Here is a 60,948-nt window from a genome sequence, read left to right as displayed (position 1 = left end):
CTGAGCCACCTCACAAACACCCCCTAAAATAACGCACGCACAAGCTGATAGGTAAACTGTACATTTGATAGTATATGTGCTGGAACCTCATTAGTTACTGTGCTTTTTTTGAAAGAAAATGATTAGATTTGGAAATTCTGAAAAACCAGCAGGAGACAAGTCATCACTCGCTTACAGTTACAGGAGAGAGAGAGACTTTTTTTTTTTCCGAATGGGAGAGAGAGACTGGTCATCCCCTTCCTCCCCGTGTTACCTCGACCTCACCGTGCTTCCCATTCCAGTCTCCTCTCCACTTTTATTACACATCCCGCGAATTCCCGGTCCCGACGCGGCCAACCACCTTGTTCAGCCACCCCATCCCCCGCGCGATCCAGCCAGTACCGCGCCACCGCCGGCGCGCGCGTACCCTAACCACGGCGCGGATCTGGGAGCAGCCGGCGGCGCTCCCTCACATGGTCCCCGGCGGCGAGGGGGCCCCCGGAAGGCGGCGCAGCTGAGATGCGACGCGACGCGGTGCCGCCACCCACCGCCCCCTCAGCCTCCTCCTCCTCGTCATCCCTCTTCAGCGGCGTCGGCGGCGGCGAGCACCTGTTCGAGTCCGGCCCCAGCCCGCTCGTCTTCCTGCCCCTGCTCCTGATCCAGGGCGGCGGCATGGACCTCTCCCGCGTCGGCGAGAAACTCCTCAGCTCTGTCCGCTCGGCCCGCTCCCTTGGCCTCCTCCCACCGACGCCCACCGCGCCCTCTCCCCGCCCTGAGGTCCTTTACGCTCTCTCCCTCCTTGCATGTCTTGCTCTCGCGCATTGTCGGATCAATGAGGTAGATAGAGGTCGCTCACGTTTGTTTTGCACATTCTGTAGGTTCCGGAACGAGCTGCAGCGGCAGCAGCGGCAGCACGCGCCATCGCTGGGTTGCCACCGCATGAGAGGATCAACCTGCCGTCCAATTCGGAGGACTTGGTCTCCATCTATGGGAGCAACCCCCAGGGCGAGCCAGTGGAGGAGCTCGAGGAGGTGTTTTATGAGGAGGTGGGTGCTGCATTGGCATAGATTTGGTTGTCTGCTGCTTTCAGTATTGATGTGTTTTGAGTTTGAAATTTGAACTATTCACCAGGGGTTTGATCCAATAAAGTACATTCTGCAAAGTATTCCGGACGAAGGCGGCGATGCCACCTATTTCGATAAGCAGGTTAGTGGTGGCAGCTTATGTTTTTCATTTCTAGGACATTATGAACGAAGTGCATGCTAGGAAAACTTACGTGTGCCATACTTTTGAGTAATGTGTGCATGCATAAGTGCACATTGCTAAATTTGTAATGGTTTGGTGTCGGTTTCAACAATGGGAGCTATGACCTCTGTAGAAGAAACTGATCCCGTTTTGTCGTTTAGAAGCATTCTAGTTATCCATTAACTGTAATTGGTACCAAATGTCCTGCTCCACCTGCATGAACGTGTGCTTCTTAACCAAATTAACGCCATCTATTTTTCCAATGTAAATCTTTCTTCTTTTCAGTCTACGTTGAGATTAGTGCAGCTTGACAAGATTGCAGAAAGATTATCACACCATGTTATGGGTCACCATGAAGAAATGGGTATGTCTCCCACCAGAGTAGAGAAGAGGTTCAGTGTTTAGTTATCTTTCTCTGCATAGGATTGGATAGTTTTCAATTGCATACCTTTCCTCTCCCCCCCCCCCTTTTTCTTTTTGTTTTTGGTTGGTTTCCAACTGATACTTTCATGAATGTTCACCTCCTTCAACATGTTCAGGTTTTAATGCCCTTTAGCTATGAAATAATGAAGATATTCAATGCTGCTTTAGCCTCAGTTATGCTACCAAAATGTGATCTTTATTGACTTCCTTTTTAAGGATATTTCAGATTACTGATATTTAGTTTTGGCCAGTGAAGGGGATGCAGTTAGTGATGGAATTAGAACAAGACTTAAAGGTTGCAAATGTAATCTGCATGGTAATATCGTGTGAAACTTGTCCTTTCTGACATTGTTTGGTACCTTCTTTTATATCTAGGGCTCTAGGCCTTACAATTAGATCAATATTTCAGAATGGACGAAGGCATATAACCTCTTCGAAGAATGAGGTGTCGAGGGATCTGGTTGTCAATGTAAAATCAAAAAAGAAACAAGCTTTGCTGGTAGGTGCTTGCTCTTATCTGTTATATCATGCTAATTTGTAGCATTTACTTTGGAAGCCTGGTGCTGTTCCCAAATCCCAACCAATCGTTGTAGACCACTAAATTACCATCCTATTATCAATTGATGTCTTGAGGAGAAAATTATTAGTGACATAGTAAATTCAAATGCTTTTCTCTTCCACTATCACTAGCTCTAGGTAAACTGAATCGAGGATCTATAAATAAAAAGATTTAGTTTTTGTGTAATGCAGGATGTTCTTCCTGTCCTTACAGAGCTTCGTCATGCTCTAGACATGCAGATGGAACTTGAAACTTTTGTTGAGAAAGAAAATTACTTTCAGGTGAGCTTGATTTGGCTATTGTTATTCTATCTTCCTTCATCATTAGTAGACTTCTTTAACCTAGGGTGATATGAGCAGCTGTTCATTCTAATCTTGCTATGATAAAGTTCTGACCCATAAATCGCCTATAGGAATATGGGTTTGTTGCTTTTCGACCTGAACAAGCTTAGTATATGTGTTTATGTGTTGTCAAATACCAGTGTTCCCTCAGTAATTTTTGCTAGGTTTCTAATGATATCTTACTGATGTTTCTAGGCATTCCAATTGTTGCCTGAATATTTGCAAATTTTGGAGAATTATTCAGGCCTTTCTGCTGTACAAGAAATGGGACGAGGTATAGAGGTAATTATCTTTTTCTTTGTTCACCTCTTATAGCCTGCCTTGTGCCTTCTACTGTTGAGATATTTGTATCCTTAAATTTGAGAAGTGTAAGCTGACTTAAATCTATCCGCTGTTGGTATGCTCAAACAGAGAAACATCTTCTGCACCTTCAAATTAAGTCGAGCTATCTGCATTGTTCACTCCAGTTGATAGATTCATATTTTATCCTTGTGGATGATATTTCTGCTCTGACTATGCAGGCATGGTTGGCTCGGACAATCCAAAAATTGGACACTCATTTACTTGGTGTTTGTCAGATCTTTAATGAAGAAAACTATCTAACTGTGAGTGTTCTCAAGAATCTTTTTATGGGTTCTTGGACGAGCATGGTAATTATTATTTATCTATTTTGCTAGAATAACATTCTTTAACAATTAATCATGGATGTAGGTTGTTGATGCATATGCACTAATGGGTGATGTTAGTGGCATGGCTGAAAAGATGCAGAGTTTCTTCTTGCAGGAAGTACTCTCTCGAACACACTATGTCCTGAAAGAAATGTTGGAAGAGGTATTAGATTTGCTTTATTAGCATGCTCCGTGTAGTTTTGCTATTCATATGATTGTCTGCGTCAATATTTTGATATTTTATGTTATCAGTTTTCTAATTGTAAAGTAATTGCAGGAGGTTGGAAATAATACACAGAAAAATAGGTCTGTATTCAGCCCCTTATCTTGGTTCAATGGTTCTTTTGGCTGCATTCTATGCTTAAATAAACTATTGTAACTTGTATAGTAGGGATATGGCTTGGAATATAGACATAGCTAGTAATTTGCGAGTCATAGCTTCATAGTTGAATTTATCAGGGTGGACCTAGATTCTTTTTTGTCTGTGTGGAAAACTTTTGTGTGGTCCCTGTTTTTTTTAACTTTTTCAAAAGATTCGAAGTATGTAATCGACATAAGAAGGCAGGTCAAGAAGAGATCTTGTCATACATCTGCAGTTTTTAATCGTTTAAAGCATAGACAATATCGGTTCATAGAACCAAAGTATCAAACTGTATTCAAGTTTCTCTGAGCATTCACTTCACCAATGTTTTTTGTTTTCTGCAGGTTTACATATAGTGATCTTTGTGTTCAAGTTCCTGAACCCAAACTTCGCCCCTGCTTGTTGAGAACCCTAGAGTGCTTATTTTCATTGATGTGCTCATACTATGCTATTATGAGCTTTTCTTCACGAGATAAGGTACATTTTTTTTTTCTGTTCACTTTATTGTTGAAATTTCATCTCTCTCTGATTAACAATCATGAATTTCTTAAAAAAAAAAAAGCTGCCTAGGCTCAGGGTGTTAGTGCAAACAAATATGAGAAACTACAAAGTTCATTTTTCTGCCTCACTGAACATATAAACTACATAGTCGCATTGGAAAACCAAAAGGAGACAAGAATAATTAAACCTGCCAGAAGCCTACAGCTGAATAGGCTTCTTATACTCCTGGTTCAAAATCTAAGATGTTTAGGACATCCACATGGTTTACAAGGCGGCATTTTGACTAGAAGTTTATATGAAAATATGGCATTTCGTAGAAAGTAGAAATTATGAAGGTGTGTTTCATGATTGTTGGAGTATAAGTGAATTCCCACCTCTCCCCATCAGCTTAAGCTTTTGGGTTGAACTAGTCGGTGCATGCAACTCAATATGATATCAAAGCCAGAGGTCTTGAGTTCGAATCCTGGCTAGCGCAATTAAATAAATAATTGTTGCTCTCTCCTATTCCACGTCTGAGGCCTGAGGGAACCTCCACATGAGGGGGAGTGTTAGTATAAGTGAATTTCCCACCATGCAACTCAATAATGCTGAATAGCAACACCTATCTTAGCCAAACTACGTAATTCTGCATATGTTGATGGTGAAAGTTTTAAAAGCTTGACCAGCAGGAATTCTAAAGCGACATATATTTTAAATTGGGGTAGAAAAGATGTCAAATGCTATCAGTTTAAAACTCTCTTGTTTGGTGGAACGGAGCAACTGTCCTATTTATTTTCTGTTGAACTTATATTCAATATATGGTGAATAATCTTCTGTTTTCAGTATGAAATAAATCTGAGTTAATACTTACCTTACCTATCATCCTATCCAATAACCTATATATACATATACATGTGGATCTGATTCTGATGCTATCTATACTAAGTCTAATTTTCAATATAAGGTTTTGTTCTTATTCATGAAATTGGTTTCCTCTTCAGAATATTGACTCCAAGGGCCCAGATCTAGCAGATAAGAATGACATATGTCAGAATAGCAATGAAACTTTAGTTAATTCAGGAAGAGGTCAATCAAGTGCAGCAGTCACTCAGGATGGTTCTGCAGCTGAAAAAAGTGATAGAGCATCATCATCTGAGGTCCACAACCCTGATGCTAGTACATCAGAAACGGGTTCTCCATTCTATCAGCTTAGAACAGATGCTACAAAACTTGTTGCGCAAACATTTCAAAGAGGGCGAAGAAATCTTTGGCAGCTGGCAACAAGTCGCTTGTCTGTTTTATTATCTAGTTCAGCTGTTTGTTCAACTAGCACATACCAATTCCTGAAGAATTATGAAGATCTCGTCATTTTCATTTTGGCTGGCGAAGCATTTTGTGGGTTTGAAGCTAGTGAGTTCCGTCAGAAGCTGAAGACTGTCTGTTTGAACTACATGGTGTCCTTTCACCGGCAAAATATATATGTATGTTAAAACTCTGAGTCGGTTCTTAATTAGTGGTGCTCAAAGTTGAAACATGTGAATTTAGAAGTGCTATCATCTTTTTAACTGTAGTCATAGATATAACTTAAAATGTGTAATGCAGTTCATGAAGTGTTTGTAGTCTTTAGGAACATTCTTCGGATTCCTTTTCCTTTTCCCCATTGGTAATGCTGGTTTCATAGTAGCCCATTTTTATGACTGATTTTGATATGAGCTACCAGTGCTCTTATGTTTTCACAAAAGGAGTTTGCAGCTGATATGAACATTAAGTCAGTGCAGCCACATTAGACGGTTTTGCAATTGATATGTACCATAAGTCACGTCATTCACAGTATAATCTGTAAGAAAATACATTAATATTGATGTTTGATTGTAGTTCTATGTCAGAGAGAAAACAAATGTGTATTTTCTAGGAATGTGTGTTGCTCTAGTCAGTACTGTGTTTTACTCTGACCTTTTGGACTTGACTGCAAAGATTGGAGTTGCAAACTGTTAGCTCTCTATGTAGTGAGTTGTTCTCTGTGTCTTCTGCATGTAGCATTTTTAACTTACTGTGTTTTGCCATTTGTCTGGCAGGCACTTAAGATGGTACTGGAAAAGGAATCTTGGACAATAATGTCTGCCGAAGCTTCACAAATAATTAGTTTAGCAGGTCTAACTGGTGATGGTGCTGCACTGTGCTCTCCTACCAGTAGAAGTCTCAAGTTGCCAATAAATTGTTACCATGGGAATTCAACTACAGCCAACTCAGGAAACGAAAAGCTCGGATTTGCTGCTTGGCTTGAGATTGAAAATCCATTTTCTTTTAAGCTAGAAAATGGATCTGCCGAATCCCCAAAGTCCAATATGCTTTTTGACTCATCAGTTAGCAATAATCATGGCAATGGAAAAAATTCATCTTTTGATGAAGAGAATGAAGACCTTCTAGCGGATTTCATTGATGAAGATAGTCAGTTGCCTAGTAGGATACCAAAAACGAAATTTGTAAAAGGCAATTCTTCACATTGGAAAGATGGAGACATTTCATCACAGACAGGCTCATCACTTTCTTTATTAAGGTATTAAAAGTTCTCGTGTTAACTTAGTAGTGTTTCTATGCATTGCTTCCTAGGCTAAGTTGCCACTGGAATTAGGATGATGGACAAATACGCCAGGCTGATGCAAAAGCTGGAAATTGTCAATGTTGAGCTTTTTAAGGTTAGTTATGTCATATCCATCGTCATGTAGCCAATTGCATTTTGTGGAATATTGTCTGATCATGCTGGACAAAATTTTCAGGGTATCTCCCAACTGTTTGGCATCTTTTATCACTACATATATGAGACATTTGGGAACCTAGACAAGAGTCAAAGCAGCAAGCCTTTACCTGATCACCAATCATGTAAGGATTTAGTTCTCCACAATATGTTCTCATATACACATTTCTTAGCTATCACTGCTTGCATAGATGTCCTTTCTTAATTGTTCTTACCACTACTTGCGCTATACTCAGCTCGGCTTAAAGCCGCTTTATCAAAAATAACACAAGACTCTGATCAGTGGACAAAGCCAAATAATGTTTCATATTCACCTTCATCCCCTTTGTCAATGAATTCAACTTTCGGCCAAATGGATGTGATGCCTACTGCGCCTCCTAGTTCAATGTTCACCTCCTATGGGTTAAAGGTAACTGCTGGTTTCACATAGGCACGCTTACATAGTCCTATGTAATCCCAACTCATTTTCAGACTTAACATGTTTTCTTGTATATGGAACTGAGTTGTGATATTTACCATGCAATGTTCGCCCTGTAATAGACAAAAGTGAATTGCCTTTGCTTGTTTGACTTGACCTTGTCTCATTTGAGCTCAACTTTGCTAATTCCCACAGTCATAAACTCTAGAATTTGAAGATATACCTTGAGGTCTACTGCAGATATGATTAATCTGCTCTCACAATTAATTAGTATTCATCGACTTATCAACTATTGATGTTAACCACTCTGAAGTTTGTTTGAAATAAAAAAAAAATTGGTAGATGTTCAGCTTTTAGGCAATACATTTTACTCATTTATGTGGGACAATTCTTCGTTTTTAGTTTGCTGTTCTTTTTAGGAATTTCTGTATCGTTGCTGCCTTGCTGCCATAATTGAAGTTATGGTATGACAGTACTACCTTTGTTCCATTTTATCTGCCGCACACACATATCAAGATTCAAACTTTAAAAACTTTGACTAATAATTAGGCTAATAACTTTTAACTATTATAATACAAACTTTATATGATTAGATTTGTAAGGAATTATACTATCCAATGATTATAAGTTTATAAGCATAAATAATATAATATAAAGCAAATGAATTGTCAAAGTGTATGTGTAATCTAGGAGACTGTGTCATTCTAACTTGCGCCAGATAAAATGGAACAGAGGGAGTACTAGCTTATTCTAATTGTTTCCATACAAGCATCATATGCCAATAAGCTATAGGCCTATATAGCCTTGGAGGTTGTCAGAATGACAATTTTTTGGCATTCAATGTAGAAGGCGTTAGTAGGTGTCTAGGCGTTGAAAGTTCCTTGTGGACTGGCAACTCGATTATATACCTTATCCTAAAATAACAGTGATAGAAAGTGTCGGTCAAAAGTAGCACATAATGTCTTCAGCAAATGGTGTGTGTACCAGGGAGGTAAAATAGTGACAACGGAAAGAATCTTGATGGGCATCTGGGTTGTGTCCTTTTGATTACTATAAGCCATTGGATGTGTCCCCCATTATTAATTTAACCCTTTGCTGAACTGTAACGCATGGAGTCTGAAGTAACCTTTCTGCTTGGTTAGGTTGCTATGAGAGCATAGAATTATGTATGGCAGAATGCATTTTTCTTTATGCTTTGAAAAAAGATAATTTTTGCATGCCCTGGACTCCTTAGTTTTAGTGTCCTCATTCTAAAAAGTGCATTTCAACTTGTTTTTCCCTCAGGAGAGATGTGCAGCTGCTGAAACATTATCATTGGTTGCTCGAGTTTTGAACCGATCTAGAGCCCATCTACACTCAGTATTGTCTAAAAATAACAGTTCTGTTGTTGAAGAGTTCTTTAGGACACTGGTACGTTTCTCTACTTTGGGAGGTTTTCATTGCTTATTTGGTAGTCCATAAATAGAAAAGTTGCAATGTAATTCCAGATTTTACCTTCTGTGTCATAGGTGGACTCTGTTCCAGATTTGACAGAGCACATTCACAGAATGAGTGCACGAATGCTTTTGCATATTGATGGGTATGTTACATCATCCAATCCCTTCTCTTTGGCCATATAAATTTGTGCGGTATTTGCGTCACCATTGATGCTGACATGCTGTTAGTAGTTAGATGGATAGTACTCCCTCCTTTCCAATTTGTTAGTCACTTTTAGCTTTGTCCTAAGTCAAACTTCTCCAACTTTGACCAAGTTTATAGAAAAATGCATGAACATTCATTGGATACACCATGAAATATATTTTGATAGTGCTTTTATTTGATATAGCAAATGTTAATATATTTTTCTATAAATTGAGTTGGACAAGTTTGACAGGAAAAAACTTGAACTTACAATTTGAAACGGAGGGACTAGTACCATAGCTTGATGTTTTGAATCACTACATATGACACATGTATGCTCAGTTGAGTCGCGGACTGAATGTGTTTTCAGGTATCCAGATAAGATTGCGAATGCTAAATGGGAGGTGAAGGAGCTTGGAATAGAGCACAATGGGTATGTTTATGCTTGAACAATTTTGCCCCCTTTTTTTAGTTTCTGTTTTGGCAGCTTTCCTACTGTTTGTTACGCTTCTTTGAAACTCTCCTTTACTTCTTCATAATCATTTATACATTAGTTTTATAGCAATTCACCTTGTCTAAATCTAACCTTGACAGCCTTGATGTCCTTTGTTGTATGATTACTGTAGAAAGCACTTTGTGGTAATTTACCTTCAGTGGTTGTGGAGTAGACCATCTGGCTATATATTCAGTTGTACTCTTGTACTTAATCCATCAATATGCATGGATCTTTTGTTTGTTGGGCTCTGTGGCAAATTGGCAATATATTAGAAAAAGTCCAAATTACTCCCCCGCCCCCCCAGTGTGCTCACAGGAAAGATATCAGCCCCATAAAGTAATTTGTGACCATTTTACCCCTCTGGGTCTTTTTTTATTTCTCCACATACAAGTTGAGTTTTAAGTTCAAATTTTGTAAGGTGATAGCAGGGATAGTGAATATCATAACTTATGTTAGAAAAAACACTATACGATTTTTTTCATCATTATTTTTTTTGTGTCTGTAGGGTTCATTTATTTTCAATGCCTGAGTTAAAATAATGATGAAAATTTATAATATATTTTTCTAACACAAATGATGTTCTCTATCACCCTACAAAATTGAAACTGAAACTCAACTTATATACGGAGAAACAAAAATCTTATTAAGGGTTAGATTGGACTAACTGAAAGATCTGGAGGGGTAAATTGAACACAAAATCCATTTACAGGGTTATCGGGAAAAAGTTCATGTGCAACGTGAACACCCCCCCCCCCCCCCCCCCTTCCTATATATTAGTGTTTCCTCTATATTTCTTTCAGACAAAATTGCACCTTCTGCCCATATGCTAACAAATTTGAAATTGCAGTATTAAATCCATTTATGACGTAACTGAATGCATTGCAGGTTCTGTAATATATATTGCAAAATCTGCAGTCTAATACTTATGTGTATAATACAGGCCACAGGACTAAATGTGCCTCATTCTTTTAGTATAAGAGGCTTGGGAAATGATTTCTATTTCCATAATCAGAGCAAAGACTGCAGTTACTGCTGTGACTTTTAATTGCACCACTGACTAAGTGCTTGTTATTTGCAGATATGTTGATTTGTTATTGGGTGAGTTCAAACACTACAAAACAAGATTGGACCATGGAGGAATTTCTAAGGAGGTCAGTGTGAGAGAATAATAAATAGTTGCTCTCTCTCTCTCTCTCTCTCCCCCTTCTTTGACATCACTTTGTTTTTTTTTATCCTGGTGCTGAGTAATGAACTTAACTAGAGTTTGTTCTGCTTCATCTAGAAAAGGATGCTGTTCTTTCTTTCTTATGAATCATTTGATGATGAATTTATTGACAACCAGTAAATTCACATATGTACTTCCCAGCTCCAACACCTTTTGCTAGAGTATGGCGTAGAGAGCTTATCAGAAGTTTTAGTTGAAGGTCTCTCTAGAGTGAAAAGGTGCACTGACGAAGGACGTGCTTTGATGTCACTTGACCTCCAGGTTTTGATTTTTTCAATTTAATTATATTACATATTCGGAAGTGAATGCCATGGAGAAATCCATAGTGACGGCTTTGATGTTCTTTCAGGTACTAATTAATGGGTTGCAGCACATCGTATCATCAAATGTAAGGCCGAAGCTGCAAACTGTGGACACTTTCATAAAGGTAAGCAGAGAAAATTAGTGGTAGCTCAGTTCCTACGGTACCTGGTTACTTAGCAGTGGCACGTTCTGGTTGCCTAGAGCATTTGCCATTCTACAGTCCTCCTAGGGGTTCTCCATGAACCGCAGTTTCATTTGTATTCATTCTGTTCTTATACTAGTGAAATCTTGGCAAAGGGAATTGCTGTTAACAATTCTTGTGCCAATTAAACAGGCTTACTATTTACCGGAGACTGAGTACGTTCACTGGGCACGGTCTCATCCAGTAAGAACTCTGCAAAAACCTCCATCTCCCATTGATCCTATGTGGAGGTACAAATGAACTTAAACACTGCTGTTTCTAAACTCAACAGGAATACAGCAAAAGTCAGGTAGTCGGGTTAGTTAACCTGGTGGCCACCATGAAAGGGTGGAAACGGAAGACGAGACTAGAAACAGTGGAGAAGATTGAGGCAGGGCCATAGACTCATTCGATGGGAGGAGGTTTTTGCGGTGATTGTTTTTCTTCTGTTTCTTCAGCTGCACATAGGAGTTGTATTTTTTTTTTCTCCTTTTCTTTCACCTTAGAATCAATTTTGTCGATTCTTTCTTTCACCCTCAGGCCATTCTCTTGCTAACACCATCAAGGCCATCATCACCCGCCCATCCATGGTGTGTGTATGTATATTTAAGCGTTGACCCTGTATTATATGAAGCGAGTGGGGCGGGTTGACGACACTCGCCAAAAGGAAAAGATCTGTACACCTACATGGAACATTGATTGGCTCAGTAATAAATACGAATCGTTCATAAATAGTAGCACCCCTTTTTCTCAGATTATAGTACTGTTGCATTGTAGTATGCCGCAGATTTTATGAACTGCACGGATGCGTCTCAGAAACATTGTAGCAATTTCTGTTTTTTTTTTGACAACATAGCAAGTTCTGGTATTCGTGTATGTAACTAATCAATGGCGCTCGCTGGAATAAATCCATGTACTCCATGTCTTAATACCGGCGCTGATGTACCCGTACCTAGTAGTATGGAATCCAAGACCGGTTCTGGACTGTTTCATCTCCGTATACATACTACTAGTTAAGCAACTGCAGCCTGAGTTATTTACAAGCTTTTAAGGCAGGCTCAGGTCTGTGTTCATCCGTATTGCTTGCCAGTAGCCTTCATCGTTTTGCTTGGAAGCTGAAGGGTGATAAATCAACGGGGTCCGGGGACCGACCTTCTCATGGTTTGCACGGCCATTACACGTTGACTCTCTATTGGCCAGTTGGAGTAGTCTGAACAGAGGTAGTATAGAACTATATAGATGTTTAACATTGCGGCAGAAGTTTCAATGCCGACTCTGGCCTCGTACCTGCGCGATCCAAGATCTCATACTACTTTTATTATTATTATTACTGCAAATATTTAAGACGAGTTCAGGGCCCGTAACCTGTGTCGTCCGTGTTGCCAATTGCCTCCTCGTCCTCGACCTGCCGTCGCCACTGTACGAGCAGCAGCAAGCCGCTGGAGGCGCCAGGCGCCACGGCAACGTGGACTCTGCTGCGCTCTGCGCTCTGCGGTCCCCTCCCCCGCCCGCGCGCCTCTTGTTGCGTGCGCCGTGCCCGCCGTCTGCGACTGCGATTGCCCCGCCCCCGCCCCCACGACCATTCCTGGGCGCCGGGACAGCCGCAACTGCTTGCGCCGCTGCTGTCCACACGCAGCAACAGTTCGCGGAATCATTCCGCCACGCAGCGGCAGCCGGCAGGGCAGCGCTTGCAGGACGGCCAAAGCTGCAGCGGTTCCGGTGGAATTCGCGGCCCCGCATGATTACTTACCCCCCCGGCTTTGGCTCGCTCCGCTTGGCTCGGATTCCTCTCCTTTGCAGGCCGCAGCAAGGCTGCTTTTTTTAACTTCCTGCTTGCTTGTTGGTTGCTGCAGCAGCAGCAGGCAGTGGCATGGCACTGGTACAGCGGATTGGTTGGAACTTGGAAGGAGTCCATGTTTGCAGAAACAGAGCTCTCATCATGTGCGTCAGCTTCAGCGTATGAAGCTCTCATTCCAGTGGTTGAAAAAAGAAACTAGCGATTGAGAGCACAAGGGCACAAGTCTTGTCTTCTGTTTGCCAGGACTTCGGATTCTCCTAGAATGGCTCCGCCTCTGGCAACGCGAAGCAGATTCTCGAGCGAAGATAAAGGCACTTCGTATGAACGTTTGGTAGAACGATTTCGGAGAGCATTTTCGAGAGGATCATCAGATAGGACCAAAAGTTCTGGCTCTAGTTTCTAGCTAGTTCGAAAAGAGCTTCAGCTTCTTGGCATGGCTAGCTTCAGTCAGTTCAGGGGCGAAACCATTTTTTTGTTATCTCATTTGGTAGGGCTTCTTTGATAATGTTTTGTTATCCCATTTAGTAGGGCCTCTTGCCCCTCTTGATAAGCTCGAGCCGGAGCTCTTTTAGAAGGCCTACCAAGAGGGGCCAAGACCAACTGACCAAGTTTGTCGATGAACAGAAGATGCAAAGAACAGCCATAAGTGAATGAGAAATGAGAGCTTCGACCGGAGTATAGCATATTTGACGCTAGTGGTACAAGTGAGCTTCTCGTTACACAGGCTACATGGAAGAATACAATGAAGATTCAGGGCATGCATGCAGCTCCGATCCTGCCTAGCTAGTATTAAGCTACACCTTTTGACACCATAACTGAACACTATCATGATATCATCACATACACTGAACAGCATCTAGCAACTATAAGAACTGCTGATTACTGATTATGAGCTATAGAGGAAATTAACTAGCTATAGAGAGATATAATACGAGCTGTAGTAGTACAAGTACAGCAGTAAAAACGCAGCAGTACTCCTAACACCTCCTAAGCTGATAACTGATCCAGCCAAAACCACTTGGCCGGCCCTGCACCTAGCTCTACCGCTGCTACTCGATCTCTACTACTACTAGCACCTGGCTCCGGCTGCCACACGAAGCTACTAGCTGCTCTTCTTGGGCTTGGGCTCCGGGCAGGCCACCCTCCGGCGCTTCTTCTGGGCGGTCGGCGGCTTGTGCGCGGCCGGGTGCGGGCGCCAGAAGAGGCGCTCCAGCTCCTCCAGCCTTAGGCTGAACACCTCCACCTCGAACAGGCGCTTCCGGCACGGCGCGGGGGCCGCTGGCGCCCGCGGCTTCCGCGGCGCCGGCGGGCACGTCCCCAGCGGCTTCACCTGGCTCTCCCCGCTCGTCGGCGTCCGGCACCGGTAGTCCTCCTCCTCCTGCTGCTGCGGCCACATGGTCCCGGCGCCGGCGGTAGTGCTCTCCTCCGCTACCGCCCCGTGCAGGAGCAGCGGCGAGCTGCACGGCGAGAACGCCGGCGGCGCTGGCTTGTAGAACTCCGGCGACGCAGACATGGCGGCGGGTGGCTATGGGAATGGATCGCTCGGGCTGTGTGCGCTAGCTGGTTCTTTGTCGAGAGAGAGGAGAGAAGACAAGAGGGAGGAGGTGTGGCGGCCGGCGGGGCGGTGGGTGTGAAATGGAGGGAGGGAGGAAACGAGGGGCGGGGGCGGGAGGTTGCTTGAGACGCTTGGTTACTTCTCCTCCGTCTCAGGCCCTGGGGTTGCTTGGGGATATGTGGTCTGCTTTTGGGAGAAAGGGCCCTTTGTTTCGGCCCTTTTGTATTGGGCGGGGGTGTCCTTTTGTACCCAGCACGTTGGAATGATACGGTTATTGCATTTAGGTCCTTGAGCGATGATATTGATAGCCCCCCCAAGGCCCCAACCAATCCCCCACACAAAATCCTGCACAGTGTGCACACAAGCACACATGCATGGGTATTATTGGTATGGATACTCGGCCACTGGGCCACCACCACTGGCTTCAATTATTAGGTTCGATACAGTGCTCAGCAAAAATCTTAGTCCCGAATCTCTCACGGTACTAAAAATATTATTTGTACTGCTAAAATGCTTACGTTCCTAGCACATCGTGTTAGCACGACCGCAGCACCTGCACGCCCAAAGTCATCATCACAACAGCCCACCTCTCCTTGGATATCTTGAAAAGGTATGTTGCCTTCCACTCCGCATCTCCTAATAAAAAACCTAATCCCGATTATCGGTCGTCACAATAACAGTGTCTTTCGCTATAGACCGTGAGCTCACTAGCTCGGAGTTGAATTGATTACAGTTCATACGGGCACTATGTTGAATAGACTTGTGCACGTTCCCATTCAAATCCCCTCCAAGTCCAAGAATTCATATAATCAGTTTTTTTTTATCCATCGTATAATCAGTTTTGATTGCACATGCATGGTAGTGCCGCATTAATTACTTCCTATTCCTGTCAAGAAAGCGAGCACGTACGCATCGTTGTTCGAAAAATTTTGAACAGTGATGATGACATACTACGTTGTCTCCATCTCAAAAAAAAAAAGAGTCACTTCTAGAAATAAAATATATATTTAATCATATATCTAGTAAACTAATTTGATGATGTCATAAATATTAATGTTATTTTCTATAAATTGGTAATGTAAGCAAATTTAAAATAATTTCACTTAAGACAACTCTGGAAGTAATTTGCAACAACAGAAATAACTTGAATCAGGCCTCTTACAATAGCATATCTCAGACTTAAGATAGGGGGTTGTGCACAAACAAATAATTATCCATTGGTTAGTACAGTGAGATAAAAACATCTTCCTCATATATGTTAATGTTAAAATAGGTTAGCAAAAAAATAGTTAGTTATTGTGGAGGTTAAAAACAAGAGGAAAACTTGGATCAGCTAGTTTGACCACCGAGTATGTATATTCATTGTAGAGAGGAGCCCCACCGATGGGTGTGATAAACTGATATAACTCGTTGAGCTGGAGTGGAGGTACCGGTACACCCACCACATATCCGTTGATTTGACCCCCCACGTACCATTAGTTCCTCCGGTCCTATACGGTGCTAGTTTTGTACAAATACAGCAATGGCAGGGGCCTATACGCAAGAAGGGGATACGTACTGGGCGGAGGCAGCCGACAAGCACATCATAGGATACCGCATCGTCGAAGGCCTAAAATAATCGCCGCCCCGGCCGCCTGGGATTCCATGAGCCGCCGCGCCGCGCATTTCCGGATAACTGCGGCTGTGAGTGACTCGCCCCTGACCCTGTCTGTCTGTCACCCGGGGCCGGGGGCCCTGACGAGCGCGCGTGCCTCACGTACTTGGCTGCCCGCCGCAGGCCCGCCGCGCGACGCGAGCATCGGATGCTCCCGCCCGCCCGCCCGCCCGTGCGCCTAAAGATTTTTTATTCGTCCGGCCACGTTCCGCCTGTCGCGGCAACCGGCCGCGCCGGACGTCGACGTGTCCCCTGCCGTCGACCCGCGAGAGCACCGGCCTCGCAGACAAACGCGAGCTCAGAGTCAGAGAATCCAGAGCGCTCTCATCTTTTTTTTTTTATTTGAGAAGAAAATCGTGACAGGTACTCGTCGTTGCCGAGCGTTACTGCTAGCGCCAGGCCGCCAATACCAGTAGAGTAGTAGTAGTAGTACATTTTTTTTTTGAAAAGGGTAGTAGTACATTTTTTTTGAATGCGGAGCCGAGAGAGAGAGAGAGGGGTGCCTTTGGCTTGATCAATTGAAAGCTTTGTCGTATATGACATGCGCTCGAGCTAGAAAGCCTAAGCCGAGAGTTCTTTTTCCAAAACTATAAGGTCACTCTTAGCAAAGGGTTTAAAAGACGGTTTCTAAGACTGTCATGTTATTAGAAAGAAATAAACCTTGGTAAAACATACATCCTCTATGAAAATTTTTGTTCCTTTTATATACATTTAATAAACTCTATGTAGTTTTTGTTAAAATCAATTGATTTAAGGTTGGACTAGGTCCAACTAAATCCAATAAAAATAACTAGCGCAAAAAATTACACGTCATGTTATAATGCAAAGGTTTGTTTGCTAGTAATATTGATTAAAGAATAAAAAAATTATTTCTTCCTCCCCTCAGTCAATCGTCTTTTACTTAACCTTTTTTTGTTTTGAGTTTAGAGCTGCAAAACCTTTACTGACACTGCCTAGCTGCCCAAGCCCGTTCGCGTTGCATGGCGGGATTAATACCTTATTGCACTAGCATTTGTTATTGCTGTTAGAATCTGTTTGATTTAAGGTTGAGTCAAGTCCAACTAAATCTAACAAAAATAGGTACCCTATTTTCATTGGAACGAGCATCGTTCGACAAATTGTACATCCACATCATACGAACATATCTGCTAGTCCAATACTAAATAAAAATGGTATTATTCCAACTGTCATATTTTACTTTTCATAATGCACATATCTCCATCCCATCATGATCTAGACTTACGACCTTCATGCGGACTACCAATCTAGAGTAAAAGCATGCTCGAGCTAGAAACACGCGTGTCTAACCACAACATGGAGTCCGATTCCAGTATTCCTAGCATATCGGGACAGGTGACATGATCCTTGTGATATCTCTGAGCTGCAAGTCATCTAAATGACCACATAATAAGGTGTATGTTCTATTGTGACACACGAACATCTTTCTACTATATAAAATTTCATTCCGCTCCAAATTAATCAATCCACATACTCACCCTAAGCTGAAACTATCTTAAGTTTAACTAATTTTATTGGAACTGTTAACAACATCTATATATCACACTGAGTAACTAAACTATAAATTTGATGTTACAAATATTGTTGTTTTTTCTATAAATTTGATTAAACTTAAAATAGTTTGATTTAGGATAATTGCAAAAGTTGATTTAATTTGAGATTCTTTTTAGTCTACGTGCGACTACATATGGAGTATCTAGGAGTACATTGTTGGTGTGAGTACTCCTAGGGTTTAGGCTTTATATACCTGAAACCCTATACTCCCACTCATTTGAGGTCGGCTAGCTTGATCCGGTACGTGAAGCTCGAGGCTACTAGTTGACGACCCTACACTAAGTGCGCGTGCGGCTCGATGTCGCTCGTGCTCCTCCAGCCACCTTGATCGTCTCGTGTCCGGCCTGTTGTCGTCCGTGTGAAGCGTGAACTGAGATGCTGGCGGCTCATGTGGAGTACTCTACCTTCACCTCGATCGTTAAAAGCCCTTGCCACATGCCTCTCTAGGCAGCAGCTAGCTAGCTAGCTAGTATTCCTGCTATATTCTCAGGTTAACCCCCACTAGCTATATAGCATTATCATGTTGGGATCTGTAAACAGTAACTTCGTCGGTTCCACCATACAGTACTATAGGAGTACTGTAGGAGTATGTGGTAACTTCCAGGTCCGCAGTCGTTAACTTTCGTCAGGATCGGACCAAGGGTGCACGTGGAGATGAGAAGAGATCAGAGCTAGCTGGGTGTCACCGCATCGGATGCGCGCGCGCATGGGTTTCGGCGCCCGAATCCGCAGCTGCCGTGGCATATGCTACTAGTGCCTCTGCCTGGAAGAATGGGCATGGGCTGCTGGTCAGGTCAGCTTCCATTACGCCACAACCAGAACATCCACCACCAGTGCCTTGATCAGTTCAGACTTCGATCAGAATCCATCATGCTACTAACTACACGCTCCGGGGCCCGGCATGTGCAAGTGCAAGATGGAGCGCGGACCACGGCGCCATACCACGACACGACGCGACCGGCAACCGTTGCCTCGTCACGTCTCGGCAGTCTTTGAAAACGACGAGTCTGTGACTCTGTTTTGTGTGTGTCGCGAGCTCTACGTACACTACCGGCGGCGAGCGAGTACGCGTGCCCATACTCAGCTCGATCGACTGCATCCTGCATGCGCCCCCCGCCCCGGCCGCGGCTTAGCAGCATCGGATGCCGCCGCGGCCGGCCGCCCGCTTCCTCACGTCGTCCCTCGATCTCCATCGATCGATCGGTCCCTGTCGTGGACTCGCGGGAGTCGCGGCCGCTACCCAGCTAGCTAGCGCGTGCCCGCGGGAGCCGGGTGTCGGCGTGACTAGGTACGTGTCCCAGCAAGCTCGTCGAGCCGTCGACCACAGACACAGCACAAGGGAATCACCCGTACTTCACTCCAGTTTTACCAACCAAATTTGAAAGAACAAAAAAAATGTGACGGTTGTCGCCATTACGGAGGGCTATGAAAGAACGAGAGTAAAGGTAATACCGGCTGGGAGTACATTTTTCATATTACACAGTGCGCAGCTCTATGCTAGCTGCTCGGCTTAGAGCATCTCTAAAAGTATTTTTTTTAACTCACTCTCTAAATCCTTGTTTATAGTCATTTGAATAATAAAAATTAGTCTCTATATCTTCTTATCCTCCAACAGTTTATTTGGTGCATTCTAAAGAGTTGTTCTCGCTTTCTATCTTTAGATCTGATTGAAGAAGCTATTGTAAGGAATTTATTACTAAAATCTCTATTACTATCAATGTAAAAGGACATAATGACATTGCTCTTGTTGGCCAATCTCACCAGAATTGAAGTACTCTCACATACTCCCTCCGTCCCAAAATAATTGTCATTTTAGCTTTCCGTGTCGCAAGTTTGACTAGATTTATAAAAAATACGTGCAACATTTGTATCTATAAATAAATTTATTAAAAACTAGATTCAAAGATCTTTCCAACGATACTAATTATATACCATAAATATTAATATTTTTTAATATATATTTAGTCAAAGTCATTTCTCAGAGAGCGAGAATGAGAGTTATTTTTGGACGGAGGAAGTAGTCATTTTTTGTGACATACAATGTTTTTAAGAAAAGAGAGAAGATGTGAGTTTTATCTAGATGATTTTTTGGCATGAACTTTATATGAACCATGAAATTAGATGTCTATAAAACAACATAATAAAAGTATGCATTGATCATGTGTATGCTATCCATGTTTTATTTTATTTACATGATGCGATAGTCTTGAAAATAACGTTGTGAAACTTTCACTGAGAATGCCCATACATGACACACGCACACTCCAAGAGTGTAAGTGTGGCGGCTGAAAGGTCCTTGTTTGGTTTTGGTAATTGAGTGACAACTTAGGTGGACTAATAGTGTTTATATGAGATACACAGGAGATTAGTCCACAGGTGATTATGTGATGATGGAGGAGCTCATTGCATATGAGACATGACATGGAGTCATGTGACCAAGGTGGAGAAGATCAAGATGAGGCTTGGCTTGATGGACCGGTTGCAAGAGTGAAGGGCAAGTCGGAGGCTTTGAAGCGAGGGCCGCGTGTGACGGTGAAGCTTGAGCGAGACTTGGCGCCGATGGACCGAGGCAACGGTGAAGAGCAAGTGAGGTCAAGATCGATGAACCAATACGGTCATGTGATGATATGAAGTGGATCATATCATTTGGTGATTGGTTGGTGCATGTGTTGCATCAACATTGGAGGAGATGGAATGGAAAGCGCAAGGCAAAGGTATAACCAAGGGCTTTTCCATTTCACCGGTCATAGGTGTGTAGAGAAGTTTATGACCGGATTTAGGATAGATGGCCGTACTATCAAGAGGGGCAAACTTGTTTGCATATCGGTCATCTAGTGCCACTTGAGCGATCTAACTTTGCATACGTGTTAGGATCGAGTGGCGTGGCAAGTTGAGAGGCTAACTCCTTTGGGAAAATATTTGTGAAAATGCTAACACACATGCACATGGTAGTGTACACTTGTTGGTGTTGGCACACTTTACAAAGGAGGTGGTGTTCCTAGGGTTGAGAGGGGTGTGGGTTCCTCTCTCCCTCCCGCCGAGCTTGCGAGGCGGGATTCGGCGCTTTTGAGAAAATTAAGTGCATATTTTCTATTGCGCCGGTGGGAAATTTGGAGAAGTCGCGGGAGTGTTTCTCAGTAGGAAACACTCACCGGACGCTCTGCGCGGAGGCACCGGACGCTGGCCTTTAGCGTCCGGTGTGCTGTCGGGTGCAGCAGAGTGCACCGGACGCACCGGAGAGAGTCCGGTGCTCAGCGTCCGGTGTGCGGGCGGTTTGGCGACCCTCTCTGCGCATGAGTCCGGTGAGCACCGGACGCTTAGGGTGCGTCCGGTGGCTTGCGTCCGGTGACCGTGCGAGTTTGCGGAGCTCTCTGCGCACGAGTCCGGTGTGCACCGGACGCGTCCGGTGTAGACTAGTTGAGCGTCCGGTGGTGCCGTGTCAGGCGCGCGTGCGCAGTAGCCGTTGGCGGCAACGGTCGTTTTCAAACGGCTAGTGACACGTGGCCGACGCCTGAGCACCGGACGCTGGGATTTGAGCGTCCGGTGGCTCCCTGTGAGCGTCCGGTGCCCACGTGTTTTCCCAGTTGAAAGCCCTAGTTTGGTTTTGGATAATTGATGAAATCCTAGTACTAACCTCTATGCTAAGTGTGTGTAGACTTAATGAGGTTGGTACATGCCAAGTGATGGAGCAAGTGATGATCATGGTGTTGATGGTGATAACCACAAGATGATCAAGTGCTCAACTTGGAAAAGAAGAAAGAGAAAAACAAAACCCTATGGAGTTCAAGGCAAAGGTATTGCTTAGGGTTTTGGTTTTGGTGATCAAGACACCATAGAGGGTGTGATCACATTTAGGATAGATAGCCGTACTATAAAGAGGGGAATTCTTTGGCTAAGCGGTTATCAAGTGCCACTAGGTGTCATTGTTCTTGTGCATGCATTTAGAACCTAGTGAGCTAACTTAACTCCTTCGAAGAAAATGTTTGTGAAAATGCTAACACACGTGCACATGTTGGTTTACACGTTGTGGTGTTGGCACACTTTGAGAAGGAGGTGGAGTTTGATGGGTAGAGAGAGGATGGGTTCCTCTCTCCCATTTTCGAGAAAATGAAGTGCATATTTTCTATTGCGCCGGTGGTAATTTTGGAGAAGTCGCGGGAGTGTTTCTTGCTGAGAAAACACTCACCGGACGCTGGCTTCTGGAGCACCGGACGCTGCGTCTGAGCGTCCGGTGCAGACAGTGCCTGGCCCAGCTAGGGTAAGGCACCGGACGATAGGCACTGGACGCTGGCTTGAGCGTCCGGTGGTTAGCGTCCGGTGTGCGGGCGTTTTGCGACCCTCTCTGCGCATGGGTCCGGTGAGCACCGGACGCTGAGGGTGCATCCGGTGGCTTGCGTCCGGTGACCCTGTGAGTTTGCGGAACTCTCTGCGCATGAGTCCGGTGTGCACCGGACGCGTCCGGTGCCAACTTGCTCAGCGTCCGGTGCGCTGCAGGTTACCGTTAGACTCTGACACGCGGTTGACGTTGGAGCACCGGACGCAGGTGTTGAGCGTCCGGTGCCCCTTTAAGAGCGTCCGGTGACCCCGAGTTTTGCCCAGTGAAAGAGCCAACGACTCTATTTGTTTGAGGGGCTATAAATACATGTTTGGCCGGCTTGGGGCTCACCCTCTTGGCATTCTAACATACTTGACATCCTTGTGAGCCTAAGCAAACACCTCCCACTCATCTCCTTCATAGATTATACATCTTTGTGAGATTGGGAGTGTTTCCAAGTGCATTTGCTTGAGTGATTGCATCTAGTGGCACTTGGGGATCGTTCTAGCTGCGGTTTTCTTGTTACTCTTGGTGGTTGCCGCCACCTAGACGGCTTGGAGCAGCGGAGGAGCATTGGCACGAGTTGGTGATTGTTCGTGGCCATCTCCCGGTGATTGTGAGGGGTCTTGTACCTTCCCCGGTGGAGAGCCGAAAGGTAACTCTAGTGGATTGCTCGTGTCATTGAGCTACCTCACTTGTGGGTAGGTTCTTGTGGTGTCCTAGTGAGGACGAGGTTCGTGCTACACCTCTTAGCCACCGAACCACCAAGTGTTGGTCGACACAACGGGGGCATAGCGTGCCGGCAAGCACGTGAACCTCGGGAGAAAAATTGTGTGTCTCCATTGTGATTGTTCATTGGATTTCTCTCAGTGATTGGACTTCATATTATTGATTGGTTCATCCCCTCTACGCGGCGGTATAAAGTTCAAACCATCTCTTTTACATTCCCGCAAACTAGAGTAGCTTACTTGCTTGTATAGAAACTTTAGGTAGCTTTCTAGTGTAAGTAGTGACATAGCTCTTGTGTGCCTAGTGATTATATCAACTAGAATTGTTGGATAGGTGGCTTGCAAACACCCCATTAGAGCTAGAGCAAAAAGCTTCGCTTTGTTATTTACTAACCTCTTGCTCTAGTGAGTTTGTAGAATTTTTAAATAGGCTATTCACCCCCCCTCTAGCCATACTAGGACCTTTCACCAGTGAAGGGGCAACGGCTAGTTTAGCCCTTGGGGCTATAAATAGAAGTTGTGACCGGCCTTGGCTGGTGCTGAGCACCCTTGGGACTTAGTGTCCATGCTTGGGGAGTGCTAGTGAAGCCTCTAACTCACATATGCTTGATAGTGATCATCTGATTGTGTGAGTGAGCGATTCTAGTGCGTTGCATTGAGAGATTGCATCGAGTGGCACTAGGTGTTCGTGTTGCAAGCCGGTGGTGCTTGTTACTCTTGGAGGTTGCCACCTCCTAGACGGCTTGGTGGCTTGTGACTCCGTCGAAGCACGCAAGGAGATTGTGCGGTGCTCCGGAGAAGAGATTGTGAGGGGTACGGTGCTCACCCCGCGGGGATCGCGAAGAGCAACTCTAGTTGAGAGAGACGTGAAGAGCGACAAGTGGTCCGGCCGGGTCAAGTGCTAGAGCTTGTGGTAAGCACTCCACGTGGGAGAGTGTGACTTGCGGGTCACCACTAGCAAGAGGACCGGCGGCAACCTTGGAGCTTGTCTCAACGGGGACGTAGCTTGGTGGCAACCAAGTGAACCTCGGGAGAAAATCATCGTGTCAACATTGTTCTTCCCGTTGGTTTGCAAGTCCCTAACACAAGCTTGTTCTTACATTCATATACTTGTGCTTGTGTAGTTGCTCTTGTAATTAGTTAGCTTGTGTAGCTTGCTAGTTACCTTCTTGCTTGTGTAGCTAGAAGTAGTTCCCTTGCGTGACTAATTTGGTTTATGTAACCTTGTTAGTCACATTGCTTAGTTTGTGTAGCTAAGTAAGTTGCGCTCTCTAATTTGGCATTAGTTGCCTTGTTATTGAGCTTGCTAGTGAGCTTAGGCTTTGTGCGCTTGGCCTCACTAGTTTGTGTAGGAGCTCCCCCAGTTTGCAAAGTACTAGTGGCATAGGTCTGTGTGATCTTGTTTCTAGATTTGGTTAGGTGAGCTCTTGCTAAGGTAGCACCTTGTTTGCTTGCTTGTTTAGGATCTTTTCAAGGTGCTAGAGAACTTAGATAGAGGGGTGTAGTCTTGGCTAGACCGATAGTTTTAATTCCGCATTTGTTTCGGTTAGCTGGCATAATAATTTTTAGAAAGGACTATTCACCCCCCTCTAGTCCGCCATCTCGACCCTTCAGCGGCGGATTGCGAGAGATCGCTGATGAGGTTAAGAGCGGGAGAGTTCTGTTAGTGAGGGGATCCATGATATACAGTGCGGGCCCTAAGGGGTGGGTAGGAGATGCGACGACCGAGAGCCCAAGCGGGATGGGGGCCCAAGCCCATGTATATAAGATTTCATACCCTCTAGGTATAGTTTATTAGGATTTAGGATTAACGAGAAGGTGCAGCGGCTCATCAGCAAAAGGAGTTCTTGGTCTCTTTCTTTCTAGGAGGCGAGGAGCCAAGCCGCCAATGTCTGCAGCCCCACACACGTACATAGTGATCGTGATATCTCAGTTCCGCACTTCGGCACTTGGTGAGACGGCAAGACGTAGGCACGCAGCACCGATCACCAACGTTCTGACGCCTGAGTTCTAGAATTCAGACGACGACGTTCTAGACCACAATGGTGACTAACTTGAGGCAAATCCTTCTGCCCTTGTGCCCTTTTGTGATTTGTGAATGTTGGTTCTGAATTAATTTATGTCTAAATTATATAGATTCGAAGTTTTTTCCTTGTTCAATTTTTTTGTCTAGTACTTTTTACTCATAGTTATTTTTTTAATCTAAAAAAAGTTAATTTTTTTTAGAAAATTAATCTATGAGTCTCTTAGCTTGAGTTTATCTGTCAAATCTATGAACTATTTAGCAATGTTTTTCTCTTATAATAAATTAGCGAATAATACTTTAAGCTATAATTTTTTAGACAAACGAAATATAAGATTTTATAATCTACGGAGGCCATCGCGATGAATTCTACATCCCTCAAAATCGTAGGACCGGCGCTGATGATATAGGCCTTGTTTAGATCCAAAAACTTTTTGGATTTTGACACTGTAGCACTTTCGTTTTTATTTGACAAACATTGTCCAATTATAGAGTAACTAGGCTTAAAAGATTCGTATCGTGTTTTACAGGTAAACTGTGCAATTAGTTATTTTTTATTTATATTTAATGTTTAATGCAAGTACCGCAAGATTCAATGTAATGAGGAATCTTGTAAAGTTTTGGATTTTTAGGTGTATCTAACAAGGCCTATACTATGGTGACAAGAGATGTGGTGACGAGGAGCTACGTTCAGATAGCTAGTGGCGGGCGCAAACAGTCGAGCGTGTGTTCCGCTATAAGAGAGAGAGAGCTCGACGTGCAAAAAGACGTGTCGAGTGTTGGACAAAATGTAGTCGTAGAATAGGTACCTATTTTTTAAGCGCTATATATATAGATAGCATAGCAATGGCTTTATCGTTGTTGTTGTGGTGGTTACTACATACAATTAGTATAACATATAGTACTATTACCTCTTTAGGTCTTGTTTAGTTTGTGAAAAGAAAAAAAAATTAGGTACCATAGTACATTTGTAACTATATCAATTAGTGTTCAATCATGAAGTAATTAGGCTTAAAGATTCATCTTGTAAAATAAATGCAAACTATGTAATTAGTATGTTTTTAACTATATTTAATATTTCATTGTATCCAAACATTCGATGAGATGAGGTGAAAAGTTTTTGGATGGAAACTAAACAGGGCCTTAATCAAGTTATGATAATATTTAGTCTATATGTTCTCCATTATATTTAGGGTTTGCTTGGATCCTTTCATTTCGTGGAATTAAAATCTACGTAATAAACTAGGCTATTTGGTTTAGAATTTGATATTCTACCACTTTCCAAAGTTCACATATAAGTCTATCTCAAATTCATAGGGTGAGAGATGGAAGTTGATTCTATATATCACTATTCTATGTTTTAAATTTGCAATTTATGACACGCTCTTCTACAATACAAATGCAAAACATAAGTATTTCATTCGTACAACCAACAATAGTATACAAATGTAATCCATATATAACCATATTATCTTAATTAATATGTGTCTAAATTATGATTATTAAAATAAATTTAATTCCAAGAATTCAAATGGGGTCTTATAGTTTTTCTCGTTGACCACTATGTGTCGTCTTAGATATGTGTTTAGGTGAACTTTAGCTAAGTTATTAGCTCATTGTTTTATTAGTAAGTGTAGTGGTGTCATGAATCTATATTATATAGTGTTCATTGTACTATCTTACATTCAACACAAAAGCTTTATCAAAGGCCACTGACTTGGCAAGGAGCATATGAGCCTTGATGATTTCATTGGAGCCCCTATTTTAGTTAGGTATATATAGAGGAGTATACATGTCTATATTTTCTTTGTGATGCCTATTCATTTTCCAACTCAATTATATAAGCAGCTCTGTCTTTAAGAGGGCAAAGATGAGCCAGCATCAATAAGGGAAGGGGGTTTTGGGGGTGGTGTAAGGTCCAAATGGCTAGAGGAGGGGGGGTGAATAGCCTATTTAAAAAATTCTACAAACTTCAACTAGACAAGTTGATTAGTAAAACAAAAGGCGAAGCTATTCTAGTACTAGCACAACTAAGCTATGCAAGCCACCTACACAAGTCTAGGAAGAAAGCTAAACACTAGTTACAACAAAAAAGCACAACTAGAAGCTTGCTACACTCCTAAACAAGAAGACTAAACTAAACAAGCTAAACAACTAGCAAGGTAAACAAGTAAGTAAAGGAAAGGGGAGTGATTGTTATACCAACGTTGTAGAGTAGAGATATATCCAACCAATCACTCACAATCACAAGGAGAATCCTCGGCAAGAGATGACACAAGATTTTTTACCGAGGTTCACTTGCTTCTCGGCAAGCTAGTCCTCGTTGTGGCGATACACCCACTTGATGGATCACGAGCTAATTGGCAATACAAAGCCAAACCCTCAGCGGGTGCCGCACATCCACTCACAAGATGGGGATCCTCCAAGCCACGAGCAATCCACTAGAGTAGCCAATTGCGATCTCCCGCAGGGAAGGCTCAAGAACCCCTCACAAGTCACTTGGTGAGGCTCGAAACAATCTCCAATCACGAGCTCAACACCACCGCTGCTCCAAGCCGTCTAGGGCGTCGGGAAACACCCAAGAGTAACAAGAAATCCGCAGCAAACTTAAGAATCAAGTGCCACTAAAAGCAACTCTCAAAGCAATGCACTTGAATCTCACTCAATCTCACTAGGATGAGCAATCAAGCAAGGAGATGAGTGGAGGGAGTGTTCTCTAGCTCAATGTATGCCTCAAGTAATCAAATGTGCAAGAGACAGCCTCCCAAAGCCAGCCACCAACTATTTATAAGCCCCTCAAAGAAACTAGCCGTTGGATGTTTTCACTGGGCTAAAATCGGGGGCACCGGACGCTACTAGGTGAGCACCAGACGCCCGACTCCCTGCGTCCGGTGCACTGGAGTTGGCCACGTGTCCGTCCTGAATCTCGCGTGTCAGATCCTAACGGTCACCTGCGGATCACCGGACGCTCTTTAGGTTCACACCGGACGCGTCCGGTGCACACCGGACTCATGCGCAGAGAGTTCCGCAAAAACTATGGGTCACCGGACGCTAAGCACCGGTAGCGTCTGGTGCTCACCGGACCCATGCGTAGAGAGGGTCGCAAAACACCCGCACACCGGACGCTAACCACCGGACGCTCTCAGAGTGCGTCCGGTGCTCAACCCTAGCAGGGTCAAGCACACCGGACTCTGAGGCCAGCGTCCGGTGCCTCCGCACTCAGCGTCCGGTGAGTGTTTCTCAGTGAGAAAACACTCCCGCGACTTCTCCAAATTTCGCACCGGCGCAATAGAAAATATACACTTATTTTTCTCAAAAGCGCCGAATCCCGCCTCGCAAGCTCGGCGGGAGGGAGAGAGGAACCCAAACCACTCTCAACCCTAGGAACTCCATCTCCTTTGCAAATGTGCTAACACCAACAAGTGTCCACCACCAAAGTGCATGTGTGTTAGCTTTTTACAAACATTTTCCCAAAGGAGTTAGGTTAGCACTTTACTAGATCCTAATGCATATGCTCAAGATATGGACCTAGTAGCACTTGATTCGAGAGATAACCGTGATTTCCCCTCTTGATAGTCAGCTACCTATCCTAAACCCGGTCAATCACTTCTCATCTTAGACCGGCAAAAGTAAAACCCTATGTTTATACCTTTGCCTTGATAACTTTGCTCCTCGTCTATCATCATGATCTCCACATCAAGAATCATCTCTTTGTAGTCATGTGGCCACCTTTCCAACCTTAGGCCTTGTTTAGTTAGGGAAATATTTTGGTGTTTAGTACTGTACCACTTTCGTTTGTATTTAGTAATTATTGTCCAATTATAAACTAATTAGGCTCAAATTATAGACAAACTGTGTAATTAATTATTTTTATCTATATTTAATGCTCTATGCATGCGTCTAAAATTTCGATGTGATAAAGAATCTTGAAAAAAAATTAGGAACTCGGGCTGTCTCCAGCAGGAGACTCATTTGGGAACCCAAACCTAAAATGGGTCTCAAACATAATACCTATAGCCTACAACAGAGTACCCATACAGAAGACCCATTTTAGGTATCAGGAGAGGCATAAACCAAATTTGGGTATCCTCTCTCCTCGAGAGCCATTTGCAGAGAGTGTTGTCTTTTAGGTCTTGTTGTTGGAGAAGACTAAAAATAGGTATGGAACTTTTTATCTATAGCACTAACCAAAGCACAAATACGTTTTATATTTTGGGTGACGATGGTTAGAGATAAACAAAGCCTCGTACGCACAGCTTGGGCCAGGTTTATGTTAAACAGGGGCTAAGGAATATTTCGAACACACAACCCTTGGAACCACTAGACGTCGACTCAAGAGCCTGTACTCATGGAGCTCGAGGCTGGCTGGGCAGGCGCCTGACAACCCCAAACTGCGCGTGCGGCTCGATGTCATCCACGCTCAGCCGCAAAATGATTCCCCCTCTCCGTGAACCGGTTTTGCCTCGTGGGAGCAAAACCTTTGCGATTACAACGTCACCCCCTCATGTACTAATCTCATCTGCAATCTTCCCAGTCCCAGGTCCTGCAGGTGGTAGCCCACCAATACCCAAAGCATTTGCATCCCATCGTGTTGGGATCGGTAAACTGTACAGTAGCCTGACTTGAGGCCAGTGCAGGTAGAATGGAACTGTTACCTCAGTTTGCGCAGGCGGGTAAAAACTCTTGTCGCAGTAAAAAACTGTCAGTTGCTTGGGTGCATGCATGCATGCACCCGTCGCCTGTGTTTCCGCAGGGTGCACGTGGGCATGGAAGGCGTTGGCATAGGATGCGGGTCGCTGCGCATGTGTTTCAGCGCCACACGACGCCTGCTGCGGCGCATGGGTTTCAGCGCTCGAACGAATCCGCGGCGCAGCTGGCCCTGGCCGTGCGTCAGCCCCCGCCGTGTTTGGTTCGCCGCTGCCAAGCCATCCGGCGTTCAGACTTCAGGCTTTGCTTGAGACTGTCGCAACGCCTCGTTTCCGTGTGGAAGTGCAACGCAACCGAACCGAACCGAGGACCACGCGCCGACGCCGACGCCGACCGGACCAGAAGAAGCAGCTCCATGCTTGCGCCGTCACCGACACGCCCGAACCTTCTCTCTCGTCTCTCCCGTTCCGTCCCCGTGGTATGGCATGCTTGGTTTGCTGTTTCGCTCAGTTACCCTTTTGTTCGAACGGCGAGAACATTGCCGGTATATACCTCCGCCGGAATCCTCGGGGGGGGGGGGGGGGGTGTTGGGTGAAAATGACGGGCAGGGCATCCTATGTGCACAAAATTGCTGCCTGAGAACGACAGTCGACAGAAAAAAAAAAGGTGCCGTCCGTCTGGCTATCACATTCACCAAATCCATTTTTATGAACTCGCTGATTTTGCTGCATCTTTGTATTGGGCCGTATTCTACGCTGGGCTGCATCGTAACCGACAACGAGGCCCGCGTGACACCACGGATCAGGAAGCCCTTGCTATTATATTGGGCCCAAGCCACCCCGCAGAATCCAACGGATTCAAAAACACACGGGCTCCGTGGGCCGTGGCTACTGACTGGTCACCTTTCGTCCTTTCCCACACCACCGCCACGCGGGCCCCACCACATCCCATATCCCCCAATTCCCCCCTTCTCCTCCAACGGCCAACGGCTGCTCCCCTCCCACCTCCCCCTCCCTCTCCCTCTCCCTCCTCCGTGTTCCGTCTCTCCCCACCTCCTCGGCAACTCCAATCCCAAACGGCCAAACCCTACCTGGTCTGCTCTGGCCGCATCGGCCGGCGCGCGGCGATGCCTGCCACCGCCTTCGCCTCCGCCTCCGTCGCCGCGTCGCCGTCTCCGTGGTCGCCGCGTCCGCCTCCTCGCCGCGGCCACGTCCGGGTCCGCGCGCCGCCGCCGAGAAGCGGAAGCAGCGCGGGCGGGGGCGGGGGCGACGAGCCCTCCACCGCCACACCGTGGGCGAGCCCCGACTGGCTCACGTCACTCTCGCGCGCGGTCGGCCGGAGCGGCGGCGGCGACGACTCCGGGATCCCCGTCGCGTCCGCCAAGCTCGACGACGTGCGGGACCTCCTCGGCGGCGCGCTCTTCCTGCCGCTCTTCAAGTGGTTCCGCGAGGAAGGGCCCGTCTACCGCCTCGCCGCGGGGCCACAGGACTTCGTCATCGTCAGCGACCCCGCCGTCGCCAGGCACGTGCTGCGCGGCTACGGCTCGCGCTACGCCAAGGGACTAGTCGCCGAAGTCTCCGAGTTCCTCTTCGGCTCCGGATTCGCCATCGCGGAGGGCGACCTATGGACGGTGCGTTCTCTGTCTCTCTTGCCTGCTGCTCTCTGCTTCACCTCACAGTTCCTAGTTCAGTGACTTCGGAGTTGCTTCTTACTATTGTTTAGCGAATGGAATGTCCTATCACAGTCGTAAGGCTCTGTAACCGGTTGGAACAATTGCATGGCAGTAGACTTGTTCATGGTTTGGATCGAAGCCAGCTAAACTGCCATCCAAACCAAACCAGACCAGCAGAAGCGGGGTTACTCGGTTTAGCTTGTCTGCAGTTTGAATCCGCATGATTGATAAATGGTTTAGGTTGAAGACGGGTCCTATTAATTTGCGCCGGTGGGAGTGGATGCGGAGAGCCACCGGAGAGTGACGCGACGGTAGTCAGTTCCTCATGATGTTCAATAATGTAAAGGGCTGGCTGACATATATTTGATAAATGGTAGTAGTAATAGTGAAGAAATTAGTAGGGTTGTATCTCTTCTCTTGCTGCAACTATATCTTGCATATTTTTGGCACCATTGTAGTTTGGAGCTAAGTTCAATTGGACAGTAAGTTAATCCTTAATCTTACTCCAAAGCTGGTATGTATTTTAGGTGAGACGCAGAGCTGTTGTGCCTTCCCTGCACAAAAGATTTCTGTCCATTATCGTGGAAAAAGTGTTTTGTAAATGTGCTGAGAGATTAATAGAGAAACTTGAGCCATATGCTTCGAGTGGGGAACCTGTCAATATGGAAGCGAGGTTTTCTCAGTTGACATTGGATGTGATTGGTCTGTCATTGTTCAACTACAATTTTGATTCCCTCACAACAGATAGTCCTGTCATTGATGCTGTGTATACTGCACTCAAAGAAGCAGAGCTTCGTTCTACAGATCTTTTGCCATACTGGAAGGTTGGCTCCTCTTTCAATTCATTCTTCTAATTTTTAGTCTCACCTATGTTTCCTAGTTAACTGGCCGAAAGGAAAAATCACCTGACTGATGTTTGATATGATCCTTGTTTATTTGTCACAGATTGATTTCTTGTGCAAGATAATTCCAAGACAGATAAAAGCAGAGAATGCAGTTAGGATTATAAGAAACACTGTCGAAGAGCTGATTATGAAGTGTAAAGAAATAGTGGAAGCTGAAAATGAACAGATTGAGGGTGAGGAATATGTAAATGAGGGGGATCCTAGCATTCTGCGCTTCCTACTTGCTAGCCGAGATGAGGTGATTAACGCATTCCATTTTTACAATATTTTGCTTCTTTTACCTTTGATTTCAACAATTTATACTTATATGAAGCTACTTGCTCATCATGAAAATTATTTGACATCTACTGCTGTTGATGCTCCATAACATGTGGGACAATTGTTGGTTGGGCTTGCAGTTTGTAACCTGGTGTCATTCAGCTTAAAATATCTTCAGGAAAAAGGATATGTTTAGCATATTTAGCATAGAACATATTACTGCATACATCTAAATGAAAAACAGTGCAGCTTTAGTGTATCACCTCCCCCCTCCCCCCCCCCCCCTCTCTGAATGTGCACTTTAAGTCTATATCTACTGTTTCTTTCTATAAGTTTAGATGATGAGGCTTTACCTACCAGAAGCGACACATTATGCTTGTGTGTGAAGGTGATTGCTAGGAGTATTTGTTCCTTTCTTTTTCATTGATTTATGAAAAGCTGTGACAAAAGACTGAAAAATTCTATACAAAATTATATCTCTGTTCTTGTTTTTTTCCCTCTAACATACAAAAGATTTGTGTATCATTTCATTACTAAGAGAGAAGATTCTGTTCCTTGTGAGTCATGCTCTATGCCAAGTTTTACTAAAGTTCGACAATGCAAGATCTATTTGTGCTTCTGTTGCTAAACTTCTCATGCTCGATTTGCGTGCAGCTTCATATAGTGCTCCATTTCACCATGTTACACGACATGCATTTTTTTATTGCAAGTTTGACTGCTTTAGTTGACATGCCTTTTGGTTGTCCAGGTAAGCAGTGTACAGTTACGTGATGATCTCTTGTCAATGTTAGTTGCTGGTCATGAAACAACAGGCTCTGTACTGACATGGACAATCTATCTTCTCAGTAAGGTACTCCTGTGGTGCTACATTGCTTGCAGTAACCATTTATCAACCAAAGTGACAAATAACGCATTACTTAAAATGTCACTTTAATATGTTGACTGCTCAGTGTTACACTACTGAAGGATCCGACTGCACTGAGGAGAGCTCAAGATGAAGTAGATCGTGTTCTACAAGGTAGACTCCCCAAATATGAGGATGTAAAGGAGCTGAAGTACTTGATGCGCTGTATAAATGAGTCTATGCGGCTGTATCCACACCCTCCTGTACATTTCTTGTGCTAGTGACAAGCAACTATATAATTGATCTTGGTGACTCATGGACTAATTACTGATAGGTGCTGTTACGGCGTGCAATAGTCGATGATGTTCTTCCTGGAAACTATAAGGTTAAGGCTGGTCAAGATATTATGATATCTGTGTACAATATACACAGGTCCCCAGAGGTACTTCTCCATCTGAATATGAACCACACACAATTGGCAGTATTTGAGCTCTTTAAAGTAAATGCTTTGCATCTTGTAATATTGAATATATGTGTCTGATTTTATACAGAGGATCTTTTTCCAATTTGCTGTAGGCTTACTAAGAAAATTACAAATTTTTGTTTATTAGCCTACCTGTCAGGTCTTGATGCTACCTGCATTGTTTTATCAATTTCCATGATATAGTGACAAGATGGTTTCATGAACATTATTTTTTATTGCACTGACTATACTAGTTTGCTGTCATATAGGCCCTAAAAGCCTGAAAGTATAATTACATTACGTAGCTATCATCCTTTGCTACCATTTGAAGCATGCTTTGCTATGCCTATGCCTATGCTTTTGTTATGGCTGGAGCTCTGCTCATGTGGTGTTGTCATCCATTGGTAGCAATGCCTAAGCAAGCACTTAGCAAATTTTTGCATTCTACAATTAATTGTTTGTTCCTTCTACAAAGGTCTGGGATAGAGCAGATGAGTTCATTCCAGAGAGGTTTGATTTAGAGGGACCTGTTCCAAATGAGTCAAACACAGATTACAGGTCAGAATACAACTTTGCAATATATCGTTTCTATCCTGTCACTTCATATTTCCATTCAGCAAAAGATTAGTTTTTGTTAACTGGCAAATGTGACTGAACTGCGCCATACTCCTGCTACATCTTTTTCCCAGGTTTATTCCATTCAGTGGAGGTCCTCGGAAATGTGTTGGAGATCAATTTGCTCTCCTAGAAGCAATAGTGGCACTTGCAGTTGTGTTGCAGAAGATTGATATTCAGCTTGTGCCAGATCAAAAGATTAACATGACTACTGGAGCTACAATTCATACAACAAATGTAAGGAAACATGCTATGCATATTTTCTACAATACTCTTGTTTTTTTCATAATCTAGTTGATATCAATTGGAGTTAAAGAATTATAGCAAAAGCTGTACTACTTAAGGGCATATTAGGAGGAAAGTGAAAAGGAAGAGTCCAAAGTTCTTGATGTTTTCTCTATACTACCCTCAACCAGATATGACAAAGAGGCTAAAATTTGGACACTTATGGATATTGATTCAGCTTTGAAAGCTTGAAAGTGTTGCCAAGTTGTATTCTTGAGTTTCAATCATTTTTCCGCAAGAAAGTGAAAAGAACCAAATCTCTTCCTACTATTAAAGCGCAATCAGTTCCTTTGTCTGTCATCCGTCTGCTTTTCTTCCGTTCTGCCCACCCCCACCCCGTTGTCTATCTGCATTTCTTTTTCTTTCCTGCCTGCCCCCATCGCCAATCTGCTCTTTTCTTTTCCTGTTTTGAGTACCTCTCATTCCGATTTCTTATGTTTTCCCATGAATATAAAAAAACAAAGAATAAATGCAATATCATAGGCCTTTGAACCCTTCCCTATGAAACAAAGATTCCCACTACCATACCATCTTCCCTAAGAAACAAAGATTGCCACTACCATACCACCTTGCCCGATTGTTCTTTTGCATTTTTTTAACATTCTGCTCAACCTTGTCGCCCATCTGCCTTTTTTTGTTTTTTTTCCGTTCCAAGTACCTCCCATACCAATTTCTTATATTTTTCCATAAATGTAAAAAACAAAGAATAAACACACATCATGGGCCTTTGAACCCTTGACCATTCTCTAATAACTAAGACACAAGATTCTCACCAAGTTGTTGATGAAGTTTTGATTTGATTAGGACAAAACTTATCTTATTAGAACCTGGTTAGCCGATGGTCCAACTAATGAAACTGTGAACTGAAATCTTGAGTAGTATGTTGTGCAGTTTAGTCTACATAAATTTGCCTTCAAGCCGTATGCATATACTAGTGCAATCCCTGACATGTCCCATGGAAAATCAAGAGAGGTCTCCGGTCGTAATCACTAGCGGACAGATGAAACGTCGACAACTAACTCCTTGCTTTAGAAACTAAAATTAAAGATTTTTATGGGTCGTCAAAGGAAGTTGCGGAACTTGATATTTAACAGTACTAATGCATGGGTAATATGAAAATTAAAGTTATGAGGATATTTAGGAGTAAATATTTCTAGCATCGGGAGAGAGAAAAAAATCTATCATGGGTTTACTGATACAAGTTTAATAAGACATTGTGGATGCCATAGTCATCATAAAATAAATTATAGCTTTAGTTTTTTTAGAAAAGATAAAACATAAATATACATGTAGCATTCCTGTTTCGTTTCCCAATGTTGGATTGCTTTTTTTATTTAAATTATGTAACACATGGATATGTTTGCTAGTAACAGATAAAATTTGATAAAAAAGACCCTAGTTTATTTTGGGTCTATTGTAGCCCAAACTTCTATTTCAAGTTTGATAGCATATTTGAATGGTTTCTTAAGATGAGCTTATTGCTGCAGGGACTATATATGAATGTAAGCCTGCGTAAAGTTCAGCAAGAAGCTGAGTTAGCACTGAGGTGAATTCTTAATGCTCATTCGCTCTCCTTTTTTTTTATTACAAATCGATACAGAACTGCAGTTGGCTCCCCTAAAAAAGGCTACAGAATCTTATATTTTCCCTCTAGTTCCGTCACAAAGATATTTTAGCATAAATTCATTGCTAATTTTGCGATCAGGTTTTGAAAGGGCACATGATGTGTTATTTTCATCTTTACTTATACCCAGAACGCGGGAAGCTTATGTTGTTTTTCTTCACTCGAGTTTCAGCAAAATTTTGACTGTTTTCGTTCTTTCAGTGAATCGAAATAGATGGAAACGACTTCAAACCAGACTAGAGAGCACCTGCACTGGCTACAGAATTGTCAAGATGTGAAATACTGTATGCTTCTCCAGTTTCTAGTTGAAAGCTCTACTACAGTACTATACTAAATGTCACTGCGTCGGCGTACAGATTAGCTATTACAGATTCGGCTGCTTAAAACTTAGGTCCTGGTGGTAATCTAAGGCCGAACAGATTCATATATTGGTGAGCAGCATGCCAAATCTACCAGTCATTCAACAATGTTTTTTCTCTCACAACAAATCAACGAACAGTATTTTCAGTCATGGTTTACCAGCCAAGCGAACAGGGAGTTGGAGGAAAAATATAGTCTGGTTTTTCTTGGTAAAATCAGTCCTGAACTAGTGAAAGTGAAAACCAGTTGTGTAACATATAATCCGCCCGTTTATAGTTGACGTGGCTCCATGCTAGCAATTTTACGTGTCTCGTTCCTCCGATTTATTTCTCTCGTTCTACCCATAACGAGCCATGGCGCGCGAGTGCTAGGACGGACAGGGACGGCGGGTGGTGGATGACAGAGCGGGGAGCTCTTCGTAGTGATGGACGAGGTGCCCAGCGACGCGAGGCTCAGGGCGGCCGTGCTCCTGCTGGAAAGGGCGCCGCCAATAACCCAGTCTGTAGCACACCAGACCAGCCCGCTGCCCGCGGCGTCCGAATTGGCGGGAAAGCCGAAGAGGGTGAAGAGGAGATGATGCTGGCAGCGGTGGCGTGCCTCTGCATAATTGGTTGGCTGGTTGATATTCTTATTGAAAAAAAAAAAACTAGTTGCTATGCATGGGCAGCTGAGAGAAAAACTGACTGGCTTCTTCACAATTCACAAGCATAATAATCGGTTCTAAACAGGGGCATCGCAATTCGTCACGTAGAGAGAGAGAGAGAGAGAGATGTCAGATGTGTTTCTTATTTGAGCTGTCAACTAAATACTAGTGGAACCCTTCCCGCACAAAAAATAAAAAAGAAAAAGAAAAAGACTAGTGGAATCCGCTCGTCTAGGCACTCCAGTGAACCCAAGGAGTTGTGTGTCAGCTTGTCAATGCGCAGCGCACGAAACCGGCCAACGGAAGCTATCAAGCCCGACGTCGTGCTGTACGTGCGGCCGTCTAGTGTAACGTCACTTGTCCATTCGTGAGATGGCACGGATAGAAGGTGACATTTCCTTGGCGTGGGCCGGGTCCGGGTCCGGGGCGCGCCGCTGTCTGGACTGCGTTGCCTGGCCCCGCCGTGACAGCGACTGAATTCCAAGGTTAAGTTCGCTGGACGACTACGGCCCTACGGGCCTATAGCACTAGCACTAGCGCTGGAGGTATATACATACGACTATATATAATACGAAGCTTTGGCTGTAGAATTGTCAAAAACAAGCGCCACCGTGACTAGCACTAGCGCTGGAGGTATACAATACAATGTATACGACTATATAAAACGTGATTTGAGCAAAAGCTCGAAGAGAGTCGTTTTTCTTTTCTTTTCTTTTCATCAAGACAAAACAGAGGGAAGATATGTTGGGTGTCTCCATGGGAGATGGCTAAGGTAGCATTTGGTTGGAAATTAAGGTGGAGTGGGGTGGTCCGTCTCTGATTTCTAGGACAAGAATAGAATGAGTCCATTTTCTATTTGGTTGATAAGAGATGAAATTGATCTATTTTGTGTTTGGTTTAGAGGCATCAAAAGATGGACGAGCCACCGACAAGTGGGTCAGTTTGTTTTTTTCTCCCCCCCCCCCCCCACCTCTCTCCTTATCTCTTCCTCCCGATCTCCCGAGGTTGCGCCTCCTCTCGGTTGTGCCGCCCCTAGGTCTTCTTTCGCGGCGAGCCTATCCGTGGCCTGCCCTAGGCCTCCTCTACTGGCGAGGCTGACCGCACACTGCCCCGTGCATGCTTTCTTCGCCGCCCGTCCCTTGCCTTCCTCACTACACCGTCTTTCTCTTCTTCTTTGCGTGCATCTTCTCCCTCGCGTGCAGGCACTCAGTTAGTGTCGTACACCTGAGCTTGCCTCAATCCGCTAGTTTCACTAGGGTTGGGTCATCCCACATCTGAGGGGAATATTCCTCAGGAACCATCCCACCCTAGGGCGCCCCTCAACCAAACAGCCTAAAAAGAGGGACCATCCCACTAACCAAACGCTATCTAATATTTTGCTTAACCATTAGTTATCTTCAACTTCCAACCTCCTCCTTCCGTCCCACTCCACATGCCTCGACGGTGGCCGTACCCTTGTCCTTGCCCCTGTTGTGACGCTCTAGGATTTCGTCAGAGCTCCAAGGCCGTGGAGCTTCGGCAAAAACCCAAGTGCTCCCACCTCGACCGTCTTCTTCCCCTCTCATCCTTCTTGCGTGGTGAGGTCCGACCATGGACGCCCCTGCCATGACCCCGTCGCCGCCTCCAGGACCATAAGCTGCTCTCCCGCCATTCTCACCGCCTGGCCAGACTACCTCCCCTCTGAGCCCTTCTCTTCTAAGCCCGTCAAAGTTAGAAAACAAGAGAGGGAGAGAGAGAGAGGACGCTGCCGTCGTCATCATCTTCTTCGTCTTTGGCGCGGTCGGGGTGGCGCGCGGGAGGAAGAGCATGAGGAGGTGGGTGACTGATGTAATTGCAAAATTTCAGGTGATTGGGAGGAAATATGAAATATATTTTGGCCTCCACGTCCAAAATCGGAAAAAAGTCAAGCCGAAGTGAATCCAGCAAAAAACAACTTACAATTTGTTTAACACCTTCTAACGTCGGCCTAACCACTATCATTTAAGAGCCCAAAACTACGTCGCCACGCCAGTACGCTACTGGTTGAAAGAACCCTTTTCTTTTATCATGCAAAGTTACACCTACAACGACATGCCACGGCTGCACACTACCACAGTACGAGGCGCGAGGCAAGCCAGCATTCAGCTGGAGTACAAACACTCGCCACGACGCCCGCCCACGCACAAAAACGCAGAGCAGCCTGTCGTCAGGGCACGGCAGAGCATGGCCACGGCAGCGCGCGCGAGTAGGCGCCTGGCCCCGGCCGGCGACGCGCAGTCGCACGCGCCGCACCCGCACGCCACGCCGGCGGTCGGCGGCCCCGTGTCGTCCGGCTCCGGCGGCGGGGGCGGGCGGGCGCAGTTCAACCTGTCCTCGAGCGCGGCCACGGCCGTGGTGTTCGTGTCCATCCTGCTCTGCTTCATCCTCCTCTGCACCTACTGCCGCTGCGCCCGGCAGCGGGCCGTCGCGGGGGCACGCCGCCGCGTCATGCGGGACCTCGTCCCGGGCGGCGTGGCGCTCTTCCTCCGCCCCACCGCGGCCGCGCTGCCGCCCGTGCTGCCGTACGCGGCCGCCGCCAGCAGCGCCAAGAAGGGCCTGCTGCCCGAGGACTGCCCCATCTGCCTCGAGCCCTTCGGCGACGACGACGGCGTCAGGGTCGTCCCGGCGTGCGGCCACCTCTACCACGCGCCCTGCATCGACCGCTGGCTCGACGTCCGCAACTCCTGCCCCGTGTGCCGCTGCGCCGTGGCCAGCCTCTACGCCGCCGCTGACCGCGACAGGGACGCCGCGGCGGTGGCCGACGGTGCCCACGACGACGACGACGACGACCAGGAGGCCGTCCTGCAGCGCGTGGTCGCGATGATCGAAGCCATAAGAGACGAACAGAGAGAAGACGCGGCGGCGCGGCGGGCGCCGGCCGGCGGAGGCGGAGGGTCTTGACTCATGACATGATTGATGTACACGCATGGTTCAATTGCGGTGCAGGTGCAGCTAACTTCAATTAAAACCTTGTAAATTTGTGAGTACTTTCGGTGTTACAGTATATAGGGCTAGGTTAGCTGGTGGTGTGATCATTCATTCACCATTTTTCTGACAGCAAAATTTTCTTGAATTGTGTATATTTGAAATTATGGCATGGGGTGAATGATTTTTTTTTCATGGTTCAAGACATGGTCATGACCACCTCAGTATGGCATCCCTATTCTTGAAATGCTCTGGAATCGGTCTTGTTGCCTAGTACCTAACTACTTTGGCAGACCAAAGCAAGGCTCACAACTCAAAGAGGCAATATTAGATGCAAGCACTGATGGAAACAACAACAAAAATATATATAACCCTTTGAAGTATATGCCATCTTCTAATTGTGTGTATTGCAGTGGTATATCATATTGGGTTGCTTGGGGAATATAGCCAACAACCGCTTTAGTTGGAGAAATCATATAGTCCAGCTAAGCTTTATTCCCAGGTGTATCAAATCATACAAATTTTCCTGCATATATAATCATAATATTCTGCCGTTGGACAGCAGTCCAGAAATTGAGATGAAGGCCTCCTCAGTCCTCACTGGTGGCAAAAGAGAAGTATAGAATCATTGCCGACGCCTCACCTGCCGGCCTTCCATATATTTCCGTACCAATATCCTTCATCCGGCAACTCGTGTTAGGTTAGGTGGTGGCTGGCGTCTTTGGGTTGACAAAAGTCGAGCCAGTTATAGAATTTTTAGGATTATTAGGATGTGCCAATTTGTCACTTGCACGTAAGGATGCAAGCTGACAGACAGTGATTGGTGTGATAGGGTGAGAATCTTATTTTGTCATGTATTTTTGTTTTGTTTTGAGGCCAATGTACTCATTAATGTTCATAGCGGCCGCAATAGCGGTAGGAGCCCTTTGCCGTTACTGCTACAACATAGTTGCTTGGATATAACGACTATTACTTAACATAGCAGTCTGCTATAGCGGCTCAATTTCTAATTTAAGATATATTTGATCGACAATCAACTCTTCGAATAAAAATTGAATATCTATTTACAATATTTAAGTTATACGTTCATTAGTCTATCATGAATTTATATTTAGTTGATTTTTTTAATATGTAAGAAAGTCAATTTTAAGATATACATATCCTAAAATTATGTGGGATTATTAGATAATGCTATTAAAACTTAGCGTCTGCTAACCGCAACGCACGGTGTAGACCTCAGTCCGCTACGGACCCGCTATGCGCTATTTGTTAGCTTGTTTTTGGGCATCGTATAAGCCTTGTAGAAAAGCACACTCAGCATGCGAGGTTTGGGCAAATTGTAATCCAGCGCTAAGTCCCGGCACCTAGGGTTTGCCTAGGCGACTCGGGAGGCGACTGTGGTGTCGCCCAGTTCTCTCCGTACTCCAACGTCCCTACCGATCTCTTCCGTCTTTGTCTTTCTCGGATCTTAATCTCTCCTCACGAAGAGGAAATTGGGATTAAGATCTTCCACGTTCTATTCCCCAAGAGTCCACCTTCCTCTCTGTTGATCAGAGCCTAGCCCTAACATGCTAGCCCTAGTTTTCTCTCTCGTCGAGTTTCTCTCTTCAAGTTTTTTCTCTCTGTTTCCCAATGGAGAGCGTTGAAGGTTTGTTGGGGAAACTGCGTTTGACGGAGGAGGAGCGGGGAGGAGTGAAGATTGGTGGCGGCGGAACCCGCCGATCTCGTGGAGCGGATCCACAGGCGGTGGGCAAAGTCGTGGCGGAGAAGTTAGTCTCTCCTGAGACCCTAGAGAAGACGTTGGGTCGCGTTTGGTGTCCAATTAAAGGAGTTCTTTGCAAGGATCTGGGAGAGAATCACTTTCTGTTCACCTTCCTGCAAGCTTCGGGAAAACGAAGAGCCCTGGAGGATGGTCCGTGGATGATCTCCAAGGATCTGGTAGTCATGGCGGAGTTTGATGAATCGAAGATGTTGGATGAGATGGAGTTCCATCTCATTCCCATATGGGTCAGGGTTTCAAACCTCCCTTTTGGTATGATGGACAAGGAGACTGGAAAAACTTTAGGGGAGAAGATTGGGTTTTTCAAAGAAGTAGATGTAGGGGAGGATGGGACTGCAGTTGGGAGGGTTCTGCGGATCAAGGTGTTGATCGATATCCGTAAACCACTGATGCGTGGTATCACTGTGAAGGTAGGGGATCCAGAAAAGGAGAAATGGTGCTCCTTTGCCTATGAGTTCCTCCCGGACTTTTGTTATACTTGTGGTCTGATCGGACATATTGATAAACACTGTTCGCTTCCACGTGAGAGTGGTGAAGCCCAACAATTCTCAAGGAGTCTGCGTTTCATACCAGAGAGGAAGAGAGGAGAAGGGACAGGGGAGAGAAGATCTTTTGGTCCAAAGCCCCGAGGCTCGTGGTTTGGTGGAAGTTCTGGAAGTAGAGGCTCTTATGATTCCCGGGGTGACCGATGAGGTTCATCGTAGTTTGGTAGCGATGCTTTGAATTGGAGGAAGAGTGGAGAGGAGAAAAGCACAGAGACGGGAGAGGAGGTAACGAGCCCAGAAAAAAACTTGAAGGTTGTCGAGAAGGAGGATGGAAAGGTTTTGGGGGCAAAAAAACCTTTGCTACCGCAGCTAGAAGCTCCTAGTTCAGCTGTGGACAAAGGGAGTATGAATGTAGAGAAGGGGAGTGAGGAGGACTTGAAGAAGGACAGGAGAAGAGGCATTTTCAAATGTTTAGAGAAGAGTAGGGCTATAAAAGGGGACAGTGGAGAAAAGAAGCAACCTGAGAAGAAGAGGAAGATGGATATCGATAGGGAGGAGCAGGGGGATGGGGTGAAGAAAGTGAAGGCAACTGGGGGGGCTGAGGAAAACCACAACACTGTTAGAAAAATGGCGGGGCCGGCGGACCGGTCCGGCGAGACCCAATGAAGATCGTTGCTTGGAACTGCGGGGTCTGGGGAACCGCCCGGCAGTTCGGGGTCTTCTGGATTGTCAGAAGACAGTGGGGGCAGATATTCTTTTCTTGTGAGAAACAAAATTAGACAAGCAAAGAATGGAACGTTTTAGGTGGATGTTGGGTTTAAGCAACATGGTGGTAAAAGATTGCGTTGGAAAAGGTGGGGGTCTTGCTGTGTTTTGGCTGAGGGGGATTGATGTGGTGTTGAGGAATTTCTCTGACAACCACATTGATGTTGATGTCTGTGAGGATGATGGATACAAGTGGAGGTTTACGGGAATTTATGGCTTTCCACAAACTGAGGATAGGCATAAAACCTGGACTCTGTTGAGAGATCTGCATTCTCAAGAAGATGTGCCTTGGCTATGTGCGGGTGATTTCAATGAGATCCTGTACCAGCATGAGAAGGAGGGAGGGTTGCTGCGACCGCAAGCACAGATGGATCGTTTTAGGGAGGCCATGGTGGATTGTGAGCTCCAGGACTTGGGTTTTGAGGGTGATGTATATACTTGGAGGAATAATAATCGGAGGGCGCAGGGGTATGTTAGAGAGCGCCTTGATCGGGCGTTGGCGAACATGGAATGGCGGGCACACTTCGCTACTGTCCATGTGTTGAATGGTGATCCGAGGCACTCTGATCATCGCCCAATCATCATTTCAACAGAATGAAAGGAGGTCAGAAGTGGTGGGGGAAGAAAGGCCTTTTTCTTTGAAGCGGCCTGGTTGGAAGAGGAGAAATGTGAGGAGGTTGTAAGGGAGGGTTGGGAGCTAGGTGTGGCTGAAGGGCTCACAAGGGTCAACCAGCTGGTGGGTAGGGTGGCTGGAAACCTTTCTGGTTGGAGTTCAAATGTGCTAGGGGTGTGGGAAAAAGGAGGGAAAAATTAAAAAAGGAGCTGGAGGGTTGTAAGAGAAGGTCCCTTTCGGACGAGGTGGTGACAAGAGAAGCGGTGCTTAGATTCCAATTAGATAAAGTGGAGGAACAAATTGATATCTATTGGAAGCAGAGGTCGCATACAAGGTGGTTAGAGAAGGGGGATAGGAATACAAAAATTTTTTCATGCCGCTTGCTCTGATCGGAGGAGAAGAAATAGAATAGGACCTTTACAAAATGGTGAAGGGGGTTTGGTGGAAGATGAAGTAGAGAAGAAGGATTTTATTACTAACTTTTCATGCAGCTTTTCACATCCAATGTGAATGGTGACGTCCAGCAGCTCCTACAAGTTGTTCAACCTCAGGTAACACCGGCGATGAATGAGCAGCTTATGGAGGATTTCACAGACGAAGAAATAAAGGAAGCTTTGGACAACATTGGTGATCTAAAAGCATCGGGCCCTGATGGTATGGCGACTATCTTTTATAAGAAGTTCTGGGGGATTGTGGGGAGGAGGATCACAGATGAGGTGCTGGAGTTTCTGCATGGTGGAGCTATGCTACACCACTGGAATGAAACCATTATCTCCCTCATTCCAAAGGTGAAGCAGCCAGACAAGGTGACTGATCTACGCCCAATCAGTCTTTGTAATGTTCTATATAAGATCATATCTAAGGTTCTAGCAAACTGTCCAAAAAGATCCTACCAGAAATTATTTTGGAAAATCAAAGTGCCTTTGTCCCGGGTCGTCTCATCAGTGACAACATCCTGATAGCTTATGAGCTTACCCATTCCCCGAGAAAAAAGAAGAAGGGTGCTGAGGGATGGGCGGCTATCAAGCATATGAGCAAGGCTTACGACCGGGTGGAATGGTCTTTTCTGCAAGCAATGATGATAAAGATGGGTTTTTGTCATGAATGGACTCAGTTGATCATGAACTGTGTAATGTCAGTTTCTTACCGAGTCAAGGTTAATGGAGACATCGGTAAAAGTTTTGTGCCTAGTAGGGGCTTGCGACAGGGGGATCCACTTTCCCCCTACCTCTTCTTACTGTGTGTAGAAGGCTTTAGTGCTTTGCTATCCGAGGCAGAAAGTGCAGGGCGAATCAAGGGGATGCAAGTCTGCCAACGAGCCCCAAGCATATCCCATCTTTTGTTTGCTGATGATTCCCTACTGCTTGTTAGGGCAAATCGGGAGAATGTAGAAGAAGTTCAGAGGATCCTGACCTTATATGAGCAAGTATCAGGGCAAACGATAAACAAAACAAAATCTGCGGTTTTATTCAGTGCAAATACAAGGGATGCTGACCGGGTGAAAGCCCTAGTTTGGTTTTGGATAATTGATAAAACCCTAGTACTAACCTCTATGCTAAGTGTGTGTAGACTTAATGAGGTTGGTACATGCCAAGTGATGGAGCAAGTGATGATCATGGTGATGATGGTGATGACCACAAGGTGATCAAGTGCTCAACTTGGAAAAGAAGAAAGAGAAAAACAAAACCCTATGGAGATCAAGGCAAAGGTATTTCTTAGGGTTTTGGTTTTGGTGATCAAGACACCATAGAGGGTGTGATCACATTTAGGATAGATAGCCATACTATAAAGAGGGGAATTCTTTGGCTAAGCGGTTATCAAGTGCCACTAGATGTCATTGTTCATGTGCATGCATTTAGAACCTAGTGAGCTAACTTAACTCCTTCAAAGAAATTGTTTGTGAAAATGCTAACACACGTGTACTTGTTGGTACACACGTTGTGGTGTTGGCACACTTTGAGAAGGAGGTGGAGTTTCAAGGGTAGAGAGAGGATGGGTTCCTCTCTCCCTCCCACCGAGCTTGCTCGGCGGGATTCGACGCTTTTCGAGAAAATGAAGTGCATATTTTCTATTGCGTCGGTGGGAAATTTGGAAAAGTCGCGGGAGTGTTTCTCGCTGAGAAAACACTCACCGGACGCTGGCTTCTGGAGCACCGGACGCTGCGTCTAAGCGTCTGGTGCAGAAAGTGCCTGGCCCAGCTAGGGTAAGGCACCGGACGACAGGCACCGGATGCAGGCCTGTGCCTCCGGTGGTTAGCGTCCGGTGTGCGGGCGTTTTGCGACCCTCTCTGCGCATGGGTCCGGTGAGCACCAGACGCTATCGGTGCTTAGCGTCCGGTGACCCGCAGGTTTGCGGAACTCTCTGCTCATGAGTCCGGCAGCGTCCGGTGCACTGCAGGTGACCGTTAGACTCTGACACGAGAAGTTCAAAAGGTGACACGTGGCTGACGTTGGAGCACCGGACGCAAGGGCTGAGCGTCCGGTGCCCCTTTAAGAGCGTCCGGTGACCCCGAGTTTTGCCCAGTGAAAGAGCCAATGGCTCTATTTGTTTGAGGGGTCTATAAATAGTTGTTGGCCGGCTTAGGACTGATTCTCTTGGCATTATAGCATACATAACATTCTTGTGAGCCTAAGCAAACTCCTCCCACTCATCTCCTTCATAGATTAAACATCTTTGTGAGATTGGGAGTGATTCCAAGTGCATTTGCTTGAGTGATTGCATCTAGTGGCACTTGGGGATCGTTCTAGCTGCGGTTTTCTTGTTACTCTTGGTGGTTGCCGCCACCTAGACGGCTTGGAGCAGCGGAGGAGCTTTGGCACGAGTTGGTGATTGTTCGTGGCCATCTTCCGGTGATAGTGAGGGGTCTTGTACCTTCCCCGGCGGAGAGCCGAAAGGTAACTCTAGTGGATTGCTCGTGTCATTGAGTTACCTCACTTGTGCGTAGGTTCTTGTGGTGTCCTAGTGAGGACGAGGTTCGTGCTACACCTCTTAGCTACTGAACCACCAAGTGTTGGTCGACACAACGGGAACGTAGCGTACCGGCAAGCACGTGAACCTCGGGAGAAAAATCGGTGTCTCAATTGTGTTTGATTGGCATTCTCTCGGTGCTTGATTGTTTATATTGGTGATTGGTTCATCCCCTACACGGCGGTATAAATATCTCATCCTATCCTTTACTTACCGCAAACTAGTGTAATTAGTTTAGTTGCTTACTTTGCCTTGTGTAGCTTAGTTCTCTAGTGTAACTTGTAGAGACTTAGTTCTTGTGTGCATAGTGATCATAGCAACTAGAATTGTTGGGTAGGTGGCTTGCAAACACCCCTTTAGAGCTAGAGCAAAAAGCTTCGTTTTGTTATTTACAAACTTCTTGCTCTAGTGGGTTTGTAGAATTTTTAAATAGGCTATTCACCCCCCCTCTAGCCATATTAGGACCTTTCACCAGGTTGCTCTGAAGAATATACTGCAAATTACAAATGAGACGATGAATGATCGATACCTGGGCCTACCAGTACATGTTGGCTCGTCCAGGAGTGGAACTTTCAGTTACCTGAAGGATCGAGTCTGGCAAAGAATTCTTGGCTGGAAGGAGAAGATGCTCTCAAAGGCAGGGAAGGAAATCCTGATCAAAGCAGTGGCACAAGCTATCCCAACGTTTGCCATGGGTTGTTTCGATCTGACAAAAGGCTTGTGTGATAAGATTAGTTCAATGATTGCTAAATTTTGGTGGAGTCAACAGGATAAAGATAATAAGATGCACTGGTTAAGCTGGGAGAAACTGACACGAGCCAAGGAGGATGGAGGGCTGGGTTTCAGAGATATTCATGCTTTCAACATTGCAATGTTGGCAAAGCAAGCATGGAGATTACTAACAAATCCTGAGTCGCTTTGCGCAAGGGTGCTAGCTGCGAGGTACTACCCAGATGGTGATATATTGAAAGCAAAACCCAAAAGTGATATGTCCTATACATGGCGCAACATCCTTGCTGGTCTACAATTGCTGAAAAAAGGTATCATTTGGCGGGTGGGGGCGGGTACGACCATTCGGATTTGGGAGGATGGATGACTACCTAGAGACGAGTCCCGCAGACCTTTCACTCCAAAAGGATCAAACTTATTAACACGGGTTAACGAGCTAATAGACCCGATCAATGGCTCTTGGGATGAAGCTCTAGTCCGTGATATCTTTTGGGAGGAAGATGCAGATTGTATCCTGTGTATACCAATACATGAAGGAATGGATGACCTGATCGCCTGGCACTTCAACAAGAATGGGCAGTTTTCTGTCAGGTCTGCATATAAGGTGTCCATGTAAGATAAAAAGAGCAACACAAGGAATAGAGGATGGGGAGACTCGTCTTCAGGGACTGCCAGTCAGGTTGCTGACCCCCTCTGGAAAAGAATGTGGAACTTAAGCTGTCCAAAGAAGATGATCCATTTCCTGTGGCGATTGGGGCACAACATGTTAGCACTTCGTGTTAATCTGAGAAGGAGAGGAATGAAAATTGAGACAAAGTGCGTCATGTGTGAACGATTTGATGAGGATGGTGCACATTTCTTTTTCAAGTGTAAAGGAGTCCGCCAGATATGGGCCATACTACAGCTTGAACAAATAAGGGAGACATTAGCAGAAATGTTGTCGATAAGAGAAGTGGTGGAGGCGATTGTGAAGATGAAACCAGATATACAACGAAGAGTGATAACCCTGCTCTATCTATGGTGGTCGGAAAGGTGTGGAGTAAGAGAGGGTGAGCAAGCAAGAAGTAGTGAACGGTTGGCACAGGTGATCTTTTCTTATGCAGCAGAATGGTCAAACATCAAGCAGATGGGGGATGTTGGTAATCAGCAAAACAATCCTAAAAGCTGGGCACCACCTCCAGAAAGCTGTATGAAGATCAACTGCGATGGAGCTTTTTTCTCAAACACACGATCCGAAGGATGGGGTTTCTTGATCAGGGAATGGGATGGCGGTGTTATCAGTTCAGGCTATGGAAGATTGGAAAATGTAAATGAAGCTGTCCATACTGAGTTAGTGGCCTGTTTACAAGCTCTACAGCGAGCGGCTGATTTGGGCATTCAGAGAATCATTTTTGAGACTGATGCATACATGATTGTGCAAGCTGCCAGATCAGTGGACTATGATCGATGCTCGGCAGGTGGGCTGCTATGGGAATTTAAAGATTTGCTCAGAAGTAATTTCCTAATGTATAGTGTCAATTATATCCCGCGTTTGTGTAACAAGGCCGCTGATGGTCTAGCAGCCCTTGGGGCAAGTCTGAGTCAGGGTGCTACCCCAATCTGAGATTTGCATTCCAAATTGTATCCGTGTAATGGTTGCCAACGATTTGGCGACTTTCTATGAGTAATGGAGAACACTTCCATGTTTCAAAAAAAAAGCATGCGAGGTTCGGTTTTCTGAATCTCTGCATCTGCCCAACAAACGGTTTCGTCCACAATCGTTTCACTCGTCAAAAATCTTGCAATCGATATCGATCATCTAGGGATTACATCACATCAAATCACATGTATGGATTGCTCGCGATCGGAAAGACAACAGGCCAGCATCCGTCCAGGCTGGGCATTTAGATTGCAGATACATACCGCTGCCTGATTCTGAATGCAACAGGGCGTCAGCACCCGTCCACTTCGCAGGCTCGCACACAACCAAGTCAACGGACCTGCTGCAGGTGAAGGTGATGGATAAAATCCTCGCATAAAAAGCTACCACACCAAAGAGTTGAGATCATGCAGCACCCCACAAACGGAGCGTAAATTCTGGGCACGTGACGAGATGGCATAAACAAAGACGAATCACATGTGTTATTTACCTACACAAAAAGTCTCCTACAGGTTCTTTGCAGAGAGTGAGATGAACCAGCACATAATGCCAATGCCATATATCTAGTCTTTTTCAGGCACAGTTCAGGAGCTACGTTTATCAGAGGCTATGTTGTGCGATCGTGTAAAAAGGCAGGGTGATCTGTATGGTCATATATATGAACATGATCTGTCATTCTAGCGCGCTTAGTCTCGCAAAGTATTGACAGTTCAAGACGATCAGGGCATCTCAAGTTCTGAGAATAGTCATTGTCCAAGTTGTCTGAGGCTTGAGAACACCCGTCGTTCTTGGTGCCCTTGCCCAATTCTCACGATGGTGGCCTCCAAGATCCGGATGCCTCTGGCCTTTTTCACAACATGCTTCCTGACAATTAGACAAGCAACATGTTACATGCACCAAAAGAAGGATCGATGCTATATAGTTGAAGAAGAGCAGGTTGAAAATGATTCTTTGAGTAGAAGAAAGGATTTTTTTTTGGCAGAACCTTTTTTAATGATTTTATTGTTCCAAACATTGGTGATTCATCTAGTAAGGCAGAATACTTATGTTCGGTATTTGAAATGAAAGTTTGTATTTTGGAGATAAAATTTCATTATCTCATGAACTTAAATGAAACCAATCAATTAAACAAATGCTTGCTAGGTGAGGTGTTGAGGAGACTTTTCTGTCGGTATGTCCTACCAGGATATGTAGTGGACGGTTCTCTTCTTCCTGATATGAATGACAGAGCCCCTATCCTTGGTTCCAAAAACAAACACACAGAGAAAAAACTTGCTTCAGCTTCAGTTCAACACAAGTAGGAGTAACAAAGAAGATAATGTTAATTTTACAATTATTTTCCTCAGGTAATCAAATGCAACTGGGCGCATTCAAAGCAGGATTAGGTACCTTCGCTGTGCTGTGGCCTGTGGGCCTCATGACTGTGGCACCCAGCTTTTGAGCTCTGTCACTAATTGCTAGAACCACCGTCCCCCCTTCGTCTTTGCATTTACGTTTTTAAGCTCCATCACTAATTCCTCCCGTTGGTGCTCTACTTCCGCATACTGCAAGCTCATGTTCAGTAACCTGCCCTGCATGTCTTGTAGTTCTGATTCCAGTTGTGCTATTTTGTCATCATTATTCCCCTCACCATTCCTGCTCCCAGATTGCCGCTCTGCAGTGGGACTGTACAGAGTAAAAGTAACAATATGATCCGCTAGGAGTTAGGCTGCAGCCAGGTCATGAATACTTCTGAAGATTTTTGAATATTTGGATCGCTAACACTGATTGACAGCCTCATAGAAAAAAAAATATTTGTCCAGACTCTACAACAGTATTTCCTCTTTTGCAAGTACAGTGTAACACCGACTGTTTCAGGACACTAATGTTTAACATGACTGCCAAGATGGAGTTTTATTAACATATTATTGGAACTTGATCAATCGTTGGATATGCATACATATAATATTATTAAATCTTAGGGGCGAGTGTAAATTATATTTCTTGCACAAAGTTGGGGAAGGGATAAGGTTTGCGCTGAATTGCATTACCTCTTCACCTGTGTCCTATACATGCTATTTTCCTCGAGAGCTTCGGCAAGTCTGCTTTCCAATGACTGGATCTTTGCTTGCAGGTCTGGTTCCTCATTAACTGGAGAACAACCTCCGTTGTCAGTAGCTAGATCATTTTTCCCCTAAAAAAAGTAAGGAAATAGCTGAGAGAAAGTAACCAAGTTGTTTTTCACTTTTCACATTTAAATCTAATTATTTAGCATAACAAAAGTTTCATATGTTTCACCATGCACGCACACAAAAGTTCTTTATTGAGAGAAGTGCCTGAAAGCATACTGAATAAGAAATTTAAGTTACTCACCTGTTTTATGCTGCTTAGCTTTGCTTGCATGGATGTTTTACTTTGTTTGTCTCCATTGATTGTATTTGAAGTATCCTGCGTATGTGAGATTTTGTCTGTTAACATGGCCTTTTGCACCTTTAGTTCATCACATTCTTCAGACATCAACTGAAGCAGCTCTTCTAGTCTTCCCTTTTCAAACTTAGCCTCATCAAGGGAACTTTGCACTTTCAAAAGTTCATCTTGGACACCTGCTATTTTCTGAACTTGAATCTTTAATCCAGAATTTTCTTCCATTATTTGCTGTTTCTTATAATCACTAGATTTATATTTCAGTTCTAACTCATTCGAAGTTATTCTTAAATTTTCTTCATTGGATTTAGCAGCTTCCATCAGCCTTCTCATATCCTCGGCATCTGCTTTTAGCATTTCTTCGTTTTGTTTTAACACATTGAGTGAATCAGTGAGGGATTTAATCTTGCTTTTAGACTCCTTGCGTACATCTTCCAACTGAGACTCGTAATGTCTCAACTGCTCATTAACATCATGAAGATTAGCCTGAAGTTTTGCCTTGTCTGCTCGAAGGATGGAGGCCTCACGAATAGTATCCAACATGGAACTTTCTTGCTCCTCGTGTGTTGAAGATAGTTGTGCAGTAAGGCTCATGACCTCCCTCTCAAGATTCTCTACCTCAATAGTCTTTTCTTTATCAATCTTGTTTAAAAGGTAATGTGCATGATTTATCTTTTCTTCATGCTCCTTGTGCTCATTAAGTATATTGTCCAGTTCCAAGAGAAAAGATTGCTCTTTTGAAGATATATCTTTCTGAATCGAAGAAAGTTTTACCTCTAGGAAGTCCACAGTTCTGCAAAAATCCGTGGTCTTTCTTTTCGAGTGCTCCAATTCCTGCTCTAGCTGTGTAACACAACTGTGCAATTCCAACTTTTCCTTCTTTAGATCATCCGTCAATGCTTGAAGAGAATTGCAATCTTCAATGAGATTATCAACTTTAGCCTGCAGTTTAGCATTCAATCTTCTTAGAGCCTCTGAATCCTCCTGTACTTCTGAAAATCTTTTCTGAAATTCTAGTTGTTTCTTCTTCACTTCCACCTTTTGAGCTTCCAACTCTGATTGCTGCAATTGTACTTTGTCCTTGAGATCTATGATCATTGTTCTAGAATCATCCATTTGCACTATACATGACTCGTACTCACTTGTCAGATTAGTCAGCTCAACCTCCATTCCAGAAATGGACTCCAATAATTCTAATTTTTCATCTTCCAGCCTTGATATATACATCTCTAGTTCCACTTTGCAGATTTCAAGGTCATGTATCTTCTGTCCAAGTACATTATCTATAAAGGTTTCCATTTCTAGTTTAGAATGCTGCAAGCCTTCAATCTCTTTTTCTTTGAGCTGAATTGTACCCTTCAATAGATTCAATTCAGATTCAGTGTCTCCTAGTTCTTCACTTCTTAACTGGTAGCCTCTTGCAATATTTATTTCCTCTCTCTCCAACTCTGTAGCACGGAAGCTACTTAAGTTCTCTGTGAGCTCAGATAATTCAAGAGTTCTCTCTTTTAGCTCCTCTTGGCTTTTTTTGAGCTTCTCTTCTAGTTCTCTAGACTCTGATTGAAAATTCAACATCCTCAGCTCAAGGTCAGCACATTTTCTTTCTAGGTATTTTCCTCTAGATTTTGAAGTCCCAGAAAGATCTGTCGCATTTAACATTTCCTGAATATCAGAAATGCAAGAATCCTGTCCTTCGACCCCACTAACTTCTTTCAACTTTTGTATAAGCCCCAGATTTTCCTCTGCTAATTCGGAACAATCATTCTCAAGATCTTGCATTTGAACCTTCAAAAAATCATTCTCCTTTTCCAGTTCAAGATATATAGCATCAGAACCAGCACCACCTGCATTTTCTATGCTGAGTACACGATCCAATTTCTCCCTCAATGCTGCGATTTCATCTTCTTTTAGTGACATCTTCCTTTCCCACTCCGCATCTTCTTGAATCGACAATTCATTCATGGGTACCTCATGATCAATCACATTACTCATTTGAGTGAAATTGGAGATTTCTGTTCTTTGTGCTTCTATTGTTTCTTCCAGTTCTTGAAGAATAGAAACAAGCTCTATATTTGCATCTTGACTCTTCTTCAGTTGTGTTGTTAAGTTTTCATTTGATTCTCTCAGAAATTGCACCTCATCTTTTAGTTCAAGCTGGATGTCTATTGCATCACCAGACTTGGGAATTCCAGTAACAGTTTGCTGTGCATTAGCCACCTCCAAAGACAACTTCAACTCTTCAATTTCTTGTCTCAATGACTCTTGTTCGGCTTGTGAAGCAGAAAGTACCAGCAATATCTCAGTCTGTTTCTTGGATTTTTCATCACATTCCTTCTGTAATGTCTCTAGATCATTTCTCAATTTTTGAGAATGGATCTCCCACATTTGTGCCTCGCTAAGAAGTTCTTCAATTGTTGCTTCAGCAGCGTCAAGGAGATCTTTGGATGAACCAGATGCCCCTGATGACAATTGAGCAAAACCACTTAAGGATGACTCATCGATACTCTCCTGCAGCATGTTTTGACCTGGAGTTTGAGAACTGAAAGATGAATCATTAGATCTATAAATCAGATCACCATGACCCACACTGATATGTCAATAAAAGAACTAGCAGTATCTTGCCTCTCTATGTACAATCCCTCATCAGAATCATTCCATGGAGATGGTGAAAAGCTTGTATCCTGAAATACATTTCACAATCTATATTTGCGCACAGTAATCTTAATACTCCCTCCAGTTCAAAATACTTGTTTTAGCCTCTTTTACAATCTTCAAAATGCCTGTTCTACAAGACTACAACTAGGTAACTTCAACATATTTTTCCAGCCATAAGCCCATAACCTTCCTTAATTGTAAGGCCTAACTTATTTCTTCATGTACGCACGGGAAGACTAACTGAGGGTAGTATTGTCATTTTATCTACCTTCTTTTTTTTTAATCGAACACGCAGGAGAGCTGCACATCTTTTATATTAGAGAGAAAAAGAAGGGGAAAGAAACCCCATACAAGACAACCTAATTCCCTCTACTTTATCTACCTTCTTCTCGTCCCCATCTCTAAAACAAGTATTGTGAACCGTAGGGAGTAATTAATAACAAACAAAGAAGAGTTTTGAGCAATCGTACCCTAATCCCAACTTCATCTTGATGAAAACCACCTAAATGATTTGTTGATGAGAAATTAACATTTCTGGTGATCAAGTTATTAGAACCATCTGATTTGTTGTCCATGTCATCATTGCTTGGACTATGGTCAACAAAACATGGAGATGGTCCATTCCATAGTTCCATACCAGTGTATAGGAAAAAAGGTAACAAAAAAAACTTCTATGAGAAGCCAAGAAAAAAGGGTCGTACTGAGGTGATCACCTAAGACCTAAGATATAACCAAAGCAACAATAGGAATGATCAAGTACCTTGATTTAGACTTTGTGCCAAGACATTGAACCTTAAGCTGCACATAACAAACATTAGAAATTAGTTTAAGTAAATATATGTTAAAATAAATGTATTTCTTCTGCTGAGAGATTCTGAAACTAGACAAACCGAGGTGGTTCCCCTCTAGAAAACCACTTAAACCCAACTCACCCCAATGAGCGAAATGTTGTGACCTCTCGTACAAAAACTGCTCAGCAACCACTTGAAACATCAAAATGCATAGTATTTTGTATTTTTGTTCATTACATGGAAACACAAACTTTGTGTAAACTGTAAGATGCATGAACATCTCAGAATCCAAAAGCTTTAGTATCTTCATTTATTGGACAGAGAAGCATACAATTTGTGATCTTTTCACAAAGACAAAAAAAAATTAGACTAAAAGTTGATTTGTGAGCTCTTTGCAAGATATAACTGGTCAAACCAAATGGAATACGGAGTTACAGACTATATCTTAGATGCACTAAAGTGTGTGCACTCCTAGTAAGACTATGTTGCATGCGAGGAGTAGCAAACCATAAGCTAAAGTATATTATTAATTAAGCACAAGCACTCCTGCAATACAAAGTGAAGGCAATAGCCTAACCGAATCACTGCCAGTGAGTATATAACATCTTGCTAATTTTTTAGAATTTTGATGCCAGATCACAAGAATAGGAAACTACCTCAGACAATAGCAAAGTAGCACAATTTATGCAGGTCAAGAGAACATCAAATTACTTTGACTTATGCGGCAATAGTTTAGTTTGAAGCATAACAACATAGACTAAAAGAATGGTGAACACAGTGAATCATATGAAAATACCAAACTTTTGGAAATTCTGTAGGGGGGGATAGCACACCTATTGAAACCAACCTGTAAAACTGTTCCAGAATTGCATTTCTTCAATGGCAATGAGATTGCAGTTGAGTCTTCTGAACTCAGATAGTTAGTCATGTTTAGAAAAACTTCCCCAAGAATAGCACCTTTTGTCGATCCCTGTAACAGGTAATGTTTTACAAGTAACACTACAATATAGCACATAGGCAAAAATCCCATAAACAAGTAATAAACAAACATGTGTATAGCAACAACACTATACCATGGAAACAGCAATCCTACATTGACAGTCCTCATATTCTTTTGACGCTTCATCTCGAGAAAACCATATTGATTCCAGGATCGAGTCAGGCCATTGACAGATTCCATTTAGAGCGGCAGCTTTACTGGACCTGGCAATTGTTTTGCCTGTGTCCACTGAGATTATAGAAAGTAACAGCCTGTCAGATACTACTGGCACCTGTTCAGAAACAATAAATTAGAAGATAACATTAACAAACTTATCTCACTGGTAACTAGTGAACAAGTGTCAATCAAACTCTAAACCCAAGTACTTTAGGACATCACACAACATTACCACTGAATTCACAAGCATAACTGGTGTTTCTATTTCATCATCATGGAACAAATGAGCACATGTATTGTTTCCTCTGTATGTTTTATGATGCATGCCACCATGCCTATTCTGAGTAAAATGAGTACCACTGCCGAGCAATAAATGTCAGAGACCCTTAAACAATCAAAGTTGCAATCAATCTGGACCCTAGTCACTGCTTAAAGTTGCATGCTCATTATAATCAGTAATAGCATAGAAGCACACTCCTCCCCAAATAATGAGACACCTACAGATGCCTCCACTATGGTCTGCACACTCCAAAAGAAAGCATAATTATCTCGAGGTAGCGAAAAAATGGTCATTAAATAATCTCTTGATTTATAATCTGTCGTTCTAGATTTTGATGGCTAGCATTGTCATCACTTTACTAAATCTAGCAGCGAAATGACAACGCCAAGGAGGAAACTCTGTTCTATTACAGGAAATGGCATTGTTCATGCTGCCAAGCAATGCATCTTAAGATTAAATTCAGTCATTTAGTGGGTTATCCATCGATTGTCTGATCCATCACGCGAGGACAAATCCCCGCATCTCGTGGCAGTAACCCATCATCAACGACATTTTTTTGGGTATATAAACCCAGAATTCAAACCGCTCAATGTCGAGTTGCGATTCTTGCCCCCGTAATAATGAGAGAAACAAACAAAAGTCTCCGGGTCACCTGGACGGCGCGGAGGCCGGAGAACCTGAACTCCACTCGCTGCCGGCGGCGGTTCAGCCTCGACATCCAGCCCTCACCTCGTCACCGCTTGGGCGTGCGTGCGTGCTCGCGCCCGAATGGCCGCAATCAATCTGGGCCCCAGTCACTGCACCCTCCTCCGCGCCATGGCGCTATACCTGCATGGATCATTGCGACATGCATGCGGGGGAAGGATTGGGGGAACCAAGCCGAGGATTGTCGGAGTGGTGAAGCGGTCGCCCTTTTTTTAGACAAGTTTTACGGGCTTGGAATGTGCGCACAAAAAATGTTCTGGCATATAAAATAAATAAATAAATAAAATATAAAAACCGAGAGAAATATCGCTTTTTTTTAGGGAGAGAGAAATATCACTTTTTTAGGGGAAGAGAAAATTATCACTTTTTATGTAAACCAATTGATTGGGCCCAACTCTAGTTTACGTGGACCTAAAGCTGCACTTGTGACGAAAAAAAGGACGAGTTGATTGTCTGTTGATTCTTCAATGGTCCTACACCTCCGCCTACAAATGGGCCGGTTCAACCCACTTCAGAACATAAAACCGCTCCTGCTTTGAGCCAACGGATCAAACCAGTTCAACTCTAAAATAATCAGGGATGATAGGTTCGTGACTCGTCCAACCCTAATCGCACCTAGGGTCGAACCGCGCGGCCCTTGTCCTGAGCTCCCCGCTGCTAAACTCGTGGCATGGCTTCTCCCTCCCTACAGTGGCGCAGCAACCTCACGATGTGGCTCCTCCCTCCTTGTCTCTATCGCCATTGAGTCCCCGCTCCACCGCCACTCCTGTCGTCGCCATCGAGTCCCCTCTGTAGGTACGCTCATCTAGCAGACGATGACAACCTCTGCACTCACTCCACTCGTCCTCCTCTTGCCATCCACGGGTTAGGTGACGCTAGCGCGAGGGCTCCTGGGTCGACGTTGGACTCTCCTGGTGTTTTCGGCGCAAAGCTCGAGGGGCGACTGTAGTTTTCTTCAGCAGTGCATCAAGTAGTTAAGCTCATGACCTTACCATTCTCATTTGCCATGTACCAATTTCTAGTCTTATTTCTTCCATATGTCATGTCTCTCTGTGCCTTACATTCCTGATGGTTCATCCTCTGAATCCAAATGGAGAAACATCTAGTAGTTAGCAAATTAAATGACTAATTTGGTTATACCTTGTTTCAATCAATGTAGCAGTCAGTGAATTCCTTCTCTAAAGATGCAATTATATGATTTTAGTAGTATTGATGATCCAATTTCAGCCATTTGTCAAAAGAACATTAAGGACCCAATTGCAAGTGCAGTCCAACATAAGGATCAATTAAACTAAAACCAACCATATTATTTAGATGTAATTGTAAATTCTTTTTTTATCTATATCTGTAATTAGCTTAGTGAATCTTTGCATTATTTTGTGAAAAAACAGAAACACATATTTGAATTCAACATATAAGAATGCCAACACGCCAACAAGTACTTGAGTGGCTCTCATTGCTAAGCTCTTTCCCGACTGCAACAACAACAACAACATTCCGGTATAGGTTCATTTTCTTTTAAGCCATGGCATTTCCTTTTGGCCACATGTTATTAGTGTCATTATGAACATGAGGTAACCCACTTGTTTATATGCACTAATGTTACTATAATGTTGGTCCATTTATCTTGGTTTTGCTGAATAGGGTAGGCCACATGTTGTAATATAAAATGAATTAGCTATTCATGTACACTAGTATGGCAAGGCATAAGAACCTCTTAGGTTTGAGCCATGCATACATATATTGTACAACAAGGCATAAGTCAGGACTTCTTATCTAACTTAACTCTAGTTAACCATAGAGGTAATGACTCTTTCTTCTATTTGTAGTTCCTGAAACATAACAACAGAAGGTAAACCTCTTTTTTGTGATATATAGGTTTAACACATTTTTAATTAGTCCTTCAATCTCAAACTCTGCAATTTAGTATATAGATTCTACATAGTTCTCTACTGCAGCAGTCGATGACTTCATTTACTGTGCAAACACACGAAAGTATTTTGCAACCTAATCTTTAACCCTACTACAACATAAAAATCCTCAATAAATTATAGAATCAAAAGAGAGTGCTAGGAAGATTCAAATTGTTCACGAGATATGGAAGTGTCGGTACTTTGTATTAGTTCTTGTTAGAGCATGGATTTCTTAATGAGTTCATACCATTTTTTATTGATGATAACATTGTTCCTAGTTCATTGAAACTATTGTTTCATGTTTAATAGCACAAAAATATTTAATATTCACTTAGGAAATTGTCATAAAGAGAAAATTATTTTTATTTTAGAAAATTATTATTATCGCTTATTGGTTTGTGAAATTAGTATATATTTTTTGAAAATGGCTTCTAGCTTCAATAGAAAAATATTTAACCTTAATAAAATATAAAAAGTTCCATTTACTTATTTACAATATATTATATATTTACTAGCCACTGATAGTGTCCACGAAGAGAATAGATATGATTTTTCTGTAATAGACATATGAAATCAACAAGAATAATAAAAAATTAAATGGGAGAGAAAAAAATTAAAAAAAACACACAAATTCCCGTGCGTTTTTTTTTTCCGCCGTCTGCTTCCCCTTCCGCCCGCTTCCCTCCTTCCCTACTGTCTCTCTCTCGCTCCCCTCTCGCTCCCAGACGACTGTTGGGCCGCCGCCGCCGCCGCCCTAGGCCAGGTGCTGAGGCTTTCCTTGGTCTCTTCGCCGGCGACGAGCACCCACCAGGTACTTCCATCCCTTCCCTTCCCTTCCCTTCCCTTATGCTGTGCGAAGCTGAGCACCGAAACCCTAACCTAAAGCTATTTAGCTATTTGACAATCCTCCTAACTTCGAAGTTTTTGCAAAAATTATTGGGTGTACATGTGTACACCCATGTCCCTTTACTGGATCCGCCCTGTATACCCATGTCCTTTACTGTGTCCGCCCCTGTTTGCAGTTATGTTCCAGCTACAAGCCTGATGAATCTCTGGCCTATATCTGTACGTAGAAGTAGGAAATGCAGTTTGAGTGTGGGATGTTGCAGCTTATTTGAACCATCATGATTAGATACTAACCCATGACCAACGCGAGCTGGGAAGCAAGGGGCAGTTGCTAAAGTCCTCATGTCGGTGTTAGTAGTAGCAGCAGAGGCAAGAAAAAACTTTAGCAGTGGCCATTCAAAACATGAGTAGTATTTTTTCTCCCAAGTGCTACCTTGCTGTACTTAGCCCATATATCTAGTCCTATCCTACTAAATTAAGTGTGCTGGGAAAAAAATTACAGTCATAGATTCATGGTGTATTATTTTCTCTAGGCAATTCTACATATGCAAATCCTTTTATATTAGCTTATTGTACTCTATCTAAGTGCCAAAAAAATTCTGTTGAAAACTTCCCCATAAGAGGCCTCTGCAGCCTTAGTGCTTGTGGTGCTTACATGGATATGAAAGGGCTCTATGCGATAGTAGTTTATTACAATGAAACTGTGTGATAAAGGGTCATGTCACTGTGGTTCATGCTATCATATTTACCAAGTTCTGCTCACTCGATATGTGTGCTATTATTTTGAATTAACCAGCAATGGCTTCATCTTTGACGCATGGGTGAAAGATTACAATGAAGCATCCAGGCTTGTCTATGACTTCCAGAGTTGGCACCATCATCACAAATAAAACCATGTATTATAAAAATTGACTATATAAGCATTTCGACCACATAGTATAAGTATGCAGTTTTATGGTGCTCAATTCATGATGTGCACAACTAATTCTTTTAGATTCAAAATGTGGCAGAAAGCAGACCCTGGTGAAAAAAACTCTGGTTCTAAAGCTGCCCAATTATATGCAGTTAGTTAAGCCCTATATGTGCATACATCATTACTTAAACAGTAAATAGAAAGTATGGTAGACACTAGTTAAGAGACTATTGCTTTACGATTCCCTGTGTCGACCAATTACAACTTTCAAATCTGCATGACCTGTGAACCTGTAATAACCTACATAACCAAATCTGTATGGAACTACATCTAAATTACTGCACCACATC

The 60,948-nt window shown here is 43.9% G+C and overlaps 6 protein-coding genes across 14 annotated transcripts in view; 3 read left to right on the top strand and 3 right to left on the bottom strand.

Annotated features, from left to right (window-relative positions):
* On the top strand, positions 217-11,812 carry LOC8062844 (syndetin). 3 transcript variants are annotated; one of them, XM_021464380.1, is made up of 26 exons: positions 499-756; positions 858-1,025; positions 1,111-1,185; positions 1,510-1,588; positions 1,899-1,963; positions 2,057-2,146; positions 2,398-2,487; positions 2,743-2,829; positions 3,069-3,152; positions 3,259-3,378; positions 3,493-3,521; positions 3,921-4,053; positions 5,058-5,537; positions 6,132-6,613; positions 6,689-6,752; positions 6,834-6,936; positions 7,048-7,220; positions 8,514-8,639; positions 8,738-8,808; positions 9,220-9,282; positions 10,424-10,496; positions 10,712-10,831; positions 10,920-10,997; positions 11,208-11,258; positions 11,347-11,485; positions 11,595-11,812. In XM_021464380.1, exons 1-25 carry the CDS (start codon positions 499-501, stop codon positions 11,455-11,457), a joined length of 3,273 nt encoding a protein of 1,090 aa, XP_021320055.1. In that variant the 3' UTR covers positions 11,458-11,485; positions 11,595-11,812. The 3 variants fall into 3 exon arrangements, 2 of the variants coding, with proteins under 2 accessions (XP_002467550.1, XP_021320055.1); XM_002467505.2 differs by lacking the exon at positions 11,595-11,812 and having other exon boundaries at positions 221-756; positions 11,347-11,540; XR_002454684.1 differs by lacking the exons at positions 10,712-10,831; positions 10,920-10,997; positions 11,208-11,258; positions 11,347-11,485; positions 11,595-11,812 and having other exon boundaries at positions 217-756; positions 8,717-8,808; positions 10,424-10,494.
* On the bottom strand, positions 12,006-13,371 carry LOC110436830. Its single transcript, XM_021464386.1, has 2 exons — positions 12,420-13,371; positions 12,006-12,341 (listed from the first exon to the last, which is right to left on the bottom strand). Exons 1-2 carry the CDS (start codon positions 12,792-12,794, stop codon positions 12,318-12,320), a joined length of 399 nt encoding a protein of 132 aa, XP_021320061.1. The 5' UTR covers positions 12,795-13,371; the 3' UTR covers positions 12,006-12,317.
* LOC8058777 (cyclin-dependent protein kinase inhibitor SMR1) lies at positions 13,549-14,609 on the bottom strand. Its single transcript, XM_002464949.2, has one exon. It carries the CDS (start codon positions 14,363-14,365, stop codon positions 13,955-13,957), a length of 411 nt encoding a protein of 136 aa, XP_002464994.1. The 5' UTR covers positions 14,366-14,609; the 3' UTR covers positions 13,549-13,954.
* LOC8058776 (carotene epsilon-monooxygenase, chloroplastic) lies at positions 30,342-36,647 on the top strand. The gene is made up of 10 exons (XM_021451949.1): positions 30,342-30,976; positions 31,546-31,842; positions 31,964-32,161; positions 32,930-33,031; positions 33,148-33,288; positions 33,360-33,467; positions 33,964-34,046; positions 34,178-34,340; positions 35,876-35,934; positions 36,214-36,647. The coding sequence occupies exons 1-10, from the start codon at positions 30,473-30,475 to the stop codon at positions 36,224-36,226; spliced, it is 1,668 nt and encodes a 555-aa protein (XP_021307624.1). The 5' UTR covers positions 30,342-30,472; the 3' UTR covers positions 36,227-36,647.
* LOC8058773 (myosin-11) lies at positions 49,372-57,146 on the bottom strand. 4 transcript variants are annotated; one of them, XM_021451799.1, is made up of 11 exons: positions 56,874-57,146; positions 55,859-56,056; positions 55,633-55,755; positions 54,755-54,792; positions 54,465-54,585; positions 53,962-54,020; positions 51,289-53,878; positions 50,967-51,109; positions 50,326-50,601; positions 50,119-50,174; positions 49,372-49,800 (listed from the first exon to the last, which is right to left on the bottom strand). In XM_021451799.1, exons 1-9 carry the CDS (start codon positions 56,937-56,939, stop codon positions 50,394-50,396), a joined length of 3,546 nt encoding a protein of 1,181 aa, XP_021307474.1. In that variant the 5' UTR covers positions 56,940-57,146; the 3' UTR covers positions 49,372-49,800; positions 50,119-50,174; positions 50,326-50,393. The 4 variants fall into 4 exon arrangements, with proteins under 4 accessions (XP_021307474.1, XP_021307473.1, XP_021307475.1 ...); XM_021451798.1 differs by having other exon boundaries at positions 50,119-50,169; XM_021451800.1 differs by lacking the exon at positions 56,874-57,146 and having other exon boundaries at positions 50,119-50,169; positions 55,879-55,989.
* Positions 59,492-60,948, top strand: part of LOC8058772 (succinate dehydrogenase assembly factor 1, mitochondrial) — a 3,682-nt gene continuing 2,225 nt past the window's right edge. For 2 of the 4 annotated variants that reach the window (XM_021455095.1, XM_002467500.2), the window contains exon 1: positions 59,494-59,650. The gene's annotated coding sequence lies outside the window, so the exon portion shown is untranslated. Of the gene's footprint in view, positions 59,651-60,948 lie in introns of all 4 variants that reach the window. The other 2 variants (XM_021455102.1, XR_002450662.1) reach the window with 2 other exon arrangements.

Source organism: Sorghum bicolor, chromosome 1 (genome assembly GCF_000003195.3).
Source record: "Sorghum bicolor cultivar BTx623 chromosome 1, Sorghum_bicolor_NCBIv3, whole genome shotgun sequence".
Classification (NCBI taxonomy): domain Eukaryota; kingdom Viridiplantae; phylum Streptophyta; class Magnoliopsida; order Poales; family Poaceae; genus Sorghum; species Sorghum bicolor.
Note: the sequence above shows the minus strand (reverse complement) of the source record. Positions and strands in the feature narration are given on the sequence as shown.

Excerpts from the sequence above, each read along its gene's own strand:
- LOC8058773 (XM_021451799.1), bottom strand. The coding sequence starts at position 56,939 with ATGTCGAGGCTGAACCGCCGCCGGCAGCGAGTGGAGTTCAGGTTCTCC. Across the intron at positions 56,057-56,873 it reads CCGGCCTCCGCGCCGTCCAG|GTGCCAGTAGTATCTGACAG; the intron begins GTGACCCGGAGA and ends GTTTCTGAACAG. Across the intron at positions 54,021-54,464 it reads AAGATGAAGTTGGGATTAGG|GATACAAGCTTTTCACCATC; the intron begins GTACGATTGCTC and ends AATGTATTTCAG.
- LOC8062844 (XM_021464380.1), top strand. The coding sequence starts at position 499 with ATGCGACGCGACGCGGTGCCGCCACCCACCGCCCCCTCAGCCTCCTCC. Across the intron at positions 1,026-1,110 it reads AGGAGGTGTTTTATGAGGAG|GGGTTTGATCCAATAAAGTA; the intron begins GTGGGTGCTGCA and ends ACTATTCACCAG. Across the intron at positions 10,832-10,919 it reads TGATGTCACTTGACCTCCAG|GTACTAATTAATGGGTTGCA; the intron begins GTTTTGATTTTT and ends ATGTTCTTTCAG.
- LOC8058776 (XM_021451949.1), top strand. The coding sequence starts at position 30,473 with ATGCCTGCCACCGCCTTCGCCTCCGCCTCCGTCGCCGCGTCGCCGTCT. Across the intron at positions 33,468-33,963 it reads ATATACACAGGTCCCCAGAG|GTCTGGGATAGAGCAGATGA; the intron begins GTACTTCTCCAT and ends CCTTCTACAAAG. Across the intron at positions 34,341-35,875 it reads CTACAATTCATACAACAAAT|GGACTATATATGAATGTAAG; the intron begins GTAAGGAAACAT and ends TTATTGCTGCAG.
- LOC8058777 (XM_002464949.2), bottom strand. The coding sequence starts at position 14,365 with ATGTCTGCGTCGCCGGAGTTCTACAAGCCAGCGCCGCCGGCGTTCTCG.
- LOC110436830 (XM_021464386.1), bottom strand. The coding sequence starts at position 12,794 with ATGCGGGGCCGCGAATTCCACCGGAACCGCTGCAGCTTTGGCCGTCCT. Across the intron at positions 12,342-12,419 it reads TGGCAACACGGACGACACAG|GTACGAGGCCAGAGTCGGCA; the intron begins GTTACGGGCCCT and ends TGGATCGCGCAG.